This window comes from Salarias fasciatus, chromosome 14 (assembly GCF_902148845.1).
Source record: "Salarias fasciatus chromosome 14, fSalaFa1.1, whole genome shotgun sequence".
Taxonomy (NCBI): Eukaryota; Metazoa; Chordata; class Actinopteri; order Blenniiformes; family Blenniidae; genus Salarias; species Salarias fasciatus.
In genome coordinates, this window is record NC_043758.1 from 33,649,867 (window position 1) to 33,721,955 (window position 72,089).

The window sequence follows — 72,089 nt, forward strand, 5'->3', positions numbered from 1 at the left end:
AAAAATGTCCCCCGATGAAAACACATGCTTTGCATTTTGCTCTTCACGTATCACTGCTGAAGTTCAGAAAGTTATGGAGCTGAATTTCCTTCATGGGAGGTATCCAGCAGGTGTCCTCAGTGGATCTGGGTCCAAAGCTAAACGTGTATGTGTGTGTGTATGTGTGTGTGTGCAGGTAAACATCACATATAACCTGCAGATGATTGCAGAAGGGAGTTAATTAAATGCAAAGCTTTCACACAAATCTGGATCATCTTGCTGTTATAGCAGAACTAACCACTGTCCTACAACCTGAAGCCCGGTGTCTGTGAGGGAAACAAACCCACGGCGGTGTGTGTGTGTGTGTGTGTGTGTGTGTGTGTGTGTGTGTGTGTGTGTGTGTGTGGACTCCTGGGGCTCTGCTCAGGAGACAGGCTCCTTCCTGCTGCCCTCGCTCCAAGGCCAGTCAGCTGTGGCTGAGCTCCGTGATTCAGAGGAGGCCCAACAGGGAGCCCTCCGCCAGGCAGGCCTGCAACGGCGAGGTCTAAAGGCTACGAGATGAGAAGTGAGCCAGCGGGGAAACGGAGGTCGAGGAGGGAGGGCCTCTGTGGTTTTTACGAGCGCGAGGCGGTGCGCAGCTTTGCTTACCGCCTCCTCGCCTGCCCGGCCGATAAATGATGATAGAGCAGAAATATACGGTGGGCTGGGTAATATATGTCGGCCTGTCTCGCAGGGTAGTACAACAGTCTCGCTCCACCTCCTTAATGTGTGGTCCGTGACACAACTGTCAACTGAAGAGAAAGCAAGGAGGAGGAGGAGGAGGAGGAGGAAGAGCGCTGCTGCAGCTGCAGCCAGCATGAGATGTATGGGAGGCACATCTGAGCACGGTGGGCTGCGAGGACAGTTTCACTCGCACACGAGACAACGTCAACACATCTCACAAGTAAACTAATAAATGCACTGGTTGTACAGCACTGTCAAGGAAGAAAAAAAGAAAGTCCGAATCTCATTAGCTGTTAAGTGGAAACACACATCCTCACTGTAAACCAGCGCAGACTGTTTGTCTGAGTCTGATTCATCTTCTGTCAAACTTTAGCAGCACATTCCAATACAGGTGGTCCTCTAAAATTAGAGGTTAGCTGTGCCTTCAACAATGCCCGTGGTAATGGCTGATCTAATCACAGGGCACGCTCAGGGAACCCACCTGCTTTGCCAGCTTTGCTCTCATATAAAGTGCAGCCTTGCCAGGAGCTCGCAGTCTGGGGCGGGTGGCACAAGTTGGGGTGGCAGTAATGTGTTACGCAGATCCCTCCATAGTCTCCGCTATCTGGACCTGATTCGGCTCTCTCATCTGCTGCCAAAAGTTAAGGAGGGAAATAAAAAGAAAGTCGTTTGCTCGGCCGGCCAGATCTGCACAGTAGAGAATTCCACCTGAAAGCTTTTACCGGGGGGCTAAGAGGTCCAGATAAGACGCTTCGCCCCAGTCGCTCCCCGCGCCGACCCCCGTCCGAAGCATTTTGTTTTTCAAGCGACTCACATTTTCCAGTCGCCTGGTCTTCTTCCTTCCCATTATTCTTTCTTTTTTTTTTCTTCTTCTTCTTCTTCTGGAGTTGCGAGCAGCCAGGCAGGCAGCAGAATCGGGCCGGCAGCCAGCAGATGTGGCAGGACCTCCAACGCACGGCTGCAGCTCTTAGAGAGGATGTACTTCACCAGCAAAGAATTTGGTCAAGTCTGACTCCGGCAGAGCAAGTGACTGGTCACATTAAAGATGAAACACACCCAGACATCTTGGCTGCTTCAGCCTGTCGTTGCTCCAGAGCACTTCAGCACTGTCACTCTGGAATCTCAGGTTGGCCCCCTGTTATGTCCATGTATGTGACGAAAAGCAACACCGTTTTTAGATCGAACCGACTTAGTGAATTGTCTTTTCCTACTAGGGTCCTTTTACCGTTCAGTCCTCCTACTGTGTTATTTAGTCAGAACTTGCCACATTTAGTGGATAAAGTAGAAAAACTTCATAAAACTGGGTTCATAACATTGCATGGTTTTCACTCTGAATCTGAAAACTGCACAGCCGAATCTCAACAAGCCGAGCTAATTCTCTAGAATCATACAGTGCGTGGTCTCTCGTATCTCAGCGATCCCTTGCAAAGAGACTAAAATCAAAGCAAAACGTTTGATTTTTGCATTTCAGTGCCATGGTTTCTCCCACAATATCTTCACGTCAGCAGCTTCTTCATTATCATATCAGCAGCATAATTGGGCAACGTGTTTACATCCTCTAGCTTCATCTGGCCGCCGCCTCTGTCCTCAGAAGCCATGTTGTTTTATGCTGCAATTTCATTCCATCTGTTTGTCTTCCATCAGCTTTCTAAATATAGCCTCTCTTTCCCCCTCCGAAGAGGAGTTAAAGCCGAAGCTCTCACTAATTAGAGCCTTCTCCTCAGTCTGGAGCTGCAGCCTCCAGCCGGAGCACGTTTATGGACGAGCTGCAGAGCTTCAGCCACAAAACATCAGTGGAAGCTCCGATTTTACCCGAGCGTCACCAATGATGCTGACTGTCTGTCTCCTCCTAAATGGAGTCAAAACACAGACATTTTTTCCCCTTCTTTATTGCATTGGAGGTATTTGCATCAGAGTCCTACTAAAACAAACATTCAATGATTTAGAAGCTAATATCCACACATGCATTATGTAAAAAAAAAAAAAAAGAAAAAGAGTCATGCATTTTTAACTGCTTCCGTGAGATGACAAAGCGGCGTTCACAGAGTCATGAGAAAACTAGTTATGAGTCCACAGCTGGAATCAGTGTGGATTTTCTCCTGGCGGCGTGCCTCTCGTGGGGTAAATAATAACTTGCATGTGTTTGTGCAGGAGCCTCTGCATCGCTTCCCCTGACCTTGCCGGGCCCCCGTTTTCATTTCCAAGTGATGGAATTTCTAAAAAGGCTATCTCCACCGCTCCATTCAATAATAGATGAAGCGATGGCATCATCCTGACACCCTACACCTTTCGCTCTCAGGTGCAGCCATTAGCCCAGCCGCGAGCGAAGAGCTGGAGAGGCAGGCAGAGCGGAGCGACGCCGAGGAGGTGGAAGCGCCGATGAATAATTTAAGGTGAACCCGGCGTGGTTTGAAAGAGTCCTCCCTGTCAGCCCTGCGCTCTCACTCATTCTGGACCGGAGAGGAGAGACGGCCGGCTTCAAACCGCCTCCTGAGCTGAGATCCGCGGCTGAAGCTTTGAGGCACCACCAGGGGTTTGAGGATGACTCCCTATCTCTACCTGCTCCTCTGCTGCTCGCTTCTTCCTCTGCAAGGTAAAAAAAAAGGCTCATTGTGTTTGAACAAAGAGGCAAGTCGAGGCGAGCAGACCTTCTCTTTTATCACAAACCGGTGCCATCATTTTGTCAAACTGCAAAGCGCAGCCAGAGGGAGACTCGTAAAGTGTGATCCATAAAGGAGGCCAGAGGCAAATAAACTACGAGCATTTAATTATGTGTTGCTCATCCTCAAGAGATGAGTCAGTCCATTTCCAGCAGATTGTGAGGTCTTAAAAAAGTTTTCTGGAGACAGTTACTAATAAATACATCTGTCAGTAGTGGATTTTTTTTTTTAATGCTTTCTCAAAGCAACTCGTGCATTAATCTGACTCTGTGTTGTGTTCCAGGCCTGGAGATACTCGACCCTGAGGAGGTGGAGTACATTGGTTCCCATGCTTCTGCAGCCGTGGGAGGCTCGGTCACTCTGGACTGTGGCCCGTCCGTGCCGACCCTCTTCATCTGGGGCTTCACCAAGGCGGGAACCGATAAGAACGTGGCTCTGACGTACAACTACGGCAAGGGCCCGAAGCCCCAGGGCACGCCCGGCAGCCTGGGCCGCATGCGGGTGCCCGTCAACAGCTCGGCTTTGGTCATAGAGGAGCTCCGGAGGGAGGCGGCCGGGACGTACACGTGCCAGGCTCTGTACGACACGGATGAAGGAGCCAGGATAACGTTTTACTTCACCCACCTGGATGTGGACGACTGATGATTTTTGCTTCCATCAAACCGAACGCATCGCCTCATTAGTGCGCTCCAGCGCAGTGTGTTTATACCGTTTTATCATGCATTCATCTCACATTTCTCCACTGAACCCCCCCTGATGTAATCCTGTGGTCTTTAGCAACAGACAGATCAGAGCTGTGTTCCCACAACAACACAGTGAAGGTGAAGAAACTGCCTTTAAAGATACAGAGCACCAATTTTACTCATCCAAATCACCTGGAAGAGACGTGGCAGGATGTTTTGGGTGATTGATGATGATTTTAGTTATACTCTGAATTAATTAGTTGAAGTGGATGCTGCGTTTCAGAGAATCTCAAGGAGTAACCTCAACTTACAGTGAAACAACTCATCTCCGCCATGTCTGGGATGTTGCGGCTCATGGCAGGTGTGAGGGTGTGTGTACAACGCAGCTGGATGTGTGAAGTTTTTCTTCATCAGTTTGTCCCGGAATAACAAAACAAAACGTTTCCCTACTGCTGTGATTCATCTCGACAAACCTGCCTGTTGTTCCGACACAGTGGGAGCAGCGGCCTGGACTGCAGCGCACACTGAAACGCTTTGATCAGTGGAAGACTGCACCATTGTCTCCTGCCATCTTTTGTAGCCATATAAACTTACGGAGCGTGACACCGTGTGGACCTGAGGTTGTGGTATCCATTTCAAATGCACCCCCACCCTCCTCCAGTCTTGTGTTTTGGTGATTATTAAAGCCATCTGGATCGTAGGCTCATTAGAAGAGACTAATTTTTAAGTTTATTCTCTGCTGAAATCCATCCTTCGTTGCCAGTTCTCCTGAAATCGCAGCCCTCCTGTGTTGTTTGTGTATCTCTAATTGCATTACGCTGTTTATTTAACTACTGTGTGTTGTTGCACGTCCACAGCGGAGGGACATATATCAATATTTTAAAGCACATTGCCCGAGGCTGTAAACAGTCTTCACTGAATAATTTAAAGGGAACACTTTACTTCTTTTTCTCAATAAATCCCTAAGGACAGAGCAAATGTCCTTTGAAACACGTTGAATCTGAGCAGCTTGAATCTACGTATCATCAGTCATGGTTGTGCACAGATACCCGAGGCAGTGATGGGGGAATCAAGTGCGCCGCCCTGCACATTTATATTTAATTCTATTCAGAAGCTGCCAGCGGTTCCATTCGGCTTGGACCTGGGAAAATCACAAGAAACCAGAGTGCAAAAAATGAAGAACTGAAGGATTAGATACTAATTGTCTGTAAAGTGGAGATCGGCCATACATTACTTTTCTGAACTGTTACAAAAAAATGGTAGAAATCTACAGTAGTTAGGTTTTTCCAACTAAATATTCACTTCTACTGGTACAGAGATGCACTGATAACCCTTTTTTTTTAAAGGATGTGTACTAATCTTTAGCTGCTTCTCAGAGTACCAATGAGATTACTTGTTAAATACTAAAAAGCCTGATTCTTACTCCACAAGTAAACGATAAGCGAAGGCTATGCAGTAGCATGTAGCTCAGGTGAACTCTGCTGGTCCAAATGTGGTTTGACATTCTTTGACAGTATTATTCATAAAGTACAACAAGTGTCGATTCTTGAACCTTTCCAAAAATTTCCCATCGGTTAAAGTGGGACGTTTCCAGTTCGAAAGCATTATTGGTAAATAAAGAGCGTAATCACTCATCAGCAGCCTGCTCCCGTCAGCAGGCTCATTATCCATCTGAAGAAGGCTCATCTTCATTTGGAGAGCAAACTGGTGCCGTTAAGTGGACGCAGCTTGGATGGCAACGAGGCTGTTTTCTGAGTTTATATCCAACAGGTGCAGTCGAGAAAACGCAGCTATAAAAGAAACCCAAAACACCAACTTTGTGGCATCTTCGTGCTTTGAGTCCCGGCCCTGATTACAATAAACAGCAGATATCCTCCAGGGAAAATGAGGGTATTAGTCTTGAGCTCATCATTTGCAGGGACCCGCTGGAATGCGGTTGGACTTCATCCAACCACAACATGCTCCGCTTGTGGTTTGTGACATCTCGGGGATAAAACCGCCTGTGGCTGAATCAGGCCAGTTAACAACACACTGCCCGATTCATAAGAATCGCATTCATTCAGGGTGTGCTGGAGAGGAGAGCCAGGGGAAGAATGGTAGGCGGAGAGAAGAGGGACCGGCGTTAACAGGTCGGCTCTGCAGCAAGGGGCAAAAATTCCAAGGCGGACAATAAGCTTTCTTGTTCCCATGGGCTCCTTAATGAAGGGGTGTAGCTGCGTGGGTGGAGGGTGCAGGGCCGGGCCGAGGGAGAGTGCCGACTGACAGACGTGGGAGATGGAGAAGCGGCTCATTTGGAGACAACCCTGCCCTTATCTACTCCTCATCAGCAAAGTCTGCATCTGTCAGCATCTCCTCTCCCTTCCTGGACCATTTCTTTCATTTCCAGCTTCGTTTCCTTCCCATTGTTTTGCTCCCTGGTAATGGACTCATGAATGAGCTGCTGCAAAGAGAATGACAAGTGTGTCCTATAGTTTTTTTTTTTAACTCTCAGGGCCACTTGAGGGGAATTTTACACTTTAGAGACTTAGGGAGGCTATTCCTGGAAAACTGTGTGGAAGGCTTCGAAAAAGCAGCAGGACGGCCTCGACGGTGACTAAAAATAACAGGCGGAGGAGGCCGTGCAGCACCTCGGCGGCAGCAGGCGATTAGACCCGTGTGCCAGGAATATATCCCGCTGGAGAGGAGCGGAGATGCCAGGCGAGCCGGGGCCTGAGGACTGGCAGCCGGCTCTGGCAGGCGGCTCCGGCAGACAGGCACCAGGCATGGAAAGCCCGCACCGCAGTCATCCTCAGTGAAGCACAGCCAGCCCTGTCATCTGCCTGCTGCAATCCCATCAAGGCCAATCAGCCAGCACACCGCCGGGATTACTCTAAAACCAATACAGAGTTCAAGACTCAAGAAGAAGGAAAAAAAAAAGAAAAAAAGTTTGGCCGACACGCACTGAAACCAGAGAGGACTGAACTACAAGTGCTTTTTATGAATGAGTTATCTCACACAAGGCATCTTCCTCCTACTACTACCAATACATCACCGTCTATTTTGTGGTTCCAAGTGACATGTTGGAGCTGCACTGGACCCATTCGCAGGCTTCTTTAAGTCAATACTCCCCAAATATGAGCAATTAAAGGGTCACTTCACTCAAATTAAAAAAGAACAGCCAGGTAATGCATTCTGCTGGGTGAAATCCCGCGATTCTGGTTTAACTCTTCTGCCAAAACAGGGGAAATAAACACGATTTGCAAGAAAGATTCCCGAGTATGGACTCAAACCAGGGATATTTTGGGTGTGAGGAAGGTGTGCTTACCACTACACCATATTGAAATATTTTTATTTTCAGATTACTTAAGCCACAATTTTTGCATTTTGATTTATGTGAATGGTAAATGAATTACACTCGTATAACACTTTTTATACTGCTTGAGCAGAGCCCAGAGGGCTTTACACTGTCGATCACATTCACCCATTCATCCATCAGCGTTTGGTTGGTTGATGCGTCTTTGGTCCAATCTGGATTCATTTGGAAATCAGTCAATCTATGAGTGAATTTTTCCTTTCAAACGGCGAACAGACGGTTTTCTCTGCTGCCGTTTGGATCGGAGTCGGTCTGAAAACCAGCTCTGCACGGGAAGCTAATTACCTGCAGCCTCAACACGGACGGGCCTGCATGGGGGGGGGGCGCTCGCGCTTTAGCGGCTGTGTTTTAATGTAACTGCTGCGTTTCCCGAACAGATTGGGGCCAGTAGGTCAGCGGCGCTCTCAGAGCAGCAGTGCATCTTGTGTAAAGTGATGAGCTATCGAGTATTCAGTGGAGCAAAGAGCCGCGGCCCTAATGTGAACAGTGAGGGGAGTGTTCATCCCGTCCAGGGCTCAGTGCAGCGGAACGGCCCGTCACTGCGACGGGAGCTCATCAGGCACACCAGGGAACGGAGGAAGACGCCAAGAAAAGGAGGGTTCCGTTTGACTCGCCCATATCTTCTCTTTATATTATTACAAAACTTTACACAGACAATTGCTAATCTCCACACTGGAGTGGAACACCGAGGGACAAAACAACAAAAAATAAAAAGCATTTCTCATCCAAAAGGCATAAATAATATAAAAGACAAACTTTTTTCTTTAAAACAGATACATTCATATGAAATAATATTTTACTACTACAAAAAATAAATAAGCCATCGAAAGAGTTTCTGAGCTTTCATAAGAGTCCTCCCTCCAAATGGGATATAGCTTCTGTCTCTTTAATTCTCTCCATCTGGCTTCGCTCTCAGTCTTTTTTCTCCTCCTCGCTCCTCTCGTCTCGTCTCAGTCCGTCGACAGGGTGTGTGTCCTTTTCACCGTGACATGCAGTGTCTCTGACTATCTCCTGGAGGGTCGCCCCCCCCCCCCTCCCGCCGGGGCTGCGTTCAGGCCTCCTGCGGGCCGGGCTGGATCAGCTCTCCGGCCAGGCTGCTGCTGGAGAGCCAGCCCGACTTCTCGTCACAGTCCAAGTCCGGCAGGCCGAGACTCTCCCAGCACACCACGGGCCCCTCCGTGTCCGCGCTCTCTGGATCGTCCTCGGCTGACGGCAGAGAAGACACACTCGGGTTTAGACTTCATGTCAACGAAGACGTGGACAGATTCTTACGAAGCCCACTGCCGCTGGTGGTGATGCTGTATGGTTCGTCTGTGCACACCGGGGGAGTCGGACACATTTTACTTCAGCCCACTTTCATCTCGAGTTGTTAAAATAGTTCCATAATAACCCTTAAATTAATTAAATTTTTCTTTGTTGTGGAAAAGAGCACACATGATAAAAGATATGAATATTTCTACAAAACGTCAAAAACATTATTTAAAATACTTACAATTTCAACATAAAGTCTATTTTGATGAAACCTTCTGGTGAAAAACAGTGAAATGTCCAAAATATGCATGTTTTTACAAACTCATCCTGACAGTACGGCTTTGAGGCTGATGCTAGTGACCTCAGGGTCTCAGTGTTTTGTTCTCTACTCTTAGAAAACAAACTTTTTTTTTTTTCCAACAAATTTATTTTTAAATTTATAAAATTTGCTTGGTGGGCCGGACCGGAGCCTTTTGCAGGCCGGTTTTGTCCCACGGACCTTATGTTTGACACCCCCGCTGTGCAACCTGAACATTGTTAATATCAAAAAAACATTCTTTTGAACTATTCAAATAGCAGAATTTCACAATGGGGCCGATGATTAAATGTAATTCCAGTTCGACGTCGGAATAACACGGCCTGTGTTCCACACAAGGGCTGGAAGAAAGTTGAAACGGCTTCCTGCCTCTGTTAAACCTATTAGAGATGATACTGTGAATGGATTTTACTTATATTGAGCATTTTCCACTTGCTCAGCAGTTCCAAAGTACTTCACCCTGTCACATTCACTAGTTCACACTCCTGTCATGCAGGGAGCGACTTGTGGTTCAGAGTCTCGCTCAGATGACAGAAATGAAAACAAACATGCATGTTAAAGGAGGATGGCTACTCCAGGCCTAAGTTGTGAAGTGTGAAACTTTCTGGTCAAAATGTTTTTCCCCTCATTGTAAAATATCTCTATTCTTTGTTAGTTTTATTGATAAAATTGGCAGCTGCAGACTCCTAATGAAGGAAACCCCCCCGCCCTTCCCCGCCCTCACCAGGGTCTGCCGGGCAGTTTTCTCCGGTCCTAATCAGACAGCAGGAATGCTGTGAGGGCGACGACTCCCTGTGCTCGTCCGGCTGGTACCCGACGTCCACGTCCGGCTCTCCGGGCAGCGTCCGGGCGTCGGACCCGCGGCACTGCGATGACACCTGCCCCAGGGGAACCATCTCCAGCCCGTCCTGCTGGCACGGCGCCACGCGGTGCATCAGAGGCAGGGTGCCGCTGGAGAATGTGCCGTTGGTCTTGTTGTAACATCTGCAGAGAAAACCCCGGTGGTTGGGGGGGGGGGGGGTGTCATCTGTTTGCCGGTGACTCCTCACCCACTGGCGAGTCACACGGCGCTGTAAATCCTCCTCTGGTGATCCGGACTCTCAATACTAACAGTGTACAAAACAATGACGCCAAGTGACTCTCCTGCAGCTGCAAAAACTGTTTTCGGCGGCTCAGCCGGAGATTAAACGATCCGCTCGCACAGCCTCTGAGTAACTGTGACAAAATGCACCGAGCTCCGCGGCGTTTCCCTGAACCGGGCTCTACTGCTGCGTGATTGGACGGTGGCCACGCCCCCCTGTTCCCAGCAGCCGGAGGTAAATAAACACAGGGCTCATTAGGTCTGCTGGCTGGGTGCACACAGGGTAAACTGTGATGCTGCCGACCCTTGAGTACATAAACAGGACAAGCAGGAGGGCGAGTGAGTGGGTGTGTGTGTGAGTGTGTGTGTGTTTGGGCCTCACAGAGGGCTCCCAAGCTCTTTTTTTTTTTTTTTTTTTTTTTTTTTTTTAGCTGCATGAAATATGAGGCTGTATTTTGGAGTATCCACCAGGCTCATCTCTTTCATTCTTCATCTGAGTTTCCAGCAGAGGAAGTCGACGACTTTCACCTGGACTTTATGTCCCCGGCGCCGTAAAAGTTTTTACGCTCCCCGCAGCAGGAAATGCATAGTTTACAGTAAGCAAGTAAAATTAAGGATATACGGGGTTTGATTTAATGAAGAGTTTAAGGATAAAGGGTTTAATAGACAATTACCAGCATTGTTTACCATCCAGTGCTGTTTTGCTTAACTACACCCGATGCATTAAAAAACAAAGCAAGAGATGCAGACTGATGTCATGACCTTAGGAGCTCCGCAGTTTCTCTAATAACTTCAAACTTTCAATCCTAACACTTCACTACGGATATTTGACTTTCGGATATTTTACTCTTTTCTAAAATCTGCTTACAGGATTCAAAGTTTAAAGGAATTATGATGATATTTGCATCTATTTCCTTGTGAAGGACTGGATTGTCTGAACGGTGCTTTATAAATGAATTTGCCTCGTCTCGTCTCTGTGCTTCAAAACAGCAATTCTACACTTCTTTCTAAACATCCTTGCTCTGTTTTGTTGTTTAATATAAGTGTGTAAAAAAAAAAGCTAAAAAGTGAAATAACAGCAACATGCTTATCTACAGTCTCATTTAAAAGGAATATTTTTAAGTTTTCAGCACAGAAAACATCTTCCCGCCTCTGACATTAGCAGGGTTCTTTGTGTCTGGGCGATGTGTGTTGTTGTGCCATCTTTGCTGAAAACCTAAATCAGTGACGGCATCGCGACGTGGGCTCACCTGTTGTTGTTGCAGAGGTTCTGACAGCTCATGCAGTCTGAAGACTCTGTTTGAGGAAGCGCAGTGTACATGCCTCCACCCTGACGGGAGAACACAGACACCAGTTTTAGCCACTTTAAAACCTCCACTTCCGCGTGGCGCTCCGGGTTTAACGAGGGTGAAACTCTCACGTTGTGGTGGTGGTGAGGACGGGAGTGCTCACAGTCCCGGGTGCTGTGGGGCAGCGTGCCGTCGTGGCCGTGCGGGTGGCCGGGTGAGAAGAGACCGCCGGAGCCATTGAGCATGGCCAGGCCGTTGGGGAGTTTGTGGTGGAGGTGATGGCACCCCTGGGGTAACATCTGGCCGCTGTGGCCGTAGCCCCCGTGGATGCCCCCGTTGAGGCAGCTGGTTCCGGGAAGTGTGGTGTACTCCAGAACGTGGCCGTTGAGCTCGGACGGCTGGCACATGTACGCTGGAGGGTCGTACTCTGGGTGGGGGGGTGGGGGGCGGGCGGGGTGGACAAAGACAGAGATGTAGTTTAGCTCCAAAAGATATCAAATCAGACATGAGGGTAAATGAACCGTCCAAACGAGGACTGTGCAACCTTCACAGCAGACCTGAGGACTGGACACACTGTTCATCTGTCCTCCAATCAAATTACAATTCCTGCCTAACAGGGGTGTCAAACATAAGGCCCATGGGCCAAAACCGGCCCAGAACGCGGCCCAGGAAACAACCGAGTTGAAGAAATTGCAAAGAAACTGTCAACCTTTTTTAACAGTTTTCTGAAGAGTAGTGAACACTACATTGAGCCAAGAGATCAGTGATGCTGCCACTAAAGCTAGCTAGCACAATGCTAACAAACTAGCATTAGCCTCCAAGTCATGCTGCCATTGTGAATTAAAAAAAAAATGCATGCAGAATCCTGCAAAATACTATTTTCTTTTCACATTTAACTATATTTTGCACAAGAGAGCATTACTAAAATTAGCCTTGTGCTGAGATTGGGGTAATTTTTGGTACCAATTGCAAAACGTTTTGCAAAACATAGACTTTTGCACTCTGCGCCACAACTAAGAAAACCTCGGAAGTTAAAATTCAAAGGTTATCATGGAGCTAAAATGTGCTTGTCACTCCTAATGTATATGATGTACGCTGTTGAAAGTATTAAATTACCACTGGCGAACCATGCAATGAAATCTGAGAACTTCTTGATATATAACCGAATAGAAATCAAAGCTCGGCTCACTATCAAGTCTTTCTGTTTTCATTTGCCAAAAACAATGAAAAACCAGAACACACACAGCCATGCGCAATGAGAGTCACCAAATTGACTCAAATGCTTGGTTTTGGATCAGAAAACCTGGACAAAATCCACGAATGCACAGGGAGAACTAACCACAACACTTCTGCACTGTGAGTAAACTAACCATGGAGAAATCCAAAGAAAGAAAAGTCAGTGGGGAAAACAACTCGGTCTGAATCATTATGTACACCCTACTTATTGCCAATTCCATTTTCCCTGCATCCTTGATATGTGGAAAGAAATAAAAAGTAGCCTTGAAAAAGCTATAAACTGATAATGTGTGCAGCCTTAGTTATAACTGTTGCCTAATTTCATAAATTCAACAGAAGGTTAAACAACTTTATTTTGAAGGTGAATCCAGAAAATTACATTTAAAAGGAAGGAGGGCAAATTCCTCTGGTTGACAACAAATTCAAGCACATTGTCATTCTAAACATTCTTCTTTTCAAATATGTGTGATTATATAAGAAATTTGAGAATTTCACACATTTACAATTTCAGTGGATTACGCCATAAATGCCATGTTTGATCTTCCCAGTGGAGTCAACCCTCTGTATCAGTGTGTGTATTAGAAATATTGGGCTTCCATAGCAGCCTTCTATATTATCTCAAAAGCAGCACAAAAAAACCATACTTTCCACACAACTTTGTCACCTTGTTATATTAACCACGATGCTGTTGATGAAGTGCAGAGAGATTCTGAAACCCTCACAAAACCTGCAAAACCTCACCTGTGACTCATTCTGTGATTTTTTTTTTTTTTTTTTGGTGAAAAATCTTCAAGCTTCCAAACTTCGTCCAGATTTACAGATTCAGCATTTTTTGCAGGCGCATGGGGATCTGTATATGCACTTGGAAGGAGCACTTGGAATATGTTTTACTGGCTGTCCTGGGGCCAACTGTGCTTAGAAATGAGACTGCCGTGCACAGAGTTAACTCTTGTGTGTTTGCCGTTCACCCTGGAGTGGGCTGCAGCGTACGCTGATGATGAATGGCTCTCAGACACATTGCTACCATTGTACGCTGCGCTGCGCCGTGCACTTTACGCCCGCCGTAAAGGTGTAACTCACTGTGCATGTTGTTCTGCTGCCGGTTCCTCCACAGACACATGGCGATAAACGCCAGCAGGATGAAGACCATCACCGCCAAGACGCAGCCGACAATCAGGTAGAGGAGCCCCCCGGGGGGGCTGGGGGGCTCCTGAGGGTGGGGCCCCGACGGGGTGATGGGGTGCTGGCTGGGCGACCCCGGCGCCTGGCGAGCTGTGCAGGAGAAGAGGGGGAGGGGCCACATGAACATCAAGGAAAACCAGCACAGTACCAGCCCACAAAATGCGAGCCATTGTTTTTGGTCTCATAAAAGCTTGCCGCGTTCGTGTTGTGCGATTTTGGCGATCATACCCGTCATTAAAGTTACGGGCTTCGCAGAAACACGCCAGGACCTCTGATAAAGTGGAGGTTTGGGCAAAGCGTGAGTCACTTCTTACGTGGGGCGGTTTGCTGTGTTTTCGTACCTCTGGTCTCACAGATCATGACGTTGCTGTATTCGCTCTCTCCCCCGTCGTTGAAGCACTGCATCTTGATGTCGTAGGAGGTCTCCGGCTGCAGATACCCAATCATGTGCCAGTTTCTGACACCTGGGGAGAGACGGAGGTCAGGCGGGGGTGAAAAGTCAGAAATCATTTTGTCCACACAAGAGTGTTTCTCCTCTTTTCGTCCCTCATCTCTCTTTCATTCACTCACTGTACTCCCCCCCGACCCCCCCCCCCCCCCCCCCAAACCCCACAGCCCTACGAGGAGCCGACAGTTGCTTTACTCTAGACGGGCTCCATATATGGCAGCTTCATGTTTGTTCTGGCCAGCTTCCAGTGTTCCTACTCCACACACACACACACGCACACACACCACTGCTGCTGCTCTACCACTCACTATCCCAACACATCGTAGTACGAGATGACAGACTCCAACATGGCAATGCTACATTTCCAACAAATGAGGCTGAAATGAGCTGCTGTCCGCTGTTGTTTAACAATAAATCACAGCACATGTGCAGGTAGATCCGTAAGACACATTTTTAATTCAGTTTTCAAACACAGGAAAAATTATGAGATAAACTAAAACAAGTTCTTATACTCGAGGTGTGTTTTGTGATAAAAGCAGATGGAGACAACTTTTACAACCATATGTTTCGCTGCTGCTGCACTTGTATTTTAAAAGACATTTATTTGATGTATTTTGTTGCCGAAGTAACTTTAACGTCAAGGCAGAGGAGATAAAACCTTTTTCCACTGCAGGAAAAATACCTAAAGGAGCAGAAGGGATGTTGAACGAAACGTATAAAAGTGAAAACAAAACTTCAGTCGCATTTTGGGTGAAAACAGTCAAAACCTAAATTCTTAAAGCTCATTCACATAAATATCCAATACTGACACTGAAAAGAGAAAAATAACCAATAATTGCTCATGAATCATGGCTTTGCACAAGTTTTACATCAGAAATCTTTCCTGAAGTGACCTGGACAGTTAAAAGTTGCTCAGACAGATTTGACCTACTGGCGGCGGGATTCAAACCAGCAAACCTCTGATCATGAGGTTACTTAAATAACTCCTGGTCTCACACTGATAATAAGACATCTACACTTTTCAAGTGGCTGCAACAGTGAACTGTAAATGTCTGGCGTCACCAATAAAATAAACATTAAAATACTATGAAAGACACATTAAAATTCTATTTAGCTCCAGTGTTTGACCCACATGTTAGGTTTTTTTTTTTTTTCTCTCTTCGACTTGTGTCCCACCAAGTGAATACTGTCCGGGCGCCCAGCCCCAGCAGACATTTGTCCCAGCCGCTGAGGAGTTTGTGGAAAGCCAAAAGCTCAAATGTTGCAGAGCTGGGTCGAGTGAGCGGACGCCCCTCCTTCCTTTCCGGTACCAGGCTCAACTGTTAGCATTCCACGCGGCAACCTGAGCCGCTCTCCTCTGGCCGCGCTCATATTACAGCTCCGGCCCATTAGCTGGCAACCATTTATTAAAAACAGATTTCAGAAAGGCTCCGCTGGCCGGGGAGAAGAAGACTCCATAAATCAAAGGAGCAGAAATGCCCCCTATTCTCTGCACCCCCGAGTATCCATTACACTCCCAGCTCCCAGTTGATCTGCACAGCAGGGCTCTAAATCCACGACGCTGTTGGCTTACACTCCACACCAGAAACGCACAGCGTCGCTCCACTCACCCTCCACCACGTCCCTCTTGTAGTCGCTGTCGTTGTCGCTGTCTGTGGGCCGGTAGTAGATGTAGAAACCTTGGATTGGAGTGTTGTTGTTACTCGAGGGACTATACTGGATGGGGACAAAAAAAAAAAAAAAAGAAAAAAGATTACGTTAGACTACAGCAATCTGCAGGGCAATTATTATACAAAGAGAGGAAATGTTCCTGCGACTAATGGCGGGCCTTGTTATCAGCAGATGTACGGGGCTGCGAGCTGGATGGTGATTGCACTGTCTGTCTGAAGTTCATGAATAATGAGGCCGTCTGAGGTTAAGTAAATGCGGGGAACTATCGGCGTCCATCTGCGACTCAAAAACGTTTGGAGGAGGAGAAATGGGCTTTGAATCAGGACTCTTATCCTCTGCTGGAGCACAGCTGTAATCAGTTCAGAGTCTGATTGAGTCTTGGCTGCAGGAGACCCACCGGCAGCTCAAAAACAGGTGAGACTGCTGGAAAAAAACACCACATCCACCGAAAGTGCTCCACGTGCCGGACTAATGCAGGCACGAGAGGTGGTTTGGTCACTTCTGATGATGCATGGAAAAACACGTTTCATGGGGTCAAACTAACAAAGGACAACAACTCAGAAGATTGTTTTATGCGTGTGCACAAGAGCATAACCAAGTTTTCTTCCAAGCAGGTGCTTAAATGTTTATAAAAATTTAACACTGCAACTGAAGATTGTGTGCATAAACATATTAAAGCCTGTTAACTTTGAAAGACAATATTATTTAATTAGAATTTGAGATGCTTACAGTCCAGCGCAGCATGATCTGCGTGTCACTGATGGCGTCCGTGGACGAGATGTGAGGTCCGACCACGGGCCGGTCTGCCATCCGAGGGCTGGCCTGAGGCACCTGGTACACCTTGGAGGCGAAGCTGTGGGGACTCTCGCCGTACATGTTCATTGCTACCACTCGGAATTTGTACGGAGATCCTGAAAGAGGAAGATCAATGTTTTATGTACTCTCACTGTTTTTCATAGGATTTTTTTTTTCTGATTCCTTCTAAATATGCCGTTTCAACCTTGCAATCATGGCTGCAAGATATTAGATGTTCAGTTTGCAGTAATTTTGTCAAGTATTCCAGTCACTGTTATGACTGAAATTTGCAGTTCATCGTGCAGCGCCATCCATTTGTTCCATAATATTGATGCAGTGAGTGCCGCAGTAATTAGCAATAACTGAAAATTGCCCTTGACAAGTGAACAGTAACAGAAATATATTACTATTTTCTCAATAATGTGAAAATAAAAATAATATGTCCCATTCAAGGGTAGTGAAGAATTACATTTGATCATTCAATCAGAACACAATAAAAAGAATAATGAAAAGAGATAATTAACAGAGCAGTTGTTCTCCTGACTCATAGTAGCTTTTGGCTCCGTCTCTCCTCTAAATTTAGCCGTTTGTGTCAACAACTTCCCTCGTTTTTGGATGAATTAACCCACAACCCCGAGCATATTTTGAGGGATCAGGTCTGCTCTCTCGTGTTTTGCTTGGACCGCGACAGTTATTCTGTACGGGGTTTGGATCGGGTCCACGCCGGTCCCTGGAAGCCTCTGGAACAGATGCACGGCTGGAGCACCTGTCGCGGCTGCTCTGCGAAACGTGCTGCTCGCACTGTGCAACGTGACACCGGCGCATGGTGGAAACTGTCAGCGGAGGGTCTCTGTGTTCATTCGGCTTAGGATCTGTGACACAACTGTAATTATGGAGGTGAAACCTTGTTTTCATCCACACTTTGGTTAAAAAAAAAAAGAAAAAAAAAACAATCCCACAGTGATTCATGGGGTTGGTCATGTTGGTCATTCTGTTGGTTTCTTCTGTCAAAATCCAACTGACACTGTTTGGAAACAGTTTATATTGGACTTCAGTTCCTTCATACTGATGTCATTAAGCTGCATTTCGTGCATGAAGGGTAACAAATGGAAGTTGTTTGGGATTCTAACAATCGAAGATCGACTCATTAACGATCTTCAAGTTACAATTACATGAGTTTGAATATGCTGGTCTGTGACTTTGACTGATTGTTTTGGAAATAAAAGTCTTAGCAATGGTCGAGGGAGTAGAGTACTCGTATTTTGCACACCTAGAATTCATTATTACGATTATTATCATGCAGATGCTGTATGTCAGACTGCTACGAAATGCAGTACTGTGAAGTTTTGTTGTGTTAATAAGCTGAGCTAACGCCATGACCACAATCTGATCGTCTTTAAATCATGTTAGGAATTGCACCAGCATGTCTGTAAACATTATGATATGCTGGAGTTTCTATAGTCCAGTGTCTTCTGGTGTTTACCCATAAAACACACATTATGCTTGATCGCTAAGCTCGGCTATAGCTGGAAGTCAGCTTTTCATGTATTAAACATACACACTTGTTTTACTGTCAAAAGGCCTTTATCTGTCACCCTTCAATGCAATAAAACATTTGCTTTGTGTAGGATTTACTCGTAAATTGTACAGAGTGAGCAACTTTAAAACTCATATATCACAGGATGGAGTACAGAGATTTGCTATTTGTTCAGGTTACAGAAACAACAATCTCAACAGCTTCATATGAGCTCTGGAAACATGAAACTTTTCCATTTACTGAGGAGAAAAGTCAAAACCAATGTAAAAACCCACCAGGCTCCAGATTGCGAACTTCCACAGACAGCTTGAGAGGCGAGATGTTATCGGCAGCCACCACCCACTCTGCGCTGCGGCCCCGTCTGTAGTCCACACGGAACGCCGTGATCGGAGAGCCGCCATTGGCTCTGGGGATCCAGGTGACGTACACCGAGCTCTCGGTGGCCATGGAGATGGTTGGGCGATCGGGAGCCTCGGGCACTGAAACAGAAACAAATAGGAGGATAAATCTTCCAGATTACAAGCTGGCAGACGACAACACTGCACTGGAGCTCATGCAGGGACACAAGGAGTTCACAGGGAAGGAGAAAACACATCACAGCGAGGCCACGGAGGGACGTGTACTTACTGCCATGGCTCTTAGTCACAAAGTTAGAGAGGGCAGGAGAGAGTAAGAGACAGACAGAGAGAGAGGAGGGTTAGTGAAAAGATGACTGTCACTTCCAGTAAAGGAGGCCTGGGTGTAACTGTGAGCAAAAATAAGCACACATTTCTTATTTTAAAGCCTTCAGAGGACATTGACTCACGGCCAGTTTGAGTCATGATTAGCACTTTTATTTGCCTAACCTAACCCCGACACCAGCGTCAAGCCGCATTTGTATGGATTCAACCATTCAGAACCTGACACTGTCAAACCCAGCACATCACAAACCCAGTCTGAACTCCAAATTCATTCATACGACCAGGATCAAGGCCAAAGTTAGAATCCAGTCCAATAGTTCATCTTACTCCAACATCAAGTTCAGGATCAGCTCAAACCTCAATCCTCTAACCTCGATTTAACTGAGCTCTAATAGAGCTGTCCCTGAACTACTGTCGGTTTGAGCTTGAACTATCAATAAATCCAGTCCTAATCGTGGCTTCAACTGCAATTCTAAACTAAGTTTTGTGCGCAGTTTCCATCCCAGTCTGATCCAACACTGGATTCCGTTGAGGGAGCAAAAAGGACAACACTGATTACAGGGATTCTAACGTATTTGCTCCATTCTTTACATTTGATGCTGCGAGCACTGCAGTGTCTGAGCGGAGCCGAAAACAGAGAAATCATCGTCATATTCTCACAATCCACACTGATTCCATGTCCTTGCCTTAGTCTGATAAGTCTAACATTCACTTCATCTTTTGACAAGTCCCCATAAATTGCGTTTAAATGTAAAGTCCCCACAACCGGGAAGCCGTGTGCAGTCTCACGCCTTTGTGCTTAGAGCATTTTTCTTCCTGGGAGTCATTACATGGTGTCAGCTATGGTCCCAGTGTTTGTACTCCGCAGCACAGAGAAACAAAGCAGACCACATCTAAACATCTCAACAGTCTGGTCATGAACTCCGACTGGAACCGTCCACATGACAGAAAGCCCCGTTACTTCTTCACGAGACGTCCCGCGACCCAGCCCTGCTCGGAGACGGCGGCATGCGGCGCGCACGCTCACCTCGGTCGTGTATGACCACCCCGAAGTGTGTGTTGGGAGTTTTGTCCTCGGGGGCTTTGGGGGGCATCGAGACGACAGGAGGCTTGGACGGATTCTTGTTGGAAGAAGCGCTCTTTTCTGGAACGAAAACAAAGATGGCGCTCTGTGAATATCTGTCTTCATTTCACTGCTTCAGAGGAGTTTTAATCTGGTTTCAGTGAACGTGTGAATCCAGTTTAAACATTTCAAGAGGAGAGAGAGCAAAATAAACCTCAGCCAAATTGCATTTAAAGTAAAAATAACAACAATAATTTTGTGATTTTGATGGTTTTTCTCCCCCTGGCTGCTGCCATTTCTCAGTATAGCAAAGTAAACCTGTTGTTCATTTTTATTCATTTTGTTTCTGTTGAAGCAGTTGGCCACTTTGATTAGAGGAAATCTGATATGCATGAAAAAAACACGCAGGATATACGTTATGGAAACAGACCAGACAAACAAAAAATCCACAGCTCTTCGTATTTCTTAGCGGAGCTGCTCTGGTGGAGTTTGCAGCCACATCTGGACTTTTCCTTTGGTTCTGGACCATTTTGTGAAAAGAAGCCACCCTAGGGATGCAATCATGTCTGTGGTTTTTGGCATCTTTTTAAATATTTCTGACCAGGGAACATTTTGTCATCCCCACTGTGGCAGAGCACTATTGTTAGATTTTTTTTTTTCTGTCTACATTTGCGGTCACTTTTATTTTTATTTGTCCTTAAAACACATACAATATCCTCGCAGTCGAGTGCTTTGACAGACAGTGATCAGTGTGGTTCGTCTGGGACTGGAACTGATGAAGCAGACTTTTTAATCAACAATCTGACATCGGATGCGGGATAAAGTACGGCTGCGTTCAGAAACATAGCACGAAACACTACATCTGTGCTTAACTTAAAGTTTCAAACAAGAGCAACCAAAAAATCCTGTCTAGTTTTTATACCTTTAAATGGAAAATGCAGCGTGGTTTCCACATTTTTCAAACAGGAATGTTTCTGCTGTTCTGTCTGATGAATCTCTTCCTAAAGGTCTGTTGAATGTCAACGCAAAATGTCGAGTCCAGAAACGGCCAGATGCTCTTTAACTCAGAGGGGCCGACACCAAAACCTGACATTTACTGTTGATGCTTCAGGCGGCTCAGAAATCTGTCGTGGGAAAAGACGGCGCAGAAGACGCGTCTTCCCGTGCAAAGAAGATATGAAAAGACCCACAAACGGTGCAGCTGTGTTTGCTCTGCTTGAGTGCTGGGACTGACCCTTGCCCGTGCGGAAGGTGAGCATGGCCGGCTGACCCTCGCCCACCGAGTTTCGAGCCACCATCAGCACCTCGTACAGGCTGGAGGGCTCCAGCTCGGACAGCCGCAGGGTCTTCTCGCTGCCGGGGACTCGAACCGTGTGCCAACTTCCCACCCACGTTCCCATTTCATCCAACTGTCAGGAACACAGACAAACAGAAAAACGTCGATATAACTCAAAGAGAGGACAACAGAAGGTTCCACAGGCTTCCTCTCCTTACTTTTCGATATTTGACAAAATATGCGTTGATGGGGCTTCCTCCGTCCCGCCCCGCCCTCCACTCCAGGTCGTACACGTCGGGTTTGTGAGTCTGAGGCGGGCTGATGATGATGGGCGCCTCCGGAGTCGGGCGGTCGCCGCTCCTGTCGGCAGGCGGGTCGACGGGGTCGCCCTCGTCCTCGGCCAGGAAGTGGTCGAGGCCTTCGTCGCTCTGGATGGGGTGGAGGGAGGGCGACGCCTCCAGCGGGACGCCGGCAGTGGATCCAAACTGCAGGTCTGAGAGGGTGCAGATGAGATCAGGTTACATGGAGACACCAAAACACAAATCCTGAGGTTTTATTACAAATATGACCATGAAAATATAAACATGCATCCGTCTATTGACTGTCTAAACCAATCAGCTCATAAACACTATTAGGAGAATAGAATAATACTGATTATTTTGTTAATATTGCACTTGCATGTCTATCTCTGTTCAAGCCTGGAAATCTAAAGTCTAAACCATATTAAATCATAATCAGTCACAATCCATTACGCTCAGTTTTCCAGTTTTTCATCTCTAAATGCACACTGACATCTGTTTCTACCGCTACTAATACTGTGTGTCATATTGTGTACATACTTGATCAATCATTTATGATAAGTACAAGAAAGAAAAAATAAAACATTTAATTTTTTGTTTCCCATATTTAGTTACCTCAGTTTGGACCTGAATAAGTTGTGGACACTGATTAATGTACAAACCACAGCGCGGAAACAGATCTGATGGCACCGGCGTTACTCAGAGCAGGCCCAGATGTGCACGAGAAGCGCCGGCCAGCTGCCATCATAAAGTTTATATGTTCAAATTTTTTTAAAAAAAATCTTAAAATAACAAGAAAAACCTGGATTTTTGCATAGCATTTTGTCCAATTAAGGACGGTCGGGTCACCTGGGCAACTCATGCGGTCCTTATTCCAGCTGACGCTGGTTTGGCAGCGTCCCGGTGAAGGTTTTCACAGATATTTGTAAGACGCCGAGCTCGGCCCGTGAGAACTGAGGCCGCTCCACTTTGCCGAGGTCAAACAGCACTGTAAATGAACATTAAAGCCTAAACGGGGGAGTGAAGAGGTTAAGGCCGTGTGGCTTGTTACGGGGGCTCGCTGCAGGGCCCTGGGTCCTGTTTCAGGCTGTTTTTGGTGTGTGCGGCACCGGTTCACTTTGTAAAACAAACAGGCCTGGAGCTGGTAACACTAGACCTGATCCTGGGACCGCGGCCAGCTGCCACACATTCCACACACCAACCATTAAAATACCGGAGAGAATCAGACCTCGGCACTACATCCAGGCAAACCTACAACAGTCCGCAGCGCTCTCTGACTCACAGAGAAAACCACAGCCAGGGCTCCTGCTCCAGCTCGGCCATACAGGAGGAGGCGATTAAGGACACGGAAGCCTCCACATCCTGATGGAGAGGAGAGATAGAGCTCCACTAACTACTGCTACACCTGCTCAAGGATGTGTCACCAGCTACTTCCCAGAAAAAAGATAAAGCACCTCGGAGGAAATGTGATGGAAAATCACAAAGAATTTCGACCAATGGCTCCAACATGAAACTATCTCCACCACTTTTGAAGAGCTTCAACTGTACATTCTGGATGTTTCAATCATCTATATGGTCTTAACTTCACTTCAGTTATTCCAACTATTATACACAATGAAGAACTGCTATGATTCTTTAAATGTTTTGAGTGTTTTACCTGTGAATTTAAGCTAAATCCATCACTTTATTTATATGAACTTATCAACCAAAACTTCCAAAGAGAGCAAATTTGGAATGCTGGACCTTAATCCCCTCCATCTCTGGTTTAAGCTAGGAACACCAGCCAAAATGCATCTGTCATTTTTGATGACTCTGAAGCAAATAAACTTTTTGCAAGCTGAGATTTTTTTATGTGAAATGAAGTTCTTTCTTTCATGCATAGACCAACAAAATCCAGAAATATTTATTAGCACTTCACTGCAGCTGGTTTAGGTGTTCACTTCCAGATTTCAGCTGGTTCAAAATACTAAATCATTTCAGAGGAAATGCATGCAAAAAAATGGAAAAATTAATGTATGAGGTATGCAACAGTTTTCCTCTTAAACTTTGCTTGAAACAAAGTCATTCATTCATCAGTTTTGTCCTTCCCAGCCTACAACATAAGCTCCCCCAACTGAAATGATGGTCATTACTGGTATTAATGAGTTTCATGACTGTACACACAGGCAGGGCAGATGGAGGGATTTATTACCCAGAGCACTCCTCCATCTGCAAAATACTTTCCATCTTCGGGTGGGGTAAAATTATTCCTCCCCTCAAAGCAATTAAAGCTACGGAACATGCAAATAAATCTCTTAAAATTTTCTCAACGAATCGGAATCTTTTTAAGATTTGTACGTGCATTTCAATCTGACAGAGCATTTTCACTCACAGTTCAGTATTTTCATGTTTTCATTCTCTCTGTATGTGTGTGTGGCTTTAATGTTTTTTGCCTACTGATGAATGGAACCGAGATCATCTCTAACTCTGAACACTGAATGTGCTACAAAAAAAAAAAATACTAGTCTAATTATTTGATGATAAGAGGTTAAATATTGGTTGCGAGTGGCGAGATCGGAAAAGACAAGACAGTCACTTCAGAGTGCACATCATGTTTGGGGTGGATTGGTCAAATCATTTTTCTGACATTTAAAAGACTGAAGAACTAATGTAAAACTGCATCAAAAAAGCTATATGTGTGTGTAAAGAAGAAAATCAGAAGCCGAAGCCCTACAGTGATTCAATAAACTACTTGGTTGAAATACACACACACACACACACACACACACAAAAAAAACATCTGTCGTGGAGCTTTCCGCTTTGTCTGTCACTTCGGAGCAGCACAGTGTGTGTAGACGGGAACAAAGCAGACGAGCGTATGACAGAAAACACACACCACATCTCCCAGCGGTGCGTCCCACACTGGGTTGCCATGGCGCTGGAGAAAAACAACGTCAAACCAAAAAAAAAAAAAAAAAAAAAAGACCCCAAACATTATTTCAGATCCCTGTTTGTAATGAATTACAACAACAGACTGCACTTCACAAATCAGTGGGACTGTTTACTGTGAGAGCAAAGTGCGTTTGATACGGCTCCTGTATTTGGTCCTGAAACAGAAAAGTGAGCCCAAACAGGACGGGACAGACTGTTTACCGCTGTGGGGCAGATCCTCCTTATCAGCCTCGCTTTCTGTTTGTGTGTGTAAAGGTGGTCTGCGGCAAAAGATACAAACTCTCATTCTTCTTCCCGAGGTTTGTGGAAGAGAGCAAATGTTTAGCAGTGAGCCGGCGCAGCGCAGCCTGATTTGTACTCCCCATGTACAGCATGCATCTGCATTAATCATTGTGCAGATCGGGGGGGGGGCAAGCTGAGGAATGGGGTCTTGGCGCGGCCTGGTCGGGCCGGGGAGGGAGAAGAGGGGGAGACGAATGGAGGAGCTGGAGGTGGGGGGGAGTGATGTGTTAATAAATAAAAGGCAGTTGTGTATGATGTTGACAGCTGGGTGGTCTGGTCCTCGTCATAACCCTCCACGGCTACTCCTTACATTCCAGCGTCCGGGGGCTTATCCCCGACGGTGCGCACAAAGCTCACTCTCACGCTCAAGCTCAGTTCAAGGCTCAGGAGGAGGGCGGCCTTGGCCGAGCCTCCCCTACCAGCTCTCAGAGAAACACACACATTCACACTCACAAAGCCAGGACTCCCCACAGATACTGTATGTGCAGGCCCACAGAGATCCCATCTGGTGGGATACCTTAACCCTTTCTGACGCCGCACCAACATTTTGGTAACGATTCACAAAGGCCCCGTTTGTCTGCAGCTTCTGAAAAGTGTTCGACGTCCGCGATGCAAACTCACGATGGAGAGAAACGGCGAGCCCAAACTCAAAGGTGAAGCTTAATGTGAGACAAGCACAGGAAACTTCAGGATTCTACATCTGCACACGTCTGTGAGGGTGTGAAATGCACACGCCTCCGCATGTTTGTACAATATGAATGACTTATGCGTGATTGTTACCGTTTTCTTTTCAAAAGTTAAGGTTATTTCTTTTTATGTTGAGTCTTTTTGTCTAATTTCTCACAGAGTGAAGACTCCATTGAGCTGATAGCCTCATGAACAGAAAGGCCCTAGAGTTAGCTTTAGCAATAATGCTATTACAGCCAACCAAAACAAACAAACACAAAGATGACTGATGTTTTCATACCTGGCTGAGTTGTGAGCATCCCGTATGACTGCGCCGAGCCGATCCCGTTGTCTAGCAGACACTGATACACTCCCTCATCCTGCGGTGTCACGTCTGTAATAACAAGCGAGGATCCAGAGATCTGAAAGCGGTGTGACGGGCTGATGGTATCGGCGTTAAAGAGCCAGGTGATGTTGGGCGAAGGGTTTCCTTTCGCTTCGCAGGTAAATCTTGCGGAGGAGCCAGGAGGGACGAGCTGGTTTCCCAGACCCTCAGTAATAGAGACAGGCTCTGAAAACGACAAGGGGAAACATTAACACAGTCCCGGCGAACAGTCGCCACAACAATGTGTCTCCTTGTGTTTTTCTTACCAAGAACATTCACAGTGTAGTTGGCGCTGGTCACCGTCCCCTGCTCCGTCTCCACCGCACAACTGTAACGGCCTTCATCGCGTCTCGTCACACTCACAAAGGCCAGGTTGTTGTGCTGCCGCTGGTAAGAGAGACCCAGCGAGACCTCTTCTCCATTTTTAAGCCACTTGGCTGCCGGCGCGCGACCCCCGGACACCACGCACTCCAACGTCAGCGGCTGCGACTGCTGCACCGAAACGGCGGTTGGGTTGGTGGGATAAACTATCCGTAAAGACGTGGAAGGGTCTGACTCTGAACAAAACGCACAAACATGTCAGTGGATGAAGACCAAAAATTAGATGAATGAAATACAGCTGCGATGTGATCGGACCTGACCTTTGACTGCTAGCTTAGTGCCGTGAGGCTGCACGACGGTTTCCCCTGTAACGGGGTTCACTGCACCACATCTATACATGCCCTGGTGCTGGACTGAAACTGAAGGGATCTGCAGGTTGCCGGAGGGAAGTACTAAATAGTCATCTGGAGGAAAAGAAAAAAAAGACGTGAAGGAGTGATTTCAGCAGAGAGATAAAAGACTAAATGAGACAACTACTGGTTGATGCACGTGTTTCTTTTGAACTCTGCAGAGAATTTATAACTACCATCGTCTTGTGGGTTGACTATTTTGCTGGAGATGGAAAATAAAAAAACAGAGTTACGAGCAATCTTTGCTTTTTTGGTCATAAATTTGATATAATGGCTGAAATTGATATTTTAATGACATTGTTATTTCATCTTGCTATTAGCCAATCAGATATAGTTTTAAGATAATCGTTGTATTTTTACTGTAGTCGTTGAGGAGTTCCAGTGCTTTTATGCGACCTGGAAAACTTGTTGGCTGCAAGCTGCATAGAAAAGTCAATTGTCCTTAGATCATCCATGGATCCATGTGATCGAGATATAACTCACAAAAGGTAACAAACATTAAGGTCCGAGGTGCATGACCTAATTGTTTGTAGTAGCTTGCGAGTGCAGTGCCAAGTTACTGCAGTTTACATGAGGACACGGAGAATGAAGTCTGTGCAATGACAGCTACAGAAATGAAAGGATCGAGCAGCCTTACAGAAGATTTTAAGCATTTAAGTCAACCTTGATTGAAATTATCGTCACAGATGTGAATATTTTCTGGTTTCTTTATGATCTGTGTTACATCTCTACAATGATCAACTCCATATAATCAAAACAGGTTAGATACATTTGGACACTTCAGCTATTTCGACTAGTTAGAGGCACTGCTATATACCATAGCTAATACAGCTATAAATATAAGGAATAATATATTACTGAGCTTTTTTCCTGACTGGAGTTTTACATTGCAGCAGATTTAAGCACTCGTTTGAAACCTACCTGTTGATACTTCCATCCAGTCCCCTCGTACTTTCAGTCTGGGAAGCGCTGGAGGGACGCTGTGCGGCAGAGGACACTCTATGAGGACAGAGCTGCCTTCAGCCGCTGACAGAGATCGCCGTCTGCCATCTTTATATTCTGAGATTTCTGCAAACACAAGAACACAGAAACATGCTCTCGTTCACCTTGCTTTCAGTGAACAGTATCGGGTTGGGATGCGTTATGTTGTGAGTATCAGGAGCCTGACAAGCACCACTTGAGCCGAACTGTTTGTGTTGGATGGCGGGGTTTGTTTATTGCCGCAGTGAGTGGTTCCACTCATGGCCGATACAGCGTCGGATCAGGGTCAAACTCTGAGTGTAATGTCCAAGAACAAGCAGCATCCCAGCAGGAACATAACGCACCACACAGGAAAACCCGAGGCTCATTAAGGATACTGGTCAAGAGGCAACTGGAAGGGTGCCCGAGTCAAAAAAAGAAAAAAGGAAAAGTACTACTGCTTCCTTCCCTCCCGCCTCTCAGCAGCAGGCAGCTGTGGAAAGGCATTATTCTAAGTGTTGAGCACTCTCAAAATGGCTTTCCTTTTCTCAAGGCCACTTCCTGTCTTTATACACCACTTTGCTTTGAAGTGAGGAGGAGCGTTGCACGGCGGGGCGGTGCGCCGTATCCGTACCTGCTATGGCCACACGAGCGAGGCGGCTGGCGACGGCCGGCCCGTGCCCCAAGCGTGCCACGCACTGATAGACGCCAGCGTGGCCGGGCATGAGGGAGGAGATGGTGAGGGAGCCCCCGCTGAGCTCCACGCTGGGCAGCGTGTCCGAATCCAGGGGACGGCCTCTGAAACGCCAGGAAACCACCGCTGACGAGGGACTCACTGAACATGACAGGCGGGCGGCAGAGCCTCGACTCTGAACCACGGAGGCCGGTTCAGAGCTGAACGAGAGGGACTGAGCTGCAAGAGGACAAGACAGAAGACATTTATCACAATCGGAAGAGACAATCCTCTACAAATTTGTGCAATAATGAAAGGAATGCTGAATTAAAGACAAAACTTCAATCAGAAATACAGATTGTGAGTTAAACTGAAAAAACAAGGCAGTTTGGAGAGTGTGATGGGCAACAAGTACAGACATTAGTGTCCACATGTCAGCAGTACGAGTGAAAAGTTGGCAGAGATACCTGAAAAATCTACTGAAGCAACAAAGTACAGATATTTTATACAAGTAACCTTCAGCAGACGTGTTTGAAAAATTGTTTTTATTTTGAATATTGCAGATTAAACACTTTTTTCATGCAAAGTTCAGAGTGATATTTGCCAATTTTTTCCCCCATTCAAACTCAGAAAACTTGTAAAATCACAAACCTTTCTTATCATTAACTGTTTAGACGAATAGATTTATTGAGCTGAAAAAGTCCACATACTTGTTGATAAGTTTGCAAATTCTCACCAATTGAGTTGGAAATTTGACAACGTGATGACAAAGCCTAAAGTCCGATCTTCTTTTCACACGACTTGAAACATGCACACAAATGCTTGTGCTAATTTATGCAGGGTTTTAAATGTCTCAAATAATTTACAGAAAAAACATTCGCCCATTCAGCTGCTATAATTACTATTTTGCCACCGAGCTAATTTGTGGTTGGATAGTGTGCATTAGGATAACCAATTCTGCAGCTAAAAACTGATCAAAGCGTGCATGAATGCAGCGCTGAGCTGCAGAATCAGTGATTATCTCTGTGCAGTCATCGCCATAAGCCACGCCTTCATCATTAAACAATCATTTACTCGGCAGGATATCAAAATAGTGGTTTGTGGTTCAGTTAAACGGCGGCGTTATTTAAAAGGAAAATGAGACAGAGACTCACATGAGCAGCTTATGAGCAGAGACTGGCTGAGACACAGCACAGTGGACAGGAGGACCCTTAGGCCACTGTCCATGGTGCACTTTGACCCCTGCCGGTGGCCGTGTTGCGCGGTGTGCACGCCCTCGTCCGCAAACCTGCAAAACACAAGCGAGAAGGGAAAACGCTTCAGAGCAGAGCTGTGCGAGGGAACGTGACGGCAGAGCGGAGGAAAATAAAACAACCGGCATGTTTTCAGCGGTTCAGAGCTGGATGAAAATTCCATTAGCTTCCAAATGAATCCTGTACAACAATCCCTCTAATCTTCACGACACATCCTCTTTGCACACTCCTTGATCTCCACCTCCCACCCTCTCCTCTGACCCCTCTCCTCACCCGCTGCAGTGTCTGTGTTCAGGCTGGAATGTCCAGCCTCCTCCTCTCCCACTGGGCCGCTGAGATCTCCCGCTAATGGAGTAGCTGTGGAGAGACTGCCGCCTCGCTCTTAATATCACTCTCTTGTCACACTGTGTTGCTTCCTCATAGGTTCACTGTAGCCTGAAGTGCAGGCCAGACACACACGGGGAGAGAGGAGAAGAGACAGAAAAGGAGTGGAGGGCACGTAATTAGGAGCATTCCTCTATCCTTTTCAAACCGACCCCCTCCCAACGCAGCACCTCCTCCTCCTTTTTCCAAGAGTAATCCAGGCAAGCTTTGATCCCGGGTTCCTGGTTGGTAACCAGGGTTTGAGCCCGAGGCCGGGGAGGGGACAATGGCCGTCCAGCTGTGATATTCAAACTGGCGCTTCGGTGGCTCGCAGACATTAGCGGAAGGGCCAACTCAGGCTGAAGGGTGGGTCAAATTAAAAGCGTGATGCCTGGGTGGGATTGTTGAGGCTGAACAGGTTTCCCAACCTCAGTCGCTAACTTGAACATTGTTTCATCTGCTCGACAATCCGGCGGGTCAATTTGGTTAACCTCCTCTTGAGGCTGCAATATGGTTAGAAAATCAGGGGCCAAGAGCGATCCAAGTGAGCAACATCTGCAAAAAGCTCCACCGAGGAGCCCCGACGCACGGTTAAAGGTGAAATCTGTAATTCTGCTGTCATACAAAACTCAAAACTAGTCCACGTCATCCTAGTAAACTTCACCAGAGGTGCATTTAATGTCTCATATTCAAATGATTTTAAATGACACAATTTACCAAAGAAAAAAAAATGTTCTCAACCACTGGTGAAAATTACTACAAAAACTATATTTATTCATTGCACAACAGCTTTAGGAACATTTTTAAGATCACATAATGTCGTGCCTAATGCATAAACAAACAAGTATAAAAAGGTTGTATTTAAAACACGAAAGTAGGTTTAAGCAGTTGCATTCACAGTATATCGGCTGACTGAGGTCAATGCATCCAACTTTCCATATTCTGAGCGTCACAAAAAATTGAGATGGTAGTGTGGGTTTAAAATTCACACAGATAAATATTTTTATTAAAGTGACAGTAAAGTAACCAAGGCTGGCACACTCCAAATAAAGGAAATATTGTTTGAAATTTGTCAACAAGCTGCTGCTTACCCTTCTTTAATGGTTTTTGATCACTGTACTGCAAAGCAGGGCTCAACCATGAGTTGATATTCCAGCGAATGCCAAAAATGATATGTCAAATTATTTATTCAGCCCACAGAGTCCAATTATAATGCTAATTACTTGAAATGTCAAGCCTGCAGACTTTCTGAGACCATTCTGAATGTTGTGGCGATTCCCCCCCACTGCTACGCCTCTGCCCATGTATTCATTCCCACTCTCCTCTTCTCTGCTGGCTCTCTCTCACACACTCTCTGTCACTCTCTGAGGGCATCCTAAGAGGAGAGGGAGAGAAGCGGCAGGAAATAATAAACTCTTCTGGCTCCTGGCTCACGCCCCCTTCTCACCCCGAGGTCAGAGGTGAGGAAAGAGCAGAGGGAGAGGATGAACCAGCGGGTGTCTGGTGGCCCTGGACCAGCCCCCGGAGGTCATCTCTGGCTTTTTCTGTTTCACTCACACACAATTTCACAGTTTTCCTTTTAAGAACGAATTGTTTTACAACAAACCTGATCTTTTTTTTTACTTTTGTTTCAGAAATTAACCATTTAAGGCTTACTCTGCACTTAAAGCTACAGGATTATGAAATATAATGTAAGTAGTCTCTGATTTCCATGAGCGGTTTCAGTTTAAGTGTGTGCATGCTCATTCAGGCAGATCAAACTCACATCTTACAGCCTGGCATTTCTCCATCCCACAAGTTGCAACAGGCCCTGCACACTGCCCCTATGTCATCAGTGGAAACTATCTTTCTCTCTCTGCTGGAATAATGATATATAATTACAATAATAACAACAGTGCCATGACAATGCACAAGGCAGAGGTATACTTGGCACAAGGTATGATGTGAACCCGGAGCTGATCCAGTGACTCTCTTTACATACTTTTCTTTCCCTCTCTTATTACAACTGGTCTGGTGCTCCCAGCGGGCGGGCCAGCTGGGTACTAAAGTTCCGACTGGATGCCCTTGTGTAAACACACACAGCTGCTTATCTGCCCCATCGATCTGGCGCAACGAGGAAACACAAGGGCATCATTCCTGCTCCTTATCAGCTTGGCTTTCCTCTGACATCCGCCACCATGAAACCTCCTCGGTGGAGACAGACACTGTGAGGATATCTTGTATCCCCTATCAAGGGGGACGCATCCTGATGCTGGCAACACTGGCAGCATGGAGAGGCAAGTCTGTTTCCTTCAGTGTAGACGCCCAGACAAAAGCTGGAGTGGCCCTTTGACAAAGTGGAAGTCCCTGTCAAATGAAGTCTGTTCAGCCTGAGAGCCATCTCCACCTCTATCACCTCCTCTGCTGTTATTCCTTCTAAACGCTCAGATTTTACTACTTTGAAAGAGGAAAAAAAAAAATCTGTGTTCCAGATTTCTTTCTCCAATCCCAGCTCTGATCTTGCGTTACACTCTGGTTTTGCACTTACGATGTGAATGCATGGCCATACTCAAGACAGGATCGTCGGCTATAAATTGAGGAGACATCTACCATAAAAAACAACTGCACACTGTTGAAAGTCGATACACAGACACGGGGACAGTTTATGAAAATAAATGAGGTAAATGTCAGTGAGTTCAAGTGGAAAAGTTCCTATTTTTTTAGGGAAATAGTGGGGGTTGACCCATGTATGTTTGGCAAATGTCTGACTGACACCTGGCTTAACAAAGCAAGAGAAGAAAAACACCTCCCCGACTTTGAGCATTGAGTTTTCTGTACTTCTTGGACCTTATCTGTCATGCTTCCTTCCGGAGGAGATACAGTGTTTGAGGAGCGGCACCATTATTTATCCATACAGGGAGTAATACAAGACTCCGACACACGAATAGAACGATCTATCCGCCCGTAAGACAAGAGGGATCCCTGGTGATGACACAGGAGAAAATAAACACACTGACAGGCTGCCCTCAGGGAAGGGAAAGGGATTGAAGTACCAGGGGTGGTTAGCACCTGCACTTCTCTTTTGGCCTCCTCTCTGCAGGAACTACTTAAAACCCCATCTGCCCCCATGTGGGGCAGGCCCATATCCTTGTCATATTGGGTAAACAGGGACAAAAGCAATGCGGCAAAGCATCAAAGACCTGGAGGGCAGAGGAAGAACAGGTCACAACTGGTGCTGGAGCCTGGCCTCTCTGCTTCACAAGACTGCACAGCTGAATGAAAGTCAACAGAAAACATCATGAAGCCGACTGATCCCGACTGTGCTGGGAATCAATACCGAAAATGTAAAAATGCAGAAAATCTGGAGATTTGAGCTGGAAAGCAGGGAAGAAATTCCCTTTAATGATCAAGGCCTCTCGTTTGAGATAGAGACGTCAAGTGGAAGAGATCAGTGGGGTGTAGGAGAATGAGCAAGTCTTCTCTGGTATGATGGTCTAATCTGACCTGTGCGCTGAAGCTGATTCACATGCTATATACCCCAAACCTGTCTGCACTCGCCCCACATCTCACTGACAGAGGATCTGCAGCGCACACATTCCTCAGATCCACAAGTGAGAGAGCAACGGACACACACAAAAAAGACACACACACAAAGATGGGAGAAAGATTTAAAATGGGATGATGAGAGGCAAAGCATAACAGAAGAGAGAACGGGAAGCTCTCTGGGAGAGGAGTACAAGAGACAGGCACATAAAGAGGTGAAACATTCATTGGGAGGTGAAAAGTTGCCAAGCCTCAGCTCCTTTCTTATGTGTCTTTATTTGGCTCAGAGATAGAGCCACACAGATAATGACATCCACGTCTGCCAAAACTGACTGATGATTCAGCTCAACTACATTCAGCTCAGCCCAGTAACTTGGGAAGAGTCTGCTGATAGAACAGACTGTAAGGAGCCATTATGGGTTTCTTCTATGGGTATGGGTGAGTCCATCGAGGCAGCCTGGGGCCACAGAGAAACTAATGAGTGGAAACACTGGGCCTCTGGTATGGCCCAACTCTGGCTGATTAAAGACTGAGATGTTATTAAAAGTGGGACAGACTTAGAATAGGAGAGCGCGAAAGAGAAGGACAGAAAGGAGACATGATTTGGAATGAACTGCGGGAATTAACAGGAGAAAGAGGGTTCCCTTTTGTTTTATAATGAGAGGTAAGGGCAGAATTACATTCAAGAGGTGGAGTGGATCCCCAAGACAAAACGCCTGCCCTCGTCTGAACCCGAGATCCTGCAGAAACTTAAAGCAAGGATTCTCAGTGAGCTAATTCAGCTGAGTGAAACTACACAAATGAGGTACAGCTCCAAGTACCTGCTGTGGAGACGTCTCATGTATCTGTCTGCAAGAAGACACAGAATCAGCTGTCCGGGAGGTGCAAGGTGATTAAAGAGGCCGAGCAGGTCCCAGAGCCCACTGACGTCTGGGCCCTGACTGCACTGCCTTGGTGTGGGATCAGACCAGAGAAGGAATGAAAGGAGAGGCCCCTGGGGATCAGACAGTCACATCCCACAAAGCCCTGTTTACCAAGGACACACACACCCCACCTTCCCTGACCCCCCTCCACCTCCTCCCTACAGTGCCTCCCTTCACCAAAGTCTGACCCTCCCAAAGTGCCAGGGCTGGGACCTGGGAGACAGCGCTAATTCTACCCCGAGGCTTGTTGGCCGAGGACACTAGCAGAGAGCTGAGAGTGGAGCGAAAAGGAGGAGGTAGAAAGACTGAGACAGAGGGGAGAGAAAGTGGGGACTGAATGGTACAGTATGTAAAACCCATCTTAATTGGCGATTGTTCTGCAATGTCTTGTTTTTCCTGGGAATCGGTTAGTGGGAGGAACAGGAGGGTAGAGAGGTATGGTTGTTTCCCAAGGTCCTGAACAGCGAGATTAACCATGGGGCGAAACTCAATAGCAGCCTCGGACACTGGAAACAGATCCCCGGGTATCACCACCATACAAGGCCACCTCGAGACCTTTTGCAAAGCGCATGTAACTAACAATCCTTCCCCATTGTTTGAGGTCTCTGGGCGCTTCCAGCTGATTTCACAGGCCTTTCAGTCCACGGGGGGACGTCTGCTCAGACGAAAAGGTAATTCTGATGGAAAGGAGGAATGCACAAGAAGGCCCTCTTGCCCGCAGGGTGTGTTATAACACTGATCTCCAGCATGTGCCAAGAGTCTGATTCATCACAGCGAGCCAGAAGGGAGCTGGGATTGTGCAGCCGTGGCACCGGGGCAGGAGGCCACAGATCCACATTCCTCTGTATCAGCCTTGATTAGAGAGATGATGGGAAAACACATTGATGCAAGGGAGGGAATAATGATCATTTGCCAAACGTCTTGATAATGTGAAAATGTCCACCTTTTCTGGAGGAGTGGAGATATTATCTGTGTTTTCAAACGTGGCTGTGTGGGCTATGAACTATGGGCATACAGTGATCCGGTCCAGCTGCCCCCTCCCTCCCTCCCCTCTGCACAGCCTCCTCGTCCCTCCCCAGTTCTCCTGGATTCCTTCACCGCCTGCGTCTCCATGCAACACACTGCAAAGACGCAGACAACAGTTTCTGCTCAGTCTCCTCCTGATGGGTCCCTGGCTGCCAACCAAGAGCACTTTCAAACTCAAACACACATTAAATAATGAAATCTCAAGCATGTGCAACAAAAACAAAATGACAAGGTGTTTGAATAGATAGTAACAAGAAACTCAGTTTTGCAAAGCCAGTATTTAAAACCACCCAGTTAAAAAAAAAAAAAAAAACTTGGCTGGAGGAAGATGATCAACTTTGTATTTAACTTTGTGGTTAACTGCACGTAAAATAACTTCAATCAGTATAGTGCTGTTCAGCCAGGCACAATCTGTTTTTTGTTTTGTTTTTAAGAGAAACCACAAATAAAACTAAACTAAGTTGCTTTCAGTGTCTCTGCTTCTTTGTTTGTCCATCAGTAGGCGTGTGAAAGGAAGTATATGTATTTCCATTTTTCTGAATGATAAATTGACTCTGCAAGTAGAATAGAGTCCAGGCAATTTATTCATGTGGGGAGGATTGATGACACAGAAAGGCTTGCGTATACACGAGTGCACCCCACAGTCAGAGCAAAAACAAACACATGTAAAAAGGTTAAATATAATTAGTCTTCTTCACCGATTCCACAGATCTCTTGCGAAAACCAAAACAAACAAACCGGCTCCCTCATATGAACAAGTTTGAGGGCCAAAAGATAAATATGCACTCCCAAACAGAGCGTGTAAATGCTTTATTTAGTTTGTCTAAATGTTTATCCAACTCTCCTCGTAACACTCCACGCTTGTTGTGCGGCAATCGAATGATCACAAAAAAAAAAAAAAAAAAAAAAAAAAAAACCCTCTCAGTGGTGAAATATCAACACACTCATCATCGGAGTTTCTTTCCAAAATGTTTAGGGCCCATTATTGCGGCTGGGCTCAAGGTGTGAAGGGATTTTGACAGATGATGTTGGCACTGTGGTGATGCCAAGAGAAACATGACAACACCAAAACAGAACAAACAAAAAAGATGACAGAGAGAGTAAGAAACCCTCGCCGACTGCTACTGTCTGAGACGACAATGATTTGTTTGACTTGATTAAAAGCAGAACTGTGTTTTCATCCATCACAACGCCACCTACGACAGTCATCACAAGAACAGAGCAGGGATTTGGACCAAACTTGTGTCTTCCCTCTGATTTACATTCCTACACTTATTTTTTTTTTTTTTTAATAGGGGGTTCCATATTTCCCTAAAGGCCCATATCTTGTTGCAGGGAAGGCCCAAAATGGCACCCACAACCACAGAACCAGAGGCAGCGGCAGCAGCAACAAGCACCCACACTGCCTCATACTCTGATCTGGGAGGAAAACAGCCCTTCAAACAAGAAGCCTGTTTGTCAGCTGGAGGGGAGTGCCAGCCACTAGTTTTGCCTTAATATAGTCTTGCTGATCCCTGAGCTAGCTTTTCAACAGCGCACACATTCTGGTTCACAGAAAACCCATGTCAGATGTGACTTATTGGTTCAACATTTGAAATAGAAAGCTGCGGTTACTCGCAGCTTCGAGAAGAAAAAAGGCCAACTCTCGGGGCCTGCGCGCCGAGGTGACAGACTGAGGCAGACGTATTTAGTAGGGTCAGTTACCGGAAAGGAAAAAGAAATGAATCTTGCAAACAGGAAGGCGCTGAGGATGCAAAAAAAAAAAAAAAAAGGGGGAAAAAAAAAGTCCCCCTCCCATACTCTAAAATGCTGCTCGAGCTGTCAGCAAGGGTTCGGTTCACAAGTTCACTTGCTCAAGTCTTCCCTGGGGTTGACTAATCATTAAGAAAATGACATGAGACAAGGCTGCAGAACAATGGGCTTCATCCTGCATTTGCTTGACGATTACGGGGGAAAAAATAGCTGTTTGGTATCCCGAACAAAATCGCGTACGACTCCACTCCAAACCCTTGGGATGAACCTTTTGTTCTCAGCCTTGCATGCGGCGATCTGCCTCATGTTAAAACACACATACACTGGAGCTGCACAAGCCAAAAGGCACTCCCTTAAATGATTATGAGCTCATAAATAAAAGTCAACTACAGAAAGATACAGCCTTTAAACCATAAAGCTGAAAAAGACTCTGCGCTTCAAATGACTCACAAGCAACAAAGTATTTTGCAGTCTGCTGCAGTCTGTTGGTCTTCTCATCAAGGCCCTACGGCGAGATTAAATATCTGACCTACATAGATTATATAAAAAGAAGTGTGTCCCACTGTGTCACACAAACTGTTGGACCATCCGCTGACAAGACATTTTCATTATCTGCCGCCTCCAGGACAGTGCGTGTGGTCCTGGTTTACATTCTCTTATCATATTGAGCACATATATACACATATAGCAGCGGTCTGTATTTCCAATGCACTAACAGAAAGCAAACCATCTGCAGAGAAGAAGCAGGCCTCCTCGGACTGCCTGTCTCCAGCCAGCACGGCCCGCGTCCCGCTGCATTTCAGTGGCTGGCTGGGAACATCTGTTTCTGCTGCTCCAAAAAAACTGTTTGTTTGTCTTAACAATTACGCCCTGATGTTTCTCATTTCATTTCTCAAATCTCCTCGAAAGTCATTATCCAGTTTCAGGTCCTTCAAGGTTCTGAATGGTTTGAAACTCAATACGGCCGTCTGTTGAAAGCTGGTGTATACATCGAGCTACAGTCGGCTCACCTTTGACATTTCAGGGTTGTCGTACCGGAGGAAGCTCGCGGCTTATCTGTAGCTTCCCGGAGAAACATGCTTGTGTAGGAAAGCCAGTCGGTGCCGTTTGGGTCATCTGTCAGTACGGGAGGGGGGCGTCGCACTGAGAGACATACGTGTTGTGTAGCTGAAATAGTGACAGTGTGAGCGCAGAGCAGATAAGAGGTGCCGCTAATGACAGCTTCATATAAACACCAGTGACACCTTCAGCTACTGCTCCAACACAAACTCAATTTATCCACTTCTACTCACAGTTTGTCCCTGGAATAAATCTGCAGAGGTGGAAAGTCACGTCCTTCATTTGTTAGTGCTGCGGCAGCAGGGTGCACGTTGCAGGGGCTCAAACTCTTCCGGTGACCTGCCCATCTTTCCCAGCGACCCCCTGCTCATGGCTGCTGGGTGTTGTCAATCAGCACCCCGCCCCCCCTCCAACACTGGGGCTCGTTGGCGCACTGCCCAAAACTCTGCTCTGTCCATCTAATGGGGCCTGAGGTCTGAGTCCCTCCTTGACGAATGAGAGCTGAAGCCTGCAGAATAAAGGCCAGCAGAAGAAAATAGGAAAAACGCCGCAGTATGACTCAATCCCTGAGCAATGAGAGTCAAAGGACGGAATCAAGACAACCACCAGGTTTCAGTTTGGGAAGGGTTTCTCCTGAGGTCAAATGTCATTCATAAAAAAAAAGTCCCCTTAAATTTGACTTTATTTTTCAACCAGGGTAAAAATGAAAAAAAAAAAAAAAAACTGAAGAAAACCAAGGCTGCTTCACACAGTTATTCTTCAGTTTTATGAGTCTTGAGACATTTTTATTTTAGAAAACGGTTGATTTTTTGGTGCAGAAATATGACAGATTGTAGTGCAAAACCAAATAAACAAGGGAACCACGCTGTGATTTAGGCTTCAAACTCACTTCAATTCACTTCAGGGTCACGGATGAGGTTTTGCATCCTTGCCTCAAATCTGCATCGCTGATAAAAAAAAAAAAAAAAAAGGGAGAATGTGGGAGGTTCCCAAAATACACTGTAGTCACCCACTTAGGCACACCCTCTGCTCACCACGCTCACCTCAGGCAGACCTCCATCCATTTATCCGTCACTGAAGCTCGTTACGGCTGAAAGTTTGGCCGCAGCTCACAACTTTGTGCAGTAACCCTTTTCTTTTAATCTACTAATCTGTTTTGTTCATGTTATAAACTGTGAGAAAATGTTAAATCATGTGAACTCTCATAAATCCAACAATAACAGGGAAGAAAACATCAGAAACTATAATGTTGAAACAAGATATTGCCAGGCCGTTTTATTGTTGATGACGACAACTTCACAGATTAATACAGAGCTACTGCAAATTCTTGCTTGAATTCAATACCAAATCCACAAGATTTTAACCTGAAGCTGACCTCACATCTTGCTTCCACCCTAAATAAAGCCTCGCTGGTATAACCAACACCTGTGTGCCACCTCGGTTGCTTCCATCCCACAATAATTTGTCATCATTGGTGCATATGTGGTTTGGGGCAGTAATACAGCATCAGAAGAAATCAAGAGGGCCATTATGAGAGCGGGCGCTGCTATCATTACACATGCTTACATTCAAATTGCCCACTTAACATAGTTCTCCTACAGCAACATGTGTTTATCATTAACAAGCACCCTAATGGCTCAAACATTATTCAGGCTCTCCTAATGGCACGGCTGTGCTTTGCTCTGGTCTGTCTGATAAGAGTCGGGCCACTTTGGGTTTATTAATTTCCTCCTAAAAACAGGCTGTGAAAACAAAACAAAAAAGATAATTCTGGGGCTGCCGTTGTCTGATTCAGTCACAATTTCAAGAGGGGGTAAGAGCGGGGGAACATTTGTACTCACAGGACTCAATCAATTCAGTTTGAAATCCAGCAGTTTTTGGCATTGTAGGCTTGTTTTTGTCTCAATTCTGTTAAAAAAAAAAAAAAAAAAAAAAAAACCTTTTTACTCTTTCTAATTACACAAACTATAGAAATGGAACTGCAGATGCATATAAATAAAAAAAAAATTAAGATAAAAACTACTAAAAATGTAAGCTAAGTGTTGAAAAAGGATAACCAGAATGCAATGTTGTTCAGATTTCCAGTGAGAAAGAAAACGCATGAAATCACAATGAGCTTAAATAGGAGGGAAAGTAATAACAGCCACCGAAAACCTTTCCGAAAATTTGATTTTTGGATCCTGGATCTCTCCTTTAAAGTGAACGCCGTCAGCCTCCGAGCCCAAACACAAAGACTAAATCTCTCTCTGCCCTTGTCAAAAGCTCACCCAATATTGGGAAGCACTGAGAGGATCTGAAAGCCATCGGAAGTGTCTGCTTGTCCCCCCGCCGACGCAACAATGCGTGAGCGACTGTTTGAACTTGAAAGTGTTTTATCCGAGAGCAGCCATGTGTGTCCCACTGACTGGATGTCATGCATTCGAGACGGATCCAACACTTTGTTCTCAATAACTTTTAAGTGCAGTTTTCTGAGAATCGCCCCTATGAAACAAGTCTATGAGAGTCTGATCTGATGCTGATGACGATGACGATGATGAGGGTGAAGGTGGACAGAGGAAACACCTTATGCATTACTCGTAAAGGCACCACCGTCTTTCTTCAAGACTTCAAAACCTCTTTATCTCTTCTTTAAACCTCATCTACCACTGGCTAAATGCCAGCAATAACTCACATTAGTGCATTCAATCAGCATAGTTTGACAAACAAAGGAAGCAAATGTTCCTCTTAATCTAAATCTAATTCAATTTTCAATTATTTGAAGCTGATCCGAGCTCGAAATTAAATCAAAAGCCAGTAAACAGCAGTGATATTACACAGTTTAAGACTTTGGAAGTGCAATGATTAAGTAGAACTAGCTCATGCTCACACTTGTGCAGCCAGCCAGGCTTTGTGAGCGCTGAGGTTTGGTGACATTTCAACCATCTCTCTTGTTTTTGGAAAACTGCCCACTTTGCAAAGATTAGAGGAGCTGGACTGCAGGAACACGTGAAGGCGAGCAGACGGGAACAAAGCGAAGACTGTTTGATGATCTTGATCTAATTATGTTCACACATCTCTTGTCTTTTCTCCTAAGCAGTTTCCAACAGGTCCCCCTGTTGCCTGCAGTATTTCTGCTCTTTGTGTACAAAGCGTGCTCCTGGCCTGGTTTCCAGCAGGCAGGTATCAGTGTGTGTGTGTCTGTTTGAGTATGTGTGTGTATGCTTTGCACAGTGATTTGTGCACTTGCCAGATTTCACAGCAGCACTAACACTGATTTACCAAACCAACATTTATGACACCCTCTGGGGGATTTATCTGAAACAATGAAGGCTCTCTGTCTTCGGACAAAACACACACACATACACACACACATACACATGCACACACAACTTCAAATATTAGTCTAAGCCACCATGTTTCTGCTCAGTGGTAAATGCGGCTGACAGTCGGTTCCTTAAGCGGATCTGCTGTACAGTAAAAGCACAACTTTAGAACAAAATATGAAAAACAGGTTTGACGCTTTGGTGGAGGTGACACCAGTGTGTTAAGGGAGGGGAATATTTGCCATATTTCTAAAAACGTTCTTTCACCTTGAGGAAGCAGAAATGCAGCCGCAGGCCCTGTTTTTCAGAGTAAGTGGAAAAGCAACTGTTTACCAAACAAATATTTCGGTTTTTTTCTTGTGTGTTTCTTTCACGTTGGAAACAGTAAAGCCAGAGAAATAAAGCTGATCGTAATGTTTTAATAGGAAAAACTTCTCAGTCATGGCTTTCCTTATTAGAATAAAATGTGGATATTACATGAGGATGTTGCCTCAAGGGAGAAATGTGCAGTAAACTGTAATATCAGGAGGAAGAACTGTAGAAAGTTTAACTCGTAATCAGTCGAAGTTATAGTTCAAGAGTGGATATATTCAAACACGCATAAATATCCGTGCACGGGCGCCCCCATTCACCGCTCGGCTCGAGTTAGGAAAACCTGGAACAGTCCGGCTTTTAATCCCACTTCTTTAACTTTCATGCCCGGTGCTCCGCGCGGAGCCTCCCCGGGCCAGCGGCTCCGGCGGCCGGCCCCGGACTCCGCTCTCTCCCCCCTCCTCTGCCTCCCCTTCGCTCCGTCTTACCTCTCTTCCAGGAGGGCAAAGGCTGCGAGACGTCGGGAAAATCAGCAGCGAGGCGCATTCTCCCGGCGGCGAACCCGCACATGGCCCTCCATTAGAACCGGGCTGGGAGTGCGGGGCGTCGGGAGCGGGAGGCTGGAGGAAGGACGCCGAGGAGCCGCGGAGCAGCGCAGGCTTTCGGGGGCCAAGGTGCGACAGTCCCCCCTTGCTCTCCGCTCGGAGACTTTCTTCTAAGTTTTGAAGTCCGGGAAAAAAAAAAGAAGGGGGGAAAAGCAGTCTCGGCTTAAGTCCTCTGTGTCTCTCTGTCTTCGTCCCTCTCGGTGTGTTTTCTCTTCGTGCTCGCGCCGCCCGGTGCTCTGACTCCTCCGCTCCTCGAGCTCCGTCTCTACCGCCGCTGCCTCCTCCACACACGCATCTTTGAAGCCAGTGTCGAATTGCTCAGCAAATCATGGCTGGTCGTCAAACCAGGAATGTCCCAGCCCCGCAGCTCCCGCGGAGGGGAGGGAGGGAGGCGGGGAGGGAGGGGGGAGGCACGGACCCATACACACTGTGCATTAACAGCTTTTACAATGTAACAAGAAAACAACTTCCTCCCTCCGACTCTGCACGTGGAGACGCCGCTGTTAAAGACTCACCTGAGCGCGCGAGTTTCTAATTACATAAGCATGCAGGCCTGAAATCAGAGGCTGGAGATGTGATAGAGGTACAAAAACTGTAACCCAGATGAAAGACAGCAATGTGTCTGATCTTGGCTCTAATAGGTGGTCCTATGCGACACTGAAGCAGCTTCGGGGATGTTGTCATGGTCTTAGCCAAACTGTCCTGCAATAATATTCTGACATGTGTCAAAAATGTCCCGCAACCTAAGTCAACTAACCAACAGAAAAGCCATATGGAAGTGAATATGGGGGGGGGGGGCTTGGGGGGGGGGGGGGGGGGGGGGCGGATCAAATGTTTTCACACTTTTTTTTTTTTCATTTTCAGAATGAAACTGCATTTTTTGAACCAATTAATAAATTAATCAAACTGCATTTTAATCTTCTAGACTGCTTATTCTGTGACAAATGAAAAAAAAAAGACATTTAAGGTGTAACTATTAAAACATGACCCAGCAAATGGGTAACAGAATTCAATTTGAAAATAGTAAGCATAGTAAGAAATGCTTTTTGATTTTAAGGTGATGGCTGCATTATAGGACCAGTTGATGAAGAAAAGAGGAGTCTGTGTTTTCATTTTCATGCTAGCCCCACAAAAGAAAAAAAAATGGAGCAAAATTCCCAAGTGGTGCAGGAGAGTGGCGTTAGTGAATCTACACTGTGAACACACAACACAACTATTTTAATCAGATTTCAGTCAGTTATTGTATCTAGTTAGATACACCTGGTCCAGGTTGTGCTGTTGTCTGGTGTCTTTCACCAGCATCTGTGAAACAAACACAGATACATTTCCACCATTGAGCCACTAGAGCCAGATCCGCAGGTGTCACTCGAACTTACCAGTACAAGCACTTTGACACAGCCACTGTCCCATCCATATGGGGTCAACTGTTAGTGGAAAACATTATATTTAAACCATGTACATGAATTAAACACTGGATCACCTATTTTTTTTTTAAACATAAAAATGTTATACCCCTTAAAGTCAAGAGGGCTGTGCGACCCTACATAAATGGGGAGAGGGCTCCTCAGGTTGGGAATCGTTCCAATGGACATAATTTCCATGCATTTTTTAAATTTTATTTTCAGATAATATTTGCATGTGTCAAACATGTTTTAGTTCAGAAACCACATACAGCACAATCTGAGTGGGCCGCATCTGTAAAACAGAGTCATAATAACCTTTAAATTTGAACTTGAAAGTTTTGTTGTTGTCGTTGTTGTTGTTGATGTTGCACCACAGAGTATATCTAAATAAAATGTCAAGCTTTTAATGAAATTAAAAGATTACTACAGAAAGCAACTACATTCTCAACATAAAGCCAATTTTAGCAAAACCTTCTGGTGCAAAACAGTGAAATGTCAAAAAAACCCAAACCTCTTTCATTGTGCATGCTTTTACAAACTCACCCTGACTGCATGGCTCTGAAACTAATGCTAGCTTGCGAGCAATGAGGCAGCTCATGAGCATCACTGATGTCGGCGTTGAGTCTGCTACTCATAAGAAATTTCTCAAAAAGAGCAACGTTTTCATTGAAAGCTTAACAACAACAGCTTGGCCACATTGGAGGCACCTTCCTTCAAACAGCCTCACCTCCAACACAGAGGGATTGTCACTCCGTATTCAGAGGAAAACGCTGTTTCTCGTAGATTAAACCAGCTCTCACTGAGGCCACTGAGCTGAATCAAAGTCATGAGGGAGGGAATGTTTGAAGAGCTAATAGCTATGGGTCATATCTGGCATGGAAGCTGCTGTTTGGCTGCAGTGATTTCCTCATCAGTGGGTGAGGCGCCCTCTCGGCAGAGAGGCAGGGCACAGCGAGCTGAGAAACAGTCATGTGTTGTGTGTTTGGCCGGGAGTAAACAGCGTAATCATTTCTGAGGGCGGTAATTACGTGTTCCAGCGCTGGCGGGTCCACCCTGTTTCAGACAGCAGGTGCATTTCACCATCTGACAGCTGATCCCGATGGAAGGCGTGGCGTTTTGACCCAGTGAGGGCGTCCAGGCAGAAATGGATAAAGTCAACAAGCCAGCAGAATTCTGACACTTTCTGAAGCAAGAAAGCCACATGAAGAGGAGGGTGAAGATGTGGGACGGGACTGCTGAAGGGTGGATACTGCAAAATACTGCAAAAAACAAACTCTGCAAAAAAGGCATTTTATGTGGAGTTTGCATGTTCTTCTTGTGGCTGAGTTGGTTTTTCTCCAGGTAGTCCAGGTTCATCAAACAGAGACATGTACATTAAATTAATCCATGTCTCTAAATTGCTTTCAAATGATAAATAATAAATTTCACTTTAATAGCACTTCACCACTGCTTTTATTAGCCCCCATTGCGTTGAACATTGTTGGTCACATTTACCCATTTACACACATGGACACACACCAATGGTGACAGCTGCCATGCAAGGCACTCAGTCCATCCATTGGGAGCAATTCAGACCTTGGTGTCTTGCTCAAGGACACTTCGACATATGGACTAACCTTCCGATTGAGAGACGATCCGCTCCACCAACTGTCCACATTGTAAATCTCAGATGAACTTCACAGCTTCGGGTCATCGTGCATTTCTTACATGATCCGTCACGTTCACCCAGTGAGCACAACTCCCGCACTGAGGCAGCGTCAGGGGGCTTCAGCGTGTTGTTCAGCAACACCTGAACACTGAACTGCATCAGTTGCATTCCAAAGTTCACTTGCTCCAATGATGTAATCTGACCCGACTCTTGGCTGGAATCAGGATCAACCTTGAATGAACCAGATGTTGAAGATCAACTAAACTATCCACTCTGTCCAAATCATTTGAGTCATTAATTTATAAGGAGTTCTGTCCTCCAGTGTATAAACAGTAAACATCTCTCTGTTACATCAGTGATATAAAACTGGAGTTGATAAGATGTGTTGTTGAGGCCATGTTGATGCAAATATGACTGTGACCTTCACATCAACTTTTATAGTCTCATTAAATTGTGATAGAGGATCTTTCTGTTGTAATCAGTGTATGGAATTTTTTTTTCCTCCACTTGAGGTGATTCGTTTTCTTTCAGGCAGGTATTCAGCTCACCAATAACAACCTGCGAGGGTCAGGAGCCGGCTGGAGATGGAGACGGAGGCTGTAGATCCAGGAGGGGGGGGGGTTCAGGGTGATTGGACACAGTCGCCTGTGAAAGGCCAGAGAGCGGCGAGTCCACAGGGAGCACGGTCCACACACAAAGGGCCATGGAGGGGCTCCGTGGGGGCGGGAGGGGCAGCCGGGGAACAGAGGCCACGCTGGGAACCAAAGCTGACAGCACAGACACTTCTCATCCACTGAGGGCTGGGCTGTCTCTGACCCCCTGGGGTACATGCTCACTTATCTGTGCAGAGCCGCCGGCGAGAGCAGGAGCAGCACAACCCTCCAGAAACAGCACTGACCTCTGGCACACATTCAGCTGATATGGGACAGGCTTTCTTGTCTCTGATCAACAGCCAGTAGATTGCAACACACTCGGCCAATAAGAGATTACTTGGAGGACGTTAAACACCGGCGGCGTGCATTAAAGCGCCGACTCCCCTCATGTGAGGAGGCGAGGGCAAAATGGCAGGAGAGCCGCTAACGAGGGCTTTGTGTTCTAAATCTGCCGGCTGTGATTGTTTGGAGTCGGTGCATTGAGCTTGTTGTCCTGTGCTGTGAGGATAATAAGCCTCTGACCACTGTCAGCAGAGTGTTTATGACCTGCAAAGCGGCACTGGGTCGTGTTGACTCAGTCGGCAGGGGCCGGGAGGGACGCCGGCTCCCAGTGCTATTAAAAGCCACTTTCAGATAACAGAAGAGTCTTTGCTCGGGGTAGTTTGCATTGTTCCGCGGGACAAATGACCAAACCTAATTATTTAGCTTTGATCTGACATCTAGAGTTTGACATTCTTTACCTGAACACAGACGCTTTGGATAAACTTTGAGGAGGAAAATGCCATCAACATTTTTTTTTTATTTGGGGAAATTGTGATGTGTTTTCTGCATGGGTTTGGTCAGATATGCATTTGAATTCAATTAAGAGTTTTTGTGAAAGAAGAAAAACTTTGAGCAAGTGAAGAAATATATACGAGAGGGAAAAAAATCATTTTTACAAGATAGACTAAGGGGATTTCCCCTCAGAGGGTTATATATCTCATGACTTAGACAGGTGTGTGTACATCGTGTCTTCCTGTAGGTATACGGCTGGCTAGTTGTGTGTGTGTGTGTGTGTCTGAAAGAGGAGGGTGAAAGAGAAATTCGAAGGCTCTCCCCTCCATCTGTTTTCTGCATCACTGCGGTGGGATCACATTATCCGTCGTAGGCTCTCTGGGAATTTCATCAGTCTGTAACATCTCACTTATTCACACATCCAGCCAGGCTTTACCATGTCGAGCGATCCTGAGGGTCCCTCCTGAATACACGCTGACCCCGAGCATCCTCTGACCGTCTTTACAGCTTTCTCTGGTCTGATATCAGGCCTCTGTGAGAACGACACGGGACATAAAACTGTCCAAACTCCAGGTTTCACGCCGCCACTGTTTTGCCTGAACTTTCCACAGCTCCACCGAATATATTTATTCACATATGCCTGCGTCTACCGAGGAAAATTAAGTGTTGATAAAGTTTCCCTACTTGAATTTATTAATAAGACTCAAAACAAATGGGAGCTGAGGAGTTTGGGAATACATTTCAGCTTAGTTGAATCTTTTAAAAGTAAATCAGAGTGACAAAAGTGAACTCACAATGAACCCTGTGAGTGTTTTACACAGAGATCAACAGGTTTTTTTTAGGCTGTGCTACAGTCAAATCTAAATTTCAAACAGACACAGTGATGACTACAGTCAGCATATTTATACAAGGGGAGGTATGTTGGATGAATTTTAAACTAATGGGTGCTTATTTAGTGTTTTTACACCTTACAGTTGTAAGAAAAAACTCAGTTAGGCTTCAAAAAAGAAGCAGATGTGATCTCTTGAGCTTTTTTTTTTTTTTTTTTTTTTTTGGCTCTTTATGGGAGAAATTAGGTGAATGCAGCCATAAAGCTGCACTGCTGACAAACAGTCCTGAAAACCCTCATCATTCTCTTCACTCCTGTTTTATATCACTGCCACCACATTTTTTACTTTTTATTTTTTTTTTTTGGAGGGTTTTTCTCTACCAAGCCGACAGCCTGTTCCGGTCTCATCCCCGGCATTCGAGCCGGCACTGATGTGTAGCTGTCATGATGAAGCATCCGTGGCTCAGTAGTGGGTATTTGGGGAATAGTGGAGCAGGAAGAGGCCGAAGTGAAATATTAGGCCTGTTCAACACTGATCTTTCCTCTCGGTCCCACAGGCTCATGGTGACCTTGTGATTTACAGCTCAGCGCTGGAGGAGCAGATCAGAATACCGCTGCACAAACATATGTATACCAGACTCGTGCATAACCTTTACTCTCACACGGCGCTTCCTGGTTCGCGCTCACACACAGGATTGAGCAAATCACTGCAAAATAAGAAGCTGGTTTCCTTTGTAGTTATTTGGATTGAAAAAGTAGCTGAAACTGCTTTGAGCATGCTTGAAAAAAGTGCACATTGGTGTCGGCGCTAAGGTTGAAGGAAGATGCTCTGCAGTCTGGTAGTTCTCGAGAGAAACAGCTCCGTGAATAAAGTATCAGCAATGAAGGAAGTTCACCGAAAGAGAAAATGTGTTAAAAATGCAACACCTGTTGCACCCGCCTGGCTTTTCCAGCCCGTTCCAAATGACTTGGAGCGATGGAGAAAGTGAGCTGGATGAAGAGGATTAGGACCTGAGCCTGCGAGTGCTTATCATCATCTCCTGTCGCGCCGCGGCGTATCCATGGAAACAGGAAGTAAGAGGCAAGCTTCCAAGATGGCCACCAGCTTGTGAATGGATGCATTCCTCAGCGGCAGGGTGTCCGCTGCAAGGAGGAGGGGCGGGCCAGTGTGTTTACTCCGAAAAGGGACTATATAAATAGTAACTGCTGCTGTTTTAAGGACTTCCTGTCACTAGGTATCCCCCTATAACAGTAGTTAAATAAACAATCGGTTTCCCATTGGGGCTGCCTTGTCTATACTGCAGAGGGTTCAATCCAGGATCCCGGCGTGTGGATTTTAAAGCCCCAGACTGGAGTCATGGAGCTGTTACAGGTCACCACACTCTCTTTCACACACACCCTGCCTGGCCATATAACTTTCACGCACACAAAACTGAGCCTGGATTCCACATTCAGTATTTTTTTTCTTTTTTTTTTTTCCCCTGCCAAGTAACTTCTCTGCTGACTCCTGAATGGGCACTCCTCATTGTTTTGTTATGCAGGCCGCGCATGTGGAGCACCCCTTTTTGTGGCCACGGAGCGAGGATTCAGAGCGCTATTATGATCTGAGTGGGACATCATTCGGTGTGTTCGAGCGAGAGGAATAACCAGGAAATAAAGGGGTTTGGACACAGTTTCGCTTGGTTGGCTTTGTTCGTCAGCACATGAGTTCAAATGAAACACAGAGGTTAAACTGTTGGCTCTCAGATTCAATTTGAGAATTTTTCCATTTCATATTTAAAAATTGGGGCATTTTTTTAGTCACCGTATCTTCAAATCATGACACTATTTTGAAAATAAAAATTGACATAAACTTTCCTCACAGTTGTTTTGATTCTATTCTCACCGTCTCAATATTTAAAACATGTTTTCTCTCTGTGCTCATTATTCAGATAGACTGAGAATCAAGGCCACTTTTTTTGTACAACTCATTTCTATTTCAACTTAATGTTCAAACGGATGACACTCAGAATACACGATTAAAAAGTTGTGGTAAACTTTTACTTTAGTTTGAGGAAACTATGAAAATGCACAACACTTTTGATTTTTCAAAAAAAACATTAATGCCAGTACTATTAGTGCCTTGTCACATTGAAGAAGTTTTTTTCTTCAAATACAATTGCAAATGTGTATGATAAGTCAACATGAAATAACATTAAACTGCATTTTACCCAATGAAAAACTGAACTCATTCACACAATTTTTGAGGTCTTAAACATACTGCTTTCAGTATTTATATATGATGTGTTTCTTTATACGTTTTTAGGAAGTCATAGTTTTTAAAAGAAATTTTTTTTATTAAAAAAAAGCCCTCACATTGCTTTCAATAACATTGTTCGAATTAAATATGATTTTAGTGACTGACGTTGGATTAAATGTCAATGCATAACATTGTGCAAATGTCTATAAATGCTCTGTTATCACTTTAAGTCTTGTTGGTTCTATTAAAAATCCATTAGATTCTATTGTCAGCTTACTCTTCTTGATTTTCCTCTCTAATTACTAAATCAGTTGAAGCCATGGTTTAAGTCTAACATTCAATATTCAAAATTGAAGCTGGCATTTTGATATCAAGGTAATGAAATTCAGAATTAAACTTAGAAGTTTTACATCTAATTTCTTTCCATCACAGTGCAGACAGTGATTATATCCAGGTCAAAACATTTGAAGCTAATGTTGTTTCAACTGAAAGTCCAAAATAGAAGAAATATTTCCACAGTGAACCTGTTTTTGAAGCCTGATTTCAGGAACCCATCAAACCAAGCAGAGGTCAAAAGTTCACTGACAGAAAGACCAAAGAGGAGAGTAAAGGAACCCTCTAATAATCCTCTCTCACGTGCCATTCAGGATGTACATATAGATGTCAAAACGCAAAATACGCAAACATCTAACAGCTGGCATTGTCAGGGAGGACACCATCCATCACGCCGGATCTCTTGAAGACAAGGCCATGAAGCTGTCAGCGTGCATTCCTCCGCTCACGTTTTGGAGAGCACATTTGTCAGCTTCCCCTGGAACACATGCCCCAAATGCTCGGCTGTTTAAACTTATCTCATTGTGGGCTTTGGAAGTTACTGGGATTCCTGCAGGTGCTGAGATATTCCGGGAGCAGGGTCCGCCGGTATCAGCGGCGTTCCACCGCACTGTCCTGTTTGTTTGTTTGTTTGTTTGTTTGTTTGTTTGTTTGTTTTCGGGGGAGAGTTCACCGCTCTGAAACAGGGAGAGGGACAGGATGTCAGGGTGTGATAGAGCGCCTGTCTCCTCCAGCTCAGACAGCACCCTCATCTCTGGAGAAATATTACTTCTTGCAGGAAGATACCATCAGTGCATTTTCAGATGTGGAGCCTCCGATCCCAGAGCCAGAGCCAATCACAGCAGGCTATCGGCAGATAATCTCCACAGAGCCACAGGGAAATGTAACAAGAGCAAACAGAGACAGCACATGTGCATATTTGTGTGTTTCTGCAGGCTGATTGACTGTACATGCATATTTCTATTTTCAATGTGTTTGTGTTGATATGTAGCCGTATGGCTGCTTGTTTTGTCTGCAAATGCACGCTGCAATCATCAGTGTTACGCGACTTCTTGAAGATAAAAGCTTCGTTATACTATTTTCTTCTTAAAAAAGTAGAATAGCTATTTAAGAGGAAAAGAATATTGCATTACTCTGATATATCTATTTAATGTGCACCACATTTTACTATTAACTATATTAACTATAAACAAACACATGAGGGGATCTGGCACCACTATGATTCATGCATTTCAGCTGAAGTCACATAGCTGGAGGAAGACATCATGGGGAAACTGTTGTTTCTTTAAAGAAATCAATTTATACATAATTGGAAGTAGTTACAATAACTTCAATATCCATAGCTTACTGTTCTTTGTGTGAACACATAGGAGGTTGTATTCCCTTAGAACAGTTCAAAGTGGTTGCCCAGCATGAAAACTAAATCATTTTCAATATTCCTGCTGTATTTCTGTAAATATATTTAGCATTTATCTGTTTTAATTTAAACATTTTTCTCTTGGAAAGTTGGTGTGTAAATGAGACTTGAATTAGTTGAAGAATGATGAGTAAAGAGGAGTTTAGTGAAAAGGTAAATGTTCAGATAACAAGGAACAGTAGAGACAACAGCTCTGTAACTGATGAGTTCATGCAAATGTAACAAATGTCAAGATCAATAAAATTCAAATTCTGGTTTCTTTTACTGCGCAACATATCTTGAAGATATTTATCTACCTCTGTCTCTTGATTTATTATTTTTGGGGAAATTATTTTTGGGGAAAATTTGGGGGAAGTACTTCTGTTTGTTTGACGGACCAATAAAGCATCCTGAATTGAGAAGCTTGAATTAGCTACAATTTAGATTAGTGCTGTCAATGGACCAAAAAAATGTAACTGATTAATTGCAACTCTGACCACAATTAATGATAATTAATCGCATCATTTTGAACTTGAAATCAACACAAAATCACGAATTTAATGCACAAAAATTGATCTTTATCTCAAGCTTTCAACTTCAGTGGAGCAGTTTCAGATCAGAAAACACTGACAAAAGAGGAATTAAACCATCCGACATTTTAAAGTTGAGATGCTAAAGTTGGAAGGTCGGTCCCATTTTCTCTTTCGGTGCTGAAAAGTCCAGAACATTGACGTCACAGGAGGATATCTGTTATATTTTCAAGCTTCAAATGAAGAATCTAATCCTCATAATTCACCTGGATCGAACAGGGATGAAAAACAATGTCCCAATGACAGAAAAATGAGTTTTCTCTCTTTTTTCTTTTCTTTGAGCCAATTGCAAAACCTAACCTTAATTCTGCGATTAATTGCAAATTTAAAAAAAAATAGCAATGACAGTCCTTCCTTAATTTATCGCTTAACAATGCAATTAAAGCTAACATCACCACCAGAATTAGTGATGTGTTCCTCCCGACACTGTCGAGGAACGGTGCCATCTAATGAGAGCTGAGAGACGGGAGGCCAGTTGTCTCGGGTTAAACCCCGGAGGAGTGACTTTTCACTGGAACCGGACAGGCTGTGAGGAAATCTCCGGCAGATGTGCGGAGACACTGATGTCTTCATAATGATCTTTTTCCCTCCCTCCACCTCTCACTTGTGCTATCTCACCCAGTTTTGCCCATCTCCCTCCGTCGACCCCCCCGCTGCCCCGCCCCGCCCCATGCCATAGAGTCAGCCTGATCCGTGGACAATCTGCTCCATCCCACAAGCTTCATCTTCTGTCTCTGCTCCATAAATCGCAGGTTCCCTGGGGACAGGAGGAGAGACAGTAGGAGCCAGATAGAGCTGTCTGGAAGGTCTCCTGTGTGAAATGAGGCCCACTGGACAGAGGACCTCCTGAACTGAAAACTTTGCTTCATACGCTGCTCTCACGTGCTGTGGCGTGGCCGGATGTTGGATGGCGAGCGTGTCAGGACAGATCGGGCCGGTGTCACCCTTCCTGTGGTCTGCTGATCGGGGCACTGACAGGCACTTTACAGCCCAGTTAAAGCCCAACGAAAACCTCTCTGTAAAGAGGCACATATTTCACAGCCTGTGGGCTCCCACAGTTAATGTCCCGGCCCAGCGTGAGCGAGCTGGACTTCCTCCCTGCTTCTGCAAGACTGAACCGATGGACTGAGTTCTGTACTTTAAATACACTGGAGCGCAGAGGAAGGCTGAAATTTAATTTGACGTGCGTCCACACATGGGAAAGTTGTAAATTTGTAATATAAGTGAAGCGGTGAATTGGTATTGGTTACTGCAGAGTGCTCAACTTGATTTATTTCGCAATGAAAGTCACTACTGCTCCTGGTTTGTTCCCTGGGGATCACGATGCATCCGTCAAGCCGAGCTTTCTGCTGAGGCAGCAGCATCAAAACCGTCCTGGGGGTGAATCTGTACACACAGGCTTCACTGTAATGATGCACACTTTGCAGGTTACTTCAATAATTCAGTCACTTTCATATAGGTTCCTACAGTAAAGTAAAAGTGCTTTACAGATGATTACAAATATTTACAATAATATGAAACGGGAGTAAGTACATGATAAACTATTTTTAATGAATGGAATTTTTCACCAGCAATAACAATTCACTTGGACTGGACAAAACTAAAGACATATGGCCAAAATGAGAGAATGAAGGATAAAGAGGAAGAATATCCATAAAAAAACAAAACTGTTGAGATATGATGAGAGAGATGACAAGATGATCCATTTTCCTTTGTTTTGGGTGAGATATGAATGAAAACTGAGCAGGCAGGACAAATCCTCTGAATGTGAGAGAAGGGAGGTGCAACAGGGAGCGCTCGGCAGCTCCAGGTTTCCCCTCATGCGATACGGGGCAGTTCGGGGTCACGGGGGACGAAATCAAGGAGCCAGCGGAGCACCAACTGGTAAAGTTAATATGAGGGAGGAGCAGACAACATGCGGAGCACAAGGTTAATTAAAATCTGTGAAACTGATGCATACAAGTCGTCTCAGTCAACAAATAAACCTCCACAAGGAACAAACTCAAGGTTTTAATCAGACACAGATCTCCCAGTTCCTTTCTGTGTAGGTTTGCTCTGTCATTGCCGGTGTGGATGGTTTTTTCTTGGCACTCCAGTTTCCTTTCTCAGTTGAAAGACATGTTTGTTGGGCTAATTGGTGACTTTAGGCTGGCTGAAGGTGTGAGAGCATGCATGACTGACCGTCTGTCCCTCTGTTTTGACCGTGGTTTGGACTCTCGAACAATTTGAGGTGTGCCTTTCTCTTTGCCTGAATCAAACAGATGAAGAAGGTAGAAAAAAAAAGGATGGATGAATATCAATCATTTGATTTACAGATGGAAACAGATAACTTACTTGTCACCTGGATCCAGAATGAGTGTTTGCGTTGCAGGAATTCGTGACAGCGTATTGATGAAGTTAATCTTTCTGGTTTTAATCTGGCTGGTGGATATTAGGAGCAGCCTCTGCAGCCCTGGTCCCATCACCTCTGACCCGCTCTGTAATCCGCCTCTCCCATCAGCTCATTAAGCCCGGGGAGTTCACACCTCTCGCCATGTTGGCCCCAGCTGTACCCCCCCAGCCCCCAAAACCCCGTGTCAGGAAAGGCTGCCGGCTTCACAGGCACGCTGCAGGCCGGGGCCTCTGATCTCAGCTGAAAATGCTATAAATCACAGAGTGGAGGTGACGGTCCAAACGTGCTCATTAAAGAAGGCAATAATGAATGTGCAGAGAATGAAAGGCTCTCTCTACCTGTCAGCCTGGGCCGGTTAATGAGAGGAGCCTGTTACACTTTACTAATGACTGACGATTAGGGAAACGCTGGATGGAGTGTTAACAAACGTTTAACTACAGAGCAGCGGCCATAAATGTTTCACAGCCACAATAGGCAGTACAATGTTTCCTCTGAGAGCATGAACAAGCCTTTGTCTGACACACATTCATAATCATACTTTCATTTAGTTCCACTTTGCTCAAATGCAAGCATCTTGTTTGATTTAGTGGAGTTTCGACAGTGTTTACACGTTTAAATGTCAGCAGCTCGGTGAGCTTTAATGAGATTTTGGCTTTGTCTTGTAGCCTTTAATATCGAAATTGAAAGCGCTCGCTAAACGACGAGCCAGTCAAGTCATTCATCAAGCTGGCAAATAAATCTCTCCACTATAATATCCAAGCAAAATAAGGTGTTCAGGGTGAATTAGTTTTGTAGGCCAAGTTATCCAGAGCAAAAACTGTACTGCAGCTATAATAAAGAGCAACTTCACATTCTTTATAATGAAATCAACCTGGTTTTCTGTCACTCTGACAGGCTGACATTTATACTAAGTTTGTGTTTTAACTGTGCAAAACTGTAGCTATTTGAATATATTTGTGATTTCTTGTAAATCAAATTGAATCGCCTTTTCTCTGAACACTGTACAAACATTTTCTTTACTTTTTAATTTTTAAATGTTTGTTTCTGGCTAATTAATCATATGATAGTGTAACCTTTCATTATTTCAATCAGGTGAAAACAAGCATACGTCATCAAATATTCCTGATGAACATTTAATGATTCTAACAAGGAAATTAAAATACCGGTACTTAAATGTTTTATATACTTATATATGTTTCGTGGTTGAAGTGTCCTATGCTTCCTCTGCAGAGCTCATGAACACGAACACGCAAACAAACACGGCCGTATATCATTACCGGCGCTGACCAGCTGCGGCAGGTAAGCTAATATTGGCATTGCTGGTTAGGGTGGCGCAGATGTGGATTAGGAAGCAGCGCGGGTGTGAAAGAGCTCTCTTCAGAGTCTTATCGCCCCGCCGGCCGAGCCTCCTGCGGCAGGGAGACATTCGGCCTCAGTCCAAAGATGGCTTTCAGCACGCATCGACACAGAAACACAAGACTGCAAACCCAACTCGGTTCATTTTCTCCTCATGTCATGAAATCTGAGGTGTTGTGTTGACTTTGAATTTCTGATGTCAGTGAGTAGAAAAAGGCGTATCCTCGCCAAGCGACCCATCCGTTCACCTCACGCCAAACTCTTTCTCCTGTTATAAGAAAACACCGAGTCAGTTAGAGGTCTGTTTTCAGAATTGAAAATAGAAAAGGAGGAAAAAAGAAGGGAGTGAGGAAGAAGAAGAAGAAGAAGAAAAGAGAAGTGCAGAACGGCCTGACTGGATTAGGAGCGGGGCTGTTTTTCCTCTCCATGTCAATGCACTCCCAGACCAGGATGGATAGATAGTGACGGCCTGCCAGTTGGTTTTCATTACGTCCCCTGCACTTCAGACCTACACTCTCACAAAATATGGTATCCCTCCCTTCCTCCTGCCCCTTCTCATCTGAACACACTTTTCCCTGTGGAGGAAAGGTACAAAATTGTTCCTGAAAGTGAAAAAAAAAAAAAAAAAAAAATGCCAGAGGGGACTTTCTTCAATGTATTTTTCTAATATCCTCTTCAGACTTGAAGTCTCCCCCTTGCGTGCCTTTTTTCTTTTAAGTAAAACCCCTGTCATGTACCCCGTGGGGGCGAGGCTGGAATGCTGCTTCAATATAAGATCTGTACCTTTGCATTCTCCGTAATGCATGTGTCCAAATGGGTTTCCACAGGGGTGGGTGTGGGGAGAGGAAGGCGGGGGGGGAGATTTCAGTTAGGGATATGGGAACAAGGTGGAACTGTGCTTTGTTTGTTGCCCTCTGCGCATACCGCCGCAAAATTGAACAGCAATAAAATAAGCCACAGATGTGCGTTACTGGCTCAGACTTCAGTTGTCCGCGCGCTGGGCGGAGGCCGCGGTCACATGGCATTAGAAAGGTGGATGATCTGACTCTCGCCCTCTCCCCCCCCGACTCTCCCTCCTGAAGGCTTGTTATCTCTCCAACATGCTGTGCTGCCTGGATGCCAGCATAGCACACCGATAACCACAACCAGAACATCCCCCCCCCCATGGGTCTCCTCACCCTGTTCGGCTGGAGTCACGCCATGCTACACCTACGGGAGCGCTGCTCTTCAAAGAGAGCACACTCGCACTCACATCACAGCCACAGCGGGCTGATTTTTAGTGGATAAGACAAACCCTGTCTGTGTTTTTTTTCTTCTTCTTCTTTTTTTGAGAAGCATTGCCCTTTGACCTGTTGGCTTTAACGCCGACGATTCAAGGTCTTCATTACTTCAATCAATCTGAAATTCCTTCCTGTGTGCGCCTTCTGCTTTGGATCAGTCGGCATTAGCTGCATCATTTGGCGCTGCAGGAAAATCAAAAACACACAGGATAACGCGGAGGAAACACAGATCCCACTAAGTGGAGCAGCAAATACGCCATGCCGAGAAACAACAGTGGTAACCAAGAGAAAACCCCTGAAACAGCCCGAAACGCGCTGGCAGTGGGAAGCCTCGGGGACGTCGGTGCATGGTCCTGATGAATATACCTACTGTAGCCACGAGAAACGCTCTGCCAAACTGTGCTGCTGCTCCTCATTTTTTGGAGGCAGTTGTCCAGATTGGGGCCGAGAGGCTTTCAGCTCGCTGGGTCGTATCGTCAAGAGAGATCTTTGGCATCGCCGTCGACTTACATCTGTTTTGTTTCTGTATAAGAAAGTGCGGCTCTGAGCATGGACTCATAAATTTCTCGGGCTCATCTTCTGTTTGCTTTCCAAATGTTGTGATTTGTGTTGTGTGTGAACTCAGCACATATTCAGATGTACAGTTTTATTTATAATCTGCTCTCCAAAACTGCAAGCGCAGGCCCCACCGAGGTCAAACCGAAATCCAGATATCATTTTCAATAATAAATCTGAAATAAATAGTATCTTATGTTGACCTTTTTAGACTGGTTTAATATCAAAGCATTAAAGTTTGCTTTTGTCTTGTCTCGGTGAATCTCAGATGAAATGATCTGCTTTTCATTGCTTTTATATTCCAGTTTTCCCATCTCATTTCTTCATTTTGATCTCTTGTGCCTGCTTGTTGTTATTGTGTGTAAAAACACATGTCGGGAAGAGAAAAGGAAAACCAGAGGACACAGTTGCTCTGCGACGGCAGCCAAGCACGAGGAGGAACAGTATGGGAACTGCTTTGAGCCGAGAAGTCTGCAGATATTTCCAGATAGCATATCTGCCTCTTTAACTCTGCCAGAAACGGTTTGAACGGGACTCAGGCCCTTCAGCAAGCATCAGCCTGTTGATCCAGAGCACAGCAATTACAGCTCTTTGCCCAAATTGCAGAAGATATTGCCTGTCCAGGCATCACTGGCTTTGACTCTGCATCACAAGGCCAGCTATGTACTCTTATCTGCTACAGCAGCGCAGCGAAAGATGAGGGATAAAGAGCTGCAGAGCTACCGGGATGGGAATCAGGATCGGTGAAATGACACACAGACGAGTAATCTCTTCACTAATTACACTAATTAGTTCACCCAAAGAGAAGTTAGGTCACAGCATTAGCCTGCAGGGACCCTCTTTCTTTTATCTCAGGCACTTTGCTCAGTTAGAAACAAAAAAAGCATCAAGCAGCGCAAAAAGACTGATAATCATTTATTGACTGATCTTCCAAAAAGATGCTGCTGCTTTCTGAAACATATGTTCCATCACTTTTTTTCTTCATTAACGAATCAGTGGGAACAAATCTGGTTCACGTTTGTGTGTAGTTCACATGTTCTCCCAGAGGATGCACCGGTTTTCCTCCCAAGGCTGAAAAACATTTGTGTCTTCAAACTGCTTATCGTTGTAGGAATGTGAATGAATTGAGTGAATCTGTTTCTCTGTTTGTTCTCCGTCTTCACTCAGAAGCAGCCCCTATCTGGGTGAAACACTGAAGGCCGGTGGATGGACGGACTGAAGCATTCTCATATCTGAATCACAGGTTTCTTTTGTAAAAATGACAGTGATGGTTTCTTATTTTTCCATTTGGGCACTGAAATCAGTGGCAGTGGGATCTTCCTGAGTCTAACATGAGCCAGTCAATTCGCTGCTTTAAAAATTTTGTTTTTGTTGCATAAACACATAACAGGAACACATGGCGGATCATTTTTCCATGATTAAAAGATCTGAAATGATTTTCAGCTGTTTTGAAACTACCCGCTGATAAATTGCAGTTTGCAGCAATCAACAGCATTGCCCCTGATTCAAATCAGAAGCACTACTGTTTAAACAGTAATGGAAGAGCAATTTACCAAAACAAATTTCTGCTGCAGAAGGTTTTAGGGGCAAAAAATACACAACATTGCAGAAATGAATGCTGGAGTGTTAAACTCAATATAACAACAAAATCAGATCAAGTTTTATTGTTGGTTGGAGCAAACTTGCATGATGAAGAGGAGCCAACAGGAGGATGAAGCACAGCCTGAATACTTGCTTGTAGTTGAGTCTAAATGGCGGTGAGGCTCCACAGATAAAATATTAGATTACTTCAAAGGAGATGAGAAGTGATCATGCAGGTATTTACATTCTTTTGCTGAAGGACAAACATTCAAAAAAACTGCATTTAGAGCTTGTGTGGAGATCGTTCTTTAGATCAAAATATCAAGATCTGAGATTCAGATGTAAAAACTGAGGGAGTTCTTCAAGAAAAAAATCCAAAGCTTTTTCTGGAACTACGTCCAGGCAGGAGCTAAACATAATCTTTTCCTAATGAGAAGCGAAGCTCTGACCCCCATGAAAACATGTTTAGTCTGTCCAAAGCATCTTGAAGTGGAATCACACACGGTCAGTTAACAATCATAATATCATCAGGAAGCAAACACAGCTCGGGGCCAAAGCGTTTATGTTCATCTTTGATGTACGGAAGGAGAAAGTGAACACTTGTAAGTATGCGTCTGCCTTTGAGAGTCAACGAAGCAAGCGGTGTGTGTATGTGTGTGTGTGTGTGTGTGTGTGTGTGTGTGTGTGGGAGCCCGTGGGCCCCAGCTCCAGCAGGTTGTGTGTGAGAGCTGCTGGTGCTGTGCAGCCGTCCTGCGGTGTGAGAGCGAGGAGCTGGAATCGTCCGAACCCCCTGCTGCAGCTCCAACATCTGCTGGCCCGCCGGAACCAATCAGAGGGGAGAGCCGGGAGCCGCGACGAATCGGCCTGCTCGGTGATCTTTTCAAGAGATCCTGGCGGAGGGGGTCGGAACAAAAGCTGACCCCCTCCACCTCCGATCCCTCCCGCTGCATCCACCCTCTCCATCCTCCCCGCGGCCCTCTGGCTTTGATATCTTAGACCCCTGCATGGAGGAATAGCCTTCCCTGTTCATACCCCCACTCACTCCCCACGTCCATACAAATAGTCTGGTGGATCATGACAGGAAAATGATGTGGGCTCCAGGATTCTGAGTGGCAAACATCCAGTGTTGAGAACAGCATGTGATGAAGCAACTGAGACTATTGTGAAATTATTAACACAGTGACAAATACGTTTTAGTGAGCTGCAGATGGCAAAATAGTTATTGCAATTTCTCATATTTAACTATCCTTACTGGAGGAGGAGTGACTTTTTAGTGATTTGAACCATATTGCACTCCTGCAGTCACTTCTTGTGTCATTCTGTTTTCTAGATTTCACAGTTTTGTCTTTTTGTTCATGCTTGAATTTGTAGGACAGTTTATATCTGCAGTTTTTTGTGTTGTCACAGTCTATCTCATTTCTCATCTCTTATCTGGACGCTCACCCTGAGCTGAGATAAACCCTGACAGTCCTGAGGAGACGCAGGCATCGTGGAGCCAGAGAGCTGCAGCTACAGCTTGTTTCCAGTGTGGGATAATCACCCTGCAAACACAAAACTAATGTGTGATGAATCAACGTGTCCGGGATGCTGGGATGCTGTGGAGGCGAGGGTTAACATTTGCGTTCTCTGGACGCGAGCAGCTGGCAGAAGTAACAGACAAGAGGGCGTGTGTGTGTGTGTGTGTCCGAGTCCCTCCATATTTGGTTTCTGTTATCAAGTAATAAGAATATCAGTATCAATTTCATGCAGGGCGAAACCCTCATGACTAAAACCAGATCCTGGCCACCTGATTTTATTTAGATTATCCCTAATTCTGAAAAAAAAAAAAGTGCAATGAGTCAGTATACTTCTGTCTTTCAAAACTATTTCAGCTTTCAATATCAGGCACTGCGTGGCATGCTGATCAAACACGTCTGAGATGAGATGATCGTGTCGTAGAAGCCACCAGAGGAAGACAACAGAATGAAAAACATTTGAGAATTGAGCTCCAAGTGATTGATTTCTGGTCACTTTTAAATGCAGAGGTATCTTAAACACTAAAAGTTACAGAGCTGCTCCCTCCCTCCCTCTCTCTCTCTCTCTCTGTCCCTCTCTCTCTCTCTCTCTCTCTCTCTCTCTCTCTCTCTCTCTCTCTCTCTCTCTCTCTCCAGCATTATCAGAAGAGGTTGTGTTTACTTAGAGGAAGATCTGTTACTATTTAACCAGGCTCTTGTTTAATGGGTTAGGAGTTTCATTAATCTTGAACAAACTCACTCCTCCCCGCCGCTGCTCGAACGCTCCACCAGTTTAAGGAACATCAGCATCAGTTTTTATCTACAGTGATGGATTAGCAGCCTTAAAAGAACATTAGAGTTGTTTTCTGTCTTCATGTTGGTCATTTATCTCAGCTGCTTCAGCTCTGCTTCTATTGTCAGATTTCAGTCTCAGAAGTTCTCATATTATTTAATTCAGTTTGGCGTATCTCTAGAAAAAAAGATCCAGACTCTGACAGACTTCAGGCTCATAGAGGAACTCAGGTACATCGTATCACCTGCAGAAGCCTCAGCCTCCTGTCAGGAGCTTTTCCTTCCTCAAACAGGTGTTTAAAGGCTGCAGGACCAAGTTCGTCCAGTTCGTCGCTGCTCCTTCAGTGTGAACGTTTCCCAGCACTCCCTCTTTCATCCCTCAGGTTGTCACTTCTTATTTATCTAATTGGTGTTAGTGGTGAAGAGGCACTGACCCGCCGCCCTTCGCCCCTCCGTCCCTCCTGCGCCGGGCCTCGTCTTGGCCCTCAGACCTCATGTCTCCAGCTCCATATGCACAGGCCCACTAATTTTATGCGCCTCTGCACATTGAACTCTGGTTAACCCCTGGTCGGGATGAGCCTCCCCACTGACAGATTGGACCTGGCTGACTGTCTCCTGGGTGAGAGGCTGAAGGGTGCAGCTCTGGGTCTGCTCGGTGTTGAGACTGTTTTATAGCAGTGAGAAGTTGTAATGGCAGAAATATCTTGTTCCTGTGACTCAGAAGTAAAAGAGTATGACACAATATAAGCTGCGAGCTATGCAGAATGTGTGCCTTTGATTTTTCCACTGCTGACTTGACACCAGAAAAAGCTGAGACAGGATTATCTTCAGCTGTGAGTTCTGCTCACATCATGTTCAAACCTGAGCGAAGGAGCCTGAAATTCTTATTGTGTATTCCAGTACCAGAAGAAATGTTTGTGGTTGCAGCGTTTTGGTCACATATTCAGATGTTCAGGAGCGGCTGAAGACCTTTCAGTCTGGTCCTTGATGGAGATGAGAGAAAACCCTGCAATCCGATGTTTACGGACTTTAAGAAAGTGCTATAACTTTTAAGTGATTTAATTAAAGGCCAGGAACAGATTTTCTAGAATCCTATTGTACATACTGCAGCAGGTTTTGCCTTTATTATGGCTTCATAAAGTGAATGGAGGTAAAAAAATCATCAAGGGTTTGATAAAACTGTGTCAGGTGGTTTCTACGTTGTACAGTGCAGTGTTTAAAATATGATGGATTTTTTTTTCCATGCACGTTTGTGTGGTTTCATTCCAAAAACAAAAACCAGCACCATCATGACCACCATGGTCATGCATGCTCACCACATCGTTTTCAACATGTCTGCCGTTTCCGAGTAAACTGACATCTCGTTACATCGCCACGTAAATGTCAAACTTCTGAAACACAAATGTAAAATGATGTGTTTTCAGATGAAATGTTATGTAAGTGGAGCCTGAGAAAAACCAAATACCACCGAAACTCCAGTGAATCAGTGAGAAGCTCCCTACTCTGACTACTTCTGACTTAAAGTTAAAAAACTCCCAGTACTCCCATTTATTTGGTGTTATTTTATAGCTGCAGTTGCGTTCTGAACTGTGTTGCATGTTGAGCTTAAGAGGACAAAGGTTTTTTTCTTCTTTCTTGTGAACAAGCTGAACAGTTACTGAGATACATTTCAGTTTCACTCCTCACTCGCTACAGCAAAGGACACTGCGAGTGCAGAAGAAGCATCGAGAAATAATGTTGGGATAAAAATGTGACCATATTATAAAGTAACAGACAAGAGGAAGGAGTTAAGTCTGCATCAGCTAGAGAGCGCAACATAATTCAGAAGTTTTCAGAAACCGGCCGGAAGTGTGTGACGCCGACAGGAAGAAAGGCCTGGTTTCACCACTGAGAGGGAGTTTTGAAATGGAGAGAGGACGAGTTGCAAGAGGGGGAGGAGACGAGTCGACTGCCTGAGAAACAAAAACTGGCCGGCTGAAAGAGTTTGAGTCAGGAAGGCACAGTGGCTGGTGGGTAATTTATAGCACAGAAAGGCTTGTAGGGTGAAAAACATTATTTTAGCGGCCCCCACATCCTAATAGAAGCCAGATGTGGAGGGATTAACAAAGACCATTTCCCCCCTCTCTCTCTCACACCCAGCCTCTCTCTCTCTCCCTCCCCCCCTCCGGCTCAAGTCCCTACTGTCTCATTTTCCTGCACTCTCTCTTTCATACTCGATCTCAGCCTTTCCTCCCCGGCTCGTGCATACTTCTGCCTGAGAGTGCGAGATGCACTGGGAATACGGCAGCAGTCAACACTCTGGTTTCTGAGGTGAGACTCGGCAGCGACTCGCCGAGCCTCTCCAAACACATCCCCCGTTTGTCGGTGCTCCCCGCTCGTGTGCAAACGGCAGCCTCGTGGTCGCAGATGCCGCTTTGCTCCCCGGGGGGCTGGATGGCGCTGCCAGGCCACACGTCAGGCGGCAGCAAACCAGCCCGGCATCGCTTCACCACATGAATCATCAAGTTCCTCTGTGCTAAGAGCACCATGAAAAGCCGGTCGCAGGTACGCTTTGAAGACGGACTGATTTCACCACGGCGCGCCGAAACCCAAATCGGCCAGTGGAGCCAAACGCAGCGGCAAAAAAAGACAGTCAGATGAGAAAGCGGGACAGATGTTCCAAGTCTGTTCGAGCGCGTTAATCACTAAAATGTGTCGAGCGAGAGCGCTGCCAGTGAAAAGGTTCTGCATTCCTTCCAGCAGAACGGTATCGCTTCCAAAGTCAACACATTATGTAAATTGAATAAGATTATTTTCGCTCTTCCCTCAACACTTACATCATCACCTGGGAATAAAGGCTTGACGTAACTACCTCAGAAGACCTCTGGCGGCGGGATGAAGGGCATCGAGCCGGGGCAGGTGCTCCGGGGAAAGCTTGCGGTGAAGTGGGATTTGCGTAAGAATGTTCTGTATATTTACCTCAGGGGGTTTTACTTTCCCGATACATATGTTCTCGCTTGGATTGTATATAAATACAAGTTTAAAGGAGTTCTTGCAACTTGTGTGTGTGTGTGTGTGTGTGTGTGTGTGTGTGTGTGTGTGTGTGTGTGTGTGTGTGTGTGTGTGTGTGTGTGTGTGTGTGTGTGTGTGTGTGTGTGAAAGCAGCAGGGGCAGGAGCTCACAGAATGACAGCGTGTCTGCGGCGGTCAGAAACTCGAACCCTCTGATCTGGTCTGGGAGTCTCCTGCCTCCCAGCTGTCACTGTGCCTCTGGCATCCCACTCGGCCTCTCGGCCCCCTCCCGCTTCCTTTGAAGGCGGCTACCCAGGAAATTGAAAGCTGTTTTCAAACAAAGACAAGAGAGGAGAGAAGAGACACTGCAAAAAGAGAGAGAGAGAGAGGGGGAATGTGTGTGTGTGTGTGTGTGTGTAAACAAAGGGTGATGGAAAGGTTTAATATTAAAAAAAAAGAGGTGAATGGACTCGTACTGCCTGAGCTGATGCTGCAGAGAAGGAAAAGTATTGGCAGAAAACTGAAAGATAATAACCAGGCAGCGTTTTGTCTTTTTATCTCATTTACTTTATAACATAAAGAAGCACTCCAGCAGTACTGAGAGCTTCTAAATCCTTTCTTCTTGGAGATCTCATCATAAACAGCTTGTAGTTTATTCATTTATAGTTACTCCTTTAATAGCGAAAACTTGGTTTGCGTCTAAGTGTGAAGTTGTGTTTAAATGTTCAGCTGTCAAGGCCTTCTACTTGTATATTCTGTATTTGTTGATCGCTTTATTATTTTGATGCATAACCAGTGTGTTTCCTTCCTCGAACCACAGTTAGCTGGGATTAGCTGCAGCACCTCAAAACCCTGAACCAGATTTTACTGTCAGAGATGAACACATGGACGGATTTTATTCACTAATAGTTTATAATTCCATAATTTCAATGTGCCTATTCTCTGAGGATTCTGCACTTTGGAGTAATGCTTGTAAGAATTGCACGGTGGCACGGTGCTGCAGTGGTTAGCTCTCATCTCACGTCAAGATAACATGGATTCCTGCATGCTTCTCCTGGACAAGGTTTAGGTCTGAATATTGTGGACAGATTTGCATGTTTGCAAACCATGTAGTTTGTTTCTTGGTCAACTCTCAGACCCTGCATCACTTTACCAAGCGTTAGATTCAGTCTTGCAGCAGGACCAAAGCCGCACTCAAGCAAACTCGCACACTTTTATGTACACAGCGGCCAGACAGCCGCAGTCAGACCAACAGGTCCACCTGTGTGTTTGTGGACAGGAAGAGCAGCTGCCGCTCCAGGCAGGCCACAGAGAGAGACACTAATGTTTGCATGCAAGGATCAGACTAACCTAAAACCTCAAACTCAAGCTTAAAGACCGACGGTCCCTCCTCTCCCCCAGGCGGACGGAAAAAAGTATATCTGCTTTAACAAAACACAGAGCTTAAAGCAGCTGGAGAGCAAAAGAAAGCACTCGACTGCCTTTTTTCAATTTTGTTTTTTTTTCCAAAGATGAAGGTGGATTAGAACTAATAGATGAGTAATAGCTGAAGCTTGAAAGTAAAATGAAAAATGAAAATGCGTCAACCTGTAAACACGAGTTTACTCAGAAAGAGGAGTTTTAGAGAGGAAAAATATCAGAAACATAAAGATCGGAAAAATTTCAGATCACTGTTGCGCAACATGATTAAAAGACAGATCCAATCATCTACTGGACATTATCATCAATATATGGAATCCCTGTAAATCAGGGAGCATGCAGAAGAAACCACTGGTAAAGCTGAGCAGTACTGACTGCTGCTCTGCATTGTGGGAGCAGCAGGCCTGAGCAGGGGGTGTTGGTGTCGGACCACGTGCGCTCAGTGTTTCCATGAAAGATGAATCAGGGCCCTCTGACCCGACGTCGTGCTCGCTCTAAAGCCGTCAACGTCCCGGGGAGGGAATCTCTGTTACAGTAGAGTTCCCCTCGTCCTCTCCCTCCTCGCGGCTCACAGACAATGCAGGAGTGTGCCAGATCGCCGGGGTTCCCGCCGTTCCGCCGAGGTCTGCAGCGGAATAACATTTTTGTCGTCCGTGTCCCAGAAGGACGGGAGCCAGGCGGAGGGCAGATGGTCTGAGCGGTTTGGACGGACAGGTGGGAGTCGCTCCGGCAGCCAGACCGGCGGTCAGATGGAAAGCAGCGGCGGAGCACGGAGACTGGCATCTTGGCACCGACGGGCCGGAGGGACGAGCGAGGGTCCCGGCCAACAGCAACGTCTGCCTCATTAGATCGCCACCACGAGGCCGACCGGCTGTCCCAGACGGAGAGGAGCGGGAGAGGCTCAGGACCTTAGCGTTTACGAACAAACATAACAGGTCACAGGTCACACACTGTTATACGAAGAGCTGCAGAGCTTTGGTGGCTCTTTATGCTAATAACAAACTCAGCGTGGCTTCTCATTAGAGTCTGCTCAGTTTATACAGGAATGAAGAGCAGGATGACGTCCCTGTATTTTGTTTTTTGGTGACATAAACTGCATGCATTGTAAGGTTCTGAATGGTTTCTTGTATTTCATGAAATATTTTGAACCTTTATAACCATGTAATGACACTGTGACTGCACTTACCAACATTGTGCTTTGCACAAAATCACAGTTTAAGTCATACAACAAATAATCTGCTGTAGAATAAATTGAGTCTATAGATTGTTTTATATTAAAGCATATTTTCAATTCTCACAAATGACATAAATTGCAGCAGTTTTTCTTTTTACCAGTTATCCACCTTAAACATCATGTTGTAAGTTGCATTTTGCAGAGGATCTAAAAGATGTTTAATATTTTTTGAGCAAAATTAAACCTTACAGACAACAGTTTAATGATTATATTGCAACTACTTATGCCTTTGGTTGGAAAGACTGGCAGATTTGAGTATAGATTTGATCATTAAGATTTTGGAAGAAATATTAAACTATTACTGCTCAATATTTCAAATCCCCATATTTAAATGAAATGTTTAACACACATACTGTAGCAGGAAATTTGTTGCTGGACAATCTGACTGTAAAGTTTGTACAGTTTCCTTTTGTTTTTCCCGGCCTCTTATTCCACACATCTGCATAGTTTCCATCTTTATTGTTCTTTATAACTTTGTTTTTTTTAACCACATAACTGCAGTGAGGCATTATAGTGAGCTAATTCACCCATTTCACATTTTTATTGCTGGATTAACAGGATTTACTTTGAATTTATGGCTGTAGAAATGCTAAAAAATGTGGATCGAATTAGTGCTTCTGGCACCATTTCCAAGAAAACGTCAACTTTCATATCTGACGGTTATTTGATATCACTGTGTGTTGCTCATGGTGCTGAAAAAATCAAAGTGTTGGGAGCATGTAAAGACTAGTAAATGTGCACAGAGCTCTTTTTCGCTCTTCTCTTGTAGTGTGAAGGGGTGAACAATCATTTCATGGGTTGCATCCTGTACAGGATCTTGATGATTTTGAGTTCCTGTTGGGTAATTTGTTAATCTAAATCTAATTTTCAGCATCTTAACAATCTGAAGGAAACCGAAACAAACCAAACTTGGCATTTCATTTCTTTCACAGCTTCAGCTCCAAACCTGAAATGTAACTTCCTGTAGGGTGCCAGGCGTCGTTCGGCGTGAATAAGCTGAGATAACCGAGTGTCCAAAAGTTGGAAATGAGGGTTTAACTGATTAATTAATGTTGAAGTGGGTTTTCCGTGTCAACACCATGAGATATATCAAATACGCCTTTTCCTTTTTATTCCTGACTTTGCTGAGTTATCCTCCTCGTGGCTCTACATTGATCCTAATGACATGATAATGTCTGGCTGGATCTTTCTCAGACGTTACCACCCATCCACGCTGCACCGCGCACAGCCGCCCCCTTCTACAGTTACACTACAGCGCCAGCTGGACCAAAATATTTGCAGGAGTAAACCATTACACGGCAAAATATGAGCAAAGGAAAACGTGAAACCGTGTAATTATGGGCTAATGCAGCCGGAGGGCCTGCAGGGTTAATTCACCCCGAGTTTAACTGCGAACAGTCACACGAGCTCGGACCCTCTCCACGGCGCCGCTGAACACAGGGTCAGGCCTTTCTCTTCATTAACAGTCTTAATACCAGCGGCGGCAGAAATCCCTCGCCATGCAATGTTTGTGTGACATTAGACATTACGCTCCACGTCGGTTTGTAACTCTGTAGCTCTGCCTCCCACGGGAGATCGAGTGTCTGCAGCCTGAACTGGAGAGACAAGCTCACACTCTCCTACGCTGAACACGAGAAACAGACCGTTGGAAACCTCACTGCAGCCGAGCATGTGCAAACTCCAAGTGAACCTGAGGGAATGCAGCTAATAACTGTACTCACATGAAGCACTGCAGCGGAGGACATCAGTTTGACTTTTTTCTGATCTTTTAGGACACATTGACAGCATAAACATGTATTTGGAACAACAAGATGTTTGGCATTGAGACACCAGCCACCGATTAATATTATGAACTAACTAAGGCACAAATTTACATTTATTAAAGTATCTTTGACTTTTTTTCATTAATCAAAACGTGTAAAAAGCTGCAAGGCTACTTTCTGTTTATTGCTGCTTTTGATGAATGAATTAGCGTCAGCTGAATCTTTTGTTTCATTTGGAGTGCCCAAATAATGAATTTTCACTATTTTTGAGTGAACAATATCTAAGACAAACTAAATGCCATAAAAACTCCAGTGAGGGGAACATGACAAATGTCCGACCAGTCCTGCTGGCTGATCTTCAACATTAAAGGTGCATTATGGAGTTTTTCAACTTTAAAAATACTTATTTTCCACCATAAACATATATTCATAATAGTTCATTATAGTCACAAATATTCAATGATGTGTACAATGTGCCCTGACATATTCATTGTTTGTACCGCTAACAGCGCTAAATTGTCACTTGAAAGTTGCAGTGCCGGTCCGGCACCAGAGTTTTTTTGGGGAGAATTTGAGATGATGTGACGTAATGCGCACTCCCGCTGGCCTGATTTCCTTAGGTTTCGTTTTGTCCGCCATTACTCCGTCAGATGCTTAGTGAGCAACAACTGAGCAGTGTTGAGGATGGAGCTTCCAGAAAGTAAGAAAAGACCGGCTTCTAGCACTGCCACAACTCCAGCACAGACCCCACCAGGCAAAAGACACTTAAATTTTACTCGAGTGCTACTAAAAGAGCGAGGAAGGAGTTCCCCTCTTCCGTGCACGTACATGGACGCAAGCCACAGGCACGAGTGTTTCACTAAGCTGCAGTTACACCCAAGGCCTGCAGGGGCCGCTGTTTCGCATGAAACATGCAAACTCCTTAATGCACCTTTAAGCTATTTTGTCAAAAAGAGAACAGCTGTGTCGGTTACTGTTTCACTAAACTCCTGTGTACTGTGTGAGCAATGACATTTAATCAGAATTTAGCCAGGCCTTCGGACAACAAAGTGAAAGATGTCCCAATACCAGTAACATGACCTTTGAACTCCAGTTCTAGAATCCATTAGAAAAAAATTTATACTTGCTTTTTTACAAAAACATTAACTTACAGTCTATCCACTCGTACATATGTGACAGTTACTGGAGGATCTTGTTGTCTCGATCTCTCTTGGACGAACACACTAAACTGAGTACATGCTGAATAGAAACTGTGGAACTGTTTGGAAGCGCATGTGTTCACCAAGACGAGCTGTTTGTTATTATTCTTCAGACTGAACGTGGACAACATGCTGATGCTGAAGTGTAATGAGGTTTTTTTGTGTTTGTAGAAACAAAATCGAACTTATGAAACCCAAGTGTGTGACAACAACAGTGAAGCATTAAGCAGCCTTCCTTCAATGTTAGCTCATCAACATTTGTAATTTGTTATAAGAGGATCTTCCTGATGACACAAAACACGACACCGTGTGACGTGGTGTGCGAAATCCTGATTAAAAGTAATGTGATTACTAGTTAGTGCGTAGTTGTTCAGTATGTTGCGCGACGCTTGTGCTGGACTGGAGATTTTTCTGTTCCTCTGCCTCCTCCTCGACTCTGTAATCAGCAGCAATAAGTTTTGTGACCTGCGTCCCCAGGTGCGGAGGTGAGGGGTCACAGCTTTACGGCGGAGCGGGTGGAGGTCGGGACCTGCGCTCCGTGGAATTTGGGTGTCGCCATGGCAATCACAATGGAGCAGTGAGAATGACAGGTATCCCCCCGGGGCTGTAAATAACAGATATGCTCTCAATGTTATGGAGGGAGCGGGGGAGCGGGGGGGGGGGGCTGAAAGTCTGGTGCAGCTCAAAACAGGAAATGAGTATGAGAGGGATGGACGGGGAAAACAAAAACAGACAAATGGGAAAAGATAATTGCATTGGAGAAGGGAGAGGAATGCCACCAGCTGAGGGGCCGAGTCTCATATCCAACCGCACGACCACTGAAAAACCTCAAGTCAAAAGTTCAAGAGTTCAAACCTCGTCTGTGATAAATGCTTCCACCGTCTTATCAGACTGTGTAATGTTGGCCGTGGAGAAGCACTGGCACACGGGACTCACGGACTCTGTCATGAAAAGCAGCGGCGAAAACGACAGAGGAGATAAAAAGTGATTAACTGCTGCAGCTTAAACAAACACAGATGAAGTAAAGTAAATACAAATGAAATGTTGGACTTTCTTCACTTCAGATCTGTTTTATAACCGTCACATTTTTGATATCTGAGCACAAAAACAGCCTGCAAATACACACACACACACACACACACACACACACACACACACGTTTGGGACGTTGAGCAGGAGATCATCCAGGAGACACAAGCTTGAGACGGAGCCAGCGTCTTCCCCAAACACTCTCCTTGTCTGGCTGGTCCGTGTGCGGAGCGGGGAGTGAGTTAGGGAGGCCAGTTGTTTAAATGTGTCTCAGAAGCACGGGCGGAGTCGAGGCCAGCAACACTTTGCTTTGGACGGAGCGAGCGGGAGACTCCGCAGGGCAACGCAGCTTCCTGGAGGCTCCAGAAAATTCCTCTCAGCCAACATACGTGAAGGTCCCGAGCCAAGGAGGGGGGTGTGGGAGGAAGAGGAGGAAGAGGAGGTGGTCAACGTCAACACACACTGGCATATTAGTCCAGGGAGAACGGCCAAACTCTGGTATTACTACTGAGACCTGAGCGGACTCGCCCCAGCCAAACTACACCATCAGGTGCATTTAATGAAGCCTCAGTATCAACAGTTAAGGCCCACTGAGATCGTTTTTAACGAAGCCAAAGCACAATTATTGTGAACTATATTATATATATACTTTCAGACGACACTCGAGGGAATTTACAGGCGCTCCAGCTCACTTCAGGGCTCCCAAGAAAACACTTGAAAATGGAAATAATTGAAAAATAATTTTAAAAAGTAGACTTGATATATGGTTAGGGCTTATATTATATGTGCTGTCACCGGTTTTATAAGCACAGATCATATTTTTTTCTGATATTTTTCATACACTTTGTAGTTGCATTAGCTCAGAGAAACAGAGT

The 72,089-nt window shown here is 45.3% G+C and overlaps 1 protein-coding gene across 2 annotated transcripts; it reads right to left on the minus strand.

Annotated features, from left to right (window-relative positions):
- Positions 1 to 8,001: 8,001 nt before the first annotated feature.
- Positions 8,002 to 42,574, minus strand: cdon (cell adhesion associated, oncogene regulated). Of its 2 annotated transcripts, none has more exons than XM_030109111.1 (19): positions 42,150 to 42,574; positions 29,304 to 29,437; positions 28,111 to 28,389; positions 27,438 to 27,584; positions 26,427 to 26,570; positions 26,052 to 26,342; positions 25,702 to 25,971; positions 21,441 to 21,715; positions 21,181 to 21,355; positions 19,911 to 20,027; positions 18,479 to 18,682; positions 16,601 to 16,782; positions 15,811 to 15,916; positions 14,094 to 14,216; positions 13,651 to 13,842; positions 11,466 to 11,761; positions 11,296 to 11,375; positions 9,689 to 9,948; positions 8,002 to 8,603 (listed from the first exon to the last, which is right to left on the minus strand). In XM_030109111.1, the coding sequence occupies exons 2-19, from the start codon at positions 29,374 to 29,376 to the stop codon at positions 8,449 to 8,451; spliced, it is 3,369 nt and encodes a 1,122-aa protein (XP_029964971.1). In that variant the 5' UTR covers positions 29,377 to 29,437; positions 42,150 to 42,574; the 3' UTR covers positions 8,002 to 8,448. The 2 variants fall into 2 exon arrangements, with proteins under 2 accessions (XP_029964971.1, XP_029964972.1); XM_030109112.1 differs by lacking the exon at positions 42,150 to 42,574 and adding an exon at positions 29,676 to 29,806.
- Between the last annotated feature and the right edge of the window lie 29,515 nt (positions 42,575 to 72,089).

Bases quoted from the DNA above. Each gene is read 5' to 3' on its own strand.
- cdon (XM_030109111.1), bottom strand. From the start codon at position 29,376: ATGGACAGTGGCCTAAGGGTCCTCCTGTCCACTGTGCTGTGTCTCAGC. The intron at 11,762-13,650 runs GTGAGTTACACC...CCCCCCACCCAG, and splicing joins GCAGCAGAACAACATGCACA to AGTACGACCCTCCAGCGTAC. The intron at 11,376-11,465 runs GTGAGAGTTTCA...TTCTCCCGTCAG, and splicing joins GTCCTCACCACCACCACAAC to GGTGGAGGCATGTACACTGC.